Raw genomic sequence first — 72,089 nt, 5'->3', positions numbered from 1 at the left:
AGGCTATAGCCTGCACCTGAGTGCGGTGTGGGCAAGGGTCTCAGTGTTCTGTGGATCCAAGCAATGCAATGTTATTACCCGCGGCCACACTCTGAGCTGCAGCACAGTGTTCCTTGTCAGACAATTCGCTCAGCTTGCATGCCAATTTGCCCACTTGGGCAGAGGTCAGGGCACCACATCAGGGTGCCAAATCATTTCTGGGCAGAGGACCGATGCCAGAGGCTTATCCAGATAAGGCTTGGCAAGTCTCTTCACACTCAATACGTTATCATGTCCTTTAAGGGTCAAAGGCGGGAAAACTATAGCACAATTATCCTGATCCTGGCTCCCTAAGATACTACCACCATAGCATTAGGATTCCCGGTGGGGTGGTGGGGAGCGGAACACCACAGGCTGTGGCCGTAACCTTGATGAGCCTGGGGAAGATGAGGTGGAGTTTAGCCTGCTGCCTCTCTTATAGCGAAACATCCAGTGGGGTCGGAGTGATTAGCTCATCTGGGAATATCCCTCACCTTCGTCAATCTCCACTTCCTCAAGGAAGGAAGATGAGGAAGTGGCGGAAAGGCAGTGTGAACCGTTGCCTTAAAAGTTGTCAACTGGAGCTACGGTGCTTCCGGTTTGACTGACTCTGCCGCACTCTCGCTCTCCAAGGACTGCGGGGCGCTGAGCGAGTGGACTGCGAAGTGAGCCGGATCTCATCGGACATCAAAGGGTCAGATACTGGTCAGATACCAGTGGTACTCAATGAATGAATGAATGAATGAAAACTTTATTTAACAGATTGCAGAATGGGTACAATACAGTACGGCTCAATACACACAATTGTTAAGGGGATGCAGACCTGAGAAAGACATTTGTCTTGTTTACATCAGGGTCCCCCATTTTCAATTCATATAGACATTTATGACATACACAACATACATGACATTTATGGCATAGGGACATATAGGTATTTAGTACTGATACATTTGTGACATAAACGGTATTCAAATATACAGTACTGTTACCCCTAGATCCTGACAGAGTATATACATATAATGGGGAGGGGACTGTACATTAGGAGGGGGTGGGTGGGTGGGAGAGAAATATACATATAGCGGGGAGGGAATATATACATGCGGTGGGGAGGAGACTGTCTATTAGGAGGTGGTGGGGGTTTTGGGCATTTACGGTCGCCATTTTCGAATTGCAGCCTCCGCTCTTTAAGAGCGGTTTTGAATGTGGGTAGTGATTCACATTCCTTTACAGCTGTGGGTAGGGCGTTCCACATTGATGTGGCATAATTGCGAAACGTGTTTAGTCCCTTGTTTGAGCCAAATCTGGGTTTAACATGATTTGTTGAGCTTCCTCTGGTGTAGTGGTTGTGGTATTCACTGACCTTTGGGAAGTATTTTGACATGTACATGGGTACCTTGGTCGTGTAGTGTATCTTGTAGACCAGGCCCATTGCAAGTTGCTGTACTCTGTCGTCTACTCTAAGCCATCCTAGGTTGTCAAAGTGGGCAGGGGTGAGGTGGGTTCTGGGGGTAAGGTCAAGTAGTAGTCTGACCAGTTTGTTTTGTGATGTTTGTAATCTTGTTTTAAGCGCCTTTGAGGTGCTTTGGTACCATGAGGTGCAAGCATAGTCGTAGTACCCTTGAATGAGTGCTCCTGCCAGAGTCTTCAGTGTATTCTTGTTTACCAGAGAGGAGATCCGGTACAAGAATCTAGTTCGTTGGTTGACTTTTTTTATTACATTGGATGCCATTTTGTCACAGGAAAGATTTGCCTCTAGGATGGAACCCAGGTAGGTAATTTCATCTTTCCTTGTGACAATATTGTCACCCACTGTAACTGAGAAGCCGTCTGTCTTGCTGAGTTTGTTATTTGAACCGAAGAGAATGGACTCTGTTTTGCCCATGTGTAATGATAGTTTGTTGTCGGCGAGCCATATGCAGATTTTGCCTAGTTCCGAGCTGAGGGTTTTTTCAACCTGTAACTTGTTCTTATCAGAGACCAGCAGGGCTGAGTCGTCCGCAAACAGGAACAAGTTGCAGTCACAGGCTGACGACATGTAATTTGCATAAATTAGGAAGAGTAGCGGTCCTAGTATGCTTCCTTGTGGAACACCACAGCACTGTAGTCTAGACCAGTGGTACTCAATGTACTGTAGTCTCTAGACCAGTGGTACTCAATGTACTGTAGTCTCTAGACCAGTGGTACTCAATGCACTGTAGTCTCTAGACCAGTGGTACTCAATGCACTGTAGTCTCTAGACCAGTGGTACTCAATGTACTGTAGTCTCTAGACCAGTGGTACTCAATGTACTGTAGTCTAGACCAGTGGTACTCAATGTACTGTAGTCTCTAGACCAGTGGTACTCAATGCACTGTAGTCTCTAGACCAGTGGTACTCAATGTACTGTAGTCTCTAGACCAGTGGTACTCAATGCACTGTAGTCTCTAGACCAGTGGTACTCAATGCACTGTAGTCTCTAGACCAGTGGTACTCAATGCACTGTAGTCTCTAGACCAGTGGTACTCAATGCACTGTAGTCTCTAGACCAGTGGTACTCAATGCACTGTAGTCTCTAGACCAGTGGTACTCAATGCACTGTAGTCTCTAGACCAGTGGTACTCAATGTACTGTAGTCTCTAGACCAGTGATACTCAATGTACTGTAGTCTCTAGACCAGTGGTACTCAATGCACTGTAGTCTCTAGACCAGTGGTACTCAATGTACTGTAGTCTCTAGACCAGTGGTACTCAATGCACTGTAGTCTCTAGACCAGTGGTACTCAATGCACTGTAGTCTCTAGACCAGTGATACTCAATGCACTGTAGTCTCTAGACCAGTGGTACTCAATGCACTGTAGTCTCTAGACCAGTGGTACTCAATGTACTGTAGTCTCTAGACCAGTGGTACTCAATGCACTGTAGTCTCTAGACCAGTGGTACTCAATGCACTGTAGTCTCTAGACCAGTGGTACTCAATGTACTGTAGTCTCTAGACCAGTGGTACTCAATGTACTGTAGTCTAGACCAGTGGTTCCCAAAGTCGGAGTCGCGACCCAAAGGTGGGCCGCGAGCAGCCACGGGAGGGCCGCGAGATGATTAAAAAAAATAAGAAAAATCATTTCATTTTCTTTTTTTTTTTTTTGTCAGGCCACTGAACTTAGAAGCAGGCCAGGACAGTGTTTCTAGTTGAATTCTAAAATTCTATTCTATTGTATTCTAAAATGTGACTATATGGTTTTATATTAACTTAATAAATAAACAAAAACGAAAAATCTACTTATTTCAACGAACATTTCAAACTAAATAACAGATTATGCACATAAAACGCTGAAAACAACCGAAGCAACAATAGTATTTTAATGAGGCTATTATTATTATCATTATTATTTTGCAACAAGTTAGCCCTCTCATAAATAGCACATATAAATGAATAACTAACTTGAACTAACTTAATAGGATTGAAGTGATGTTTTGGCTTAAAAAATCGGTCGCCTGGCAAAAAAAAAAAAAAAAAAGCCTGACGATGTGCATTGGGCCGCGGCTCTCTGACGCCTTATTTTCTGGGTCCCGGCCTGAAAAGTTTGGGAACCCCTGGTCTAGACCAGCGGTACTCAACCTTCTTCAGACCCTCACATTGATACACAGTAGGCCGTGGCCCCCGTTTGATTAGATTATGACTCAGGGACCTCCATCTCAGAAGGTGTTTGTTGTTAGAAATGACTTAGTCCAGAATCCCATAGCTGTCTAGACTGTAGTTGAGGAGATAACAGAGGATAGAATGGAACCTATGATCAGAATAGTCACTCTTATAGACAGGGTTCCTGCAGGTTTCAACAAATTCAATTTAAGATATTTTAAGACCTCTTAGAATAGAATTGAATACCTATTTCACAGCCATACTGGCAAAAAGGCATTAATAAGGAAAATGACTATGAAAGAAGTAATTCCATATGAATTGTTGGGGGGAAACTGATAGGCTATTACCATACTGTTTACTTTGCAGTCTGAATATTTCCCCCAAACACATTTAAACCAGATACAGAGAAGTTAGAGACCTTTTAAATACTTTTTAAGGCCTAAATGTCTGATTATTAAATGTAAGACCATGCAGGAACCCTGTATAGGCTATTCTCTCATTGGACTAACTTGTAGTCCAACTTGTGAATGAAATAGTGAAATATAATGTTCTAATATGTATATCCGATTCATGTAGGACCCCCCCCCCCCCTCAATGACCCCCAGTTGAGGAGCTGTGTCTATACTGTAGGCTAGTGTTTTGGAATGGAACCGTTAATTTTATTATTACATGAAGGAAGTAATAATAACATAATGTGGTTACTGTCACATGATAATGGGGGTAATGAACTCTCCGTATTTCCCATATTCACACGGCTGAAGCGACTATGAAGTACTTGATTATTCTATATTTGGTTTGTATATACGTAAGTAAACTGGACGAGGAAAGTGCTTATTCGTGCTTTTCACGGAGGAGGAGCTACTCATGCGCGTAACGCAGACTAGCAGGAACACAAGGGCGAAGCAGCAAGTCTGAAGTCTCCATTTAGAGCCATTGACCGGAAGAAATATGGATAGTGTAGAGCAAAAGAATGTGCTCATAATCGCATTAGTTAAGTCAGCAGATTTGAATGACGGCTCGACAGCGCGTAGCCGCCTAGGACGGAGGCCCGGGACAGAGGTTTTCACAAGGAAGGGGAGGTCGAGAGGACGGTGTGAACAGTCTGATGGATCGTGTATCGTATCACTTTCAGAACCGTCACCGGAGACTGCGCTAGTTAGAACTCCACCAACACTAAAGAGGGCGGTGGCAACGTAGCTGCTCGCTACAAAACAAACACGTTCTGAGAAGATTATTAAATGTGATGTGACTTTATGTTGAGTACAAATTATATTTTACTGTGTGAATTTTAAAGATGTTTTAAATGAATCACTATGTGGTTGCCATGGTAACTAAGGATGGTACTAAGGACGGTACCATGTGTAGAAGGTGGTCTAAGTGGAAGAAGGCATTTTCTGTGTTGTCAGTCATTTACCAGTGATTTATGAAAGATATGAAAGAAAAACAATTATATGTATGACAGATTCTTAGATACGGATGTATCCCCATTCAAAGAGACAGGGGTCAGGTCTTATAAATCTAGTTAGTTATCGTTGCATTATTAAAATGGTCTATCTGTCATTATTATTATTAGATTATTTGTATTATCTATCTATCTATGGTTTCATCAATTAAATTCAACAAAATCACATGCTCTTGTACAAAGAATCTGAGCATGAGATTTCCTTCCCTACAGCACATATAGAAATAAGCTGTAATCAGATGGAGCTCATTATTGTAATCAGAATCAGAATTTACAGCACAGAGAGTGACTTTCTCGACCTTGCAGCAGCAACAACAGGATACGATACAAATTTATAAAATAAAATAAAATAGAATAAAGATGAATAAGATAATACAAAATATAAATGGCATAGAATAGCAGCTGGGCACAAAGTAGCTCTAAATTATACTACAGTGGGCTACAACTGCGGTACGGTTTGCCGGACGGCATCAGCTGAAACAGTTTGTGGTTGGGGTGGTTAGGGTCTATACTGACACACCGGCCGTTGTACATTATCCTGGATGGAGGACACTATAATGATTAGTATTCTTAACCCTTTCACTACCACACTACAGAAGGTTAACCCATTTCACCACCACACTACAGACGGTTGTCGTGTGGCACAGTGAAAGGGTTAACCATTGGTAGTGAAAGGGTTAAATCATATTTGAAACGTGTTAAGTGTTTATTGCCAACTGTTTCTCAATGTCATTTACAAACCAAGGTACTGTATAGGCCTCATACTGGTGACTAATCTCACTGGGTAAGTACATGTTAAAGGAACACGCCAACATTTGGGGAAATTAGCTCACCGTCTTCTCCAGAGAGAGAGACAAGAAGATAGATACCAGTTTCCTCTCTGTGCGTTCAGTAGAAAACTATCTGGCTGCACGTTAGCCTAGCTTAGCACAATGAATGGAAGCGGACATGGCCGGTTAGCCTAGGCATTGTCCAACTAACACCTATCCCGAAGGCTAACCGGCACTGTCCGCTTCCATTCATTGTGCTAAGCTAGGCTAACGTGCAGCCAGATAGCTTTCTACTGAACGCACAGAGAGGAAACTGGTATCTATCTTCTTGTCTCTCTCGGGAGAAGACGTTAAGCTAATTTCCCAAAATGTTGGCGTGTTCCTTTTAAATACTCACTTAAACTGTCCGATGATTGATTCTGCTTTTAGAGCGACGCATCATGTGATCCAGCCTGACGTGAAATCCCCTCTTTGTCAGATGACCGTCACCGAGGACACCGGTGACCTGAGAGGGACTTCCTATCGCACCGACACCGACGGAAACGCAGTCTTTGATCCAAACACCTCGCTGGAGAAAAAGAAGACTGCAGGGAGGAAGATGCAGAAGAGAAGCGGTATGAAGATCGAAATAGTGCAGGCTACGCAACATGAACAGATGCATTTCATGGAAATAATAATAATAATAATAATAATAATAATAATAATAATAATAATAATAATAATAATAATAATAATAATAATAATAATAATAATAATAATAATAATAATAATAATAATAACTGGACTTTTTGAAGAAGTCTTTAATCATCATGCAGTGACACTATATACAGACACATACAGAGATAAATACAAATACAGAGATGCACTGTTCTCCTGTAATTTTCAGGTCCAGTGTTCTAGCATCTGCAGGGAACTCTTTACGAAAAAGTATCATGGTATTTCCCAAAAAGTAGTCAGGAGGTTCACCAGGCAGGAGGTTCACCAGGCGGGGTGGGTAGTCAGGTGGTTCATCAAGCAGGGTAGTCAGGAGGTTCACCAGGCAGGAGGTTCACCAGGCGGGGTGGGTAGTCAGGAGGTTCACCAGGCAGGAGGTTCACCAGGCGGGGTGGGTAGTCAGGAGGTTCACCAGGCAGGAGGTTCACCAGGCGGGGTGGGTAGTCAGGAGGTTCACCAGGCGGGGTGGGTAGTCAGGTGGTTCATCAAGCAGGGTAGTCAGGTGGTTCATCAAGCAGGGTAGTCAGGAGGTTCACCAGGCGGGGTGGGTAGTCAGGAGGTTCACCAGGCAGGGTGGGTAGTCAGGTGGTTCATCAGGCAGGGTGGGTAGTCAGGAGGTTCATCAGGCAGGGTAGTCAGGTGGTTCATCAAGCAGGGTAGTCAGGAGGTTCACCAGGCGGGGTGGGTAGTCAGGAGGTTCACCAGGCAGGGTGGGTAGTCAGGTGGTTCATCAGGCAGGGTGGGTAGTCAGGTGGTTCATCAAGCAGGGTAGTCAGGAGGTTCACCAGGCAGGGTAGTCAGGTGGTTCATCAGGCAGGGTGGGTAGTCAGGTGGTTCATCAAGCAGGGTAGTCAGGAGGTTCACCAGGCAGGGTAGTCAGGTGGTTCATCAGGCAGGGTGGGTAGTCAGGTGGTTCATCAAGCAGGGTAGTCAGGAGGTTCACCAGGCAGGGTAGTCAGGTGGTTCACCAGGCGGGGTGGGTAGTCAGGAGGTTCACCAGGCAGGGTGGGTAGTCAGGAGGTTCACCAGGCGGGGTGGGTAGTCAGGAGGTTCACCAGGCAGGGTGGGTAGTCAGGTGGTTCATCAAGCAGGGTAGTCAGGAGGTTCACCAGGCAGGGTAGTCAGGTGGTTCACCAGGCAGGGTAGTCAGGCCAAGACTGTGGTACAAAGGAGACAAATCAAATCTTCCTTCTGATGGTTCCCTGTGTAGATTCTGTCATGCTGAACATTCCTGCCATGGAGGAGGTACAGGAGGAAGCGGAGAGCAAGGGTGAGGAGGAGAAAGTAGAGATCAGAGAGGAGAAGAAGGAGGAGGAGGAGAAGGAGAAGGAAGCCGGCGCTGCAGCAACCGAAGCGCCGGAGGAGAGCGAGGACGTCCCGGCTGCCGTCACGCAGGAGACCCCTGGGCAGGAGGAGAGCCCTGGGCAGGGGGAGACCCCTGAGCAGGGGGAGAGCCCTGAGCAGGAGGAGACCCCTGAGCAGGGGGAGAGCCCTGAGCAGGAGGAGAGCCCTGGGCAGGGGGAGAGCGAGGACGTCCCCGCTGCTGTCACGCAGGAGACCCCCGAGCCGCCTACAGCCACGGAGGAAGACGTACCAGACGTTGAGCCAACCTCTGAGACACAAGCACAGACCACAGACTAGACCTGGCACACACTGGAACTGACTACCCAGGGCCCCCACGGTGGGGGAGGGCCTCAGCATGTCTTGCTACACGCCTGCATGGGGGCCAATGTTGTTTTAAAGGAACACGCCAACATTATGGTTAATGCTCTTTCTTACCGTCTTCTCCAGAGTCAGTCAAGAAGATAGGTAGACCGACGGCTTCTCAGTTACAGTGGGTGACAATATTGTCACAAGGAAAGATGAAATTACCTACCTGGGGTCCATCCTAGAGGCTAATCTCTCCTGTGACAAAATGGCATCCAATGTAATAAAAAAAGTCAACCAACGAACTCGATTCTTGTACCGGATCTCCTCTCTGGTAAACAAGAACACCCTGAAGACTCTGGCAGGAGCACTCATTCAGGGGTACTACGACTATGCTTGCACCTCATGGTACCAAAGCACCTCAAAGGCGCTAAAAACAAAATTACAAACATCTCAAAACAAACTGGTCAGACTACTGCTTGACCTTACTCCTAGAACCCACCTCACCCCTGCCCACTTCGACAACCTAGGATGGCTTAGAGTAGACGACAGAGTACAACAACTTGCAATGGGCCTGGTCTACAAGATACACTACACGACCAAGGTACCCATGTACATGTCAAAATACTTCCCAAAGGTCAGTGAATACCACGATCACAACACCAGAGGGAGCTCCACAAATCATGTCAAACCCAGATTCGGCTCAAATAAGGGACTAAACACGTTTCGCAATTATGCCACATCAATGTGGAACGCCCTACCCAAAGCTGTAAAGGAATGTGGATCACTACCCACTTTCAAAACCTCTCTCAAGGGACACCTACGGGAGACTGCAATTCAACACTGGCCCCTGTAAATATCCTAACCCAATCATTCCAACCCCCTCCAATGTACAGTCATTTACCTAGTATGGTTTTGTCAATAGTTCAATGTACAATTGTGTTTGTTTGTACAGTGTCTCCTCCCCCCCCCCCTCAATGTACAGTGTTACTTGTTTATACAGTATGCCCCCCGCCCCCCCCCCCCCCCCCAACCACCTCCAATGTAAATTACCCAGTATGGTTGTCAATATCCCAATGTACCCAACCCCCCCCACCCAACCTCCAATGTACAGTTTCTACGTCAAATGTATATACTCCCTTTTCTTGACTCCTTCTGTATCACAAACAGTACTGTATTTGCAAATCTGGTATGTCATAAATGTATAGATGTAGCAGTACTGACTATCTGTATGTCATGTATGTCATATATGTCTATATGAATTGAAAATGGGGGACCCTGATGGAAACAAGACAAACGTCTTTCTCAGGTCTGCATCCCCTTAACAATTGTATGTATTGAGCCGTACTGTATTGTACCCATTCTGCAATCTGTTAAATAAAGTTTTCATTCATTCATTCATTCATTCATTCATTCATTCATTCAGATACCCATTTCCTCTCTGTGCGTTCAGTTGAAAGCTATTTGGCTACAAGCTAACCTAGCTTAAAGGGGAACTATTTTACTATTTCTTTCACTATTTGGGCACTTTTACACAATTCCTGTGAGTCTATGGAACACCTCTGTAATATATATATTTTTTTTATTCATTGTTTTGTATTTCTAATCAAGTCCTCAAAAACAGCATTTTTCTACCTCAAGATCTCGAGCCGTTTTGAGCCTGGGCTGCAGGTGCAGGTGCCACTGTGTGCAGCTCATCTTGTATCTCAACATTATCATGCAGCGGTGTCTCTCTGACATCACAAATCATCACATTTTCAGATGACTCAGTTCAGTGAGGGTGAATATTGTGAGAGGAGAATTGGAAGAATGTGCCAATATGAGAATTTTGAGACATAGATCATATTAATATAAGTTCACATAGCTAGGAAACAATGCTAAACACTCAAAAAGGCCATTTATAAGATAGTTCCCCTTTAATACAAATTAAGGGAAGTGGTATGGTCCCGGTTGGCCTAGCTTAGAACTCTAGAAAAGGCGTTTTTGGCCAACAGCTATAGGCTTCCATTAATTTGTGCTAAGCTAGGCTATAGTTTGCAGCAGGATAGCTTTCTACTGAACGCACAGAGAGGAAACTGGTATCTATCTTCTTGTCTGACCCTGGAGCAGACGGTAAGGGCATTTCCCCATAATGTTGGCGTGTTCCTTTAAAACAACATTGGCCCCCATGCAGGGGTGTAGCAAGACACTCTGAGGCCCTGTGCACTCTCTGGACCCCCCCCCCCCCCTCCCCTCCCCAGCCACACCTTTTAGTACTAAAAACCTTTCAAATCTTTTAGTCCAGACCCTCTGAGGGCCCTGGGTAGTCAGTTCCAACTCCCCGCCCCGCTTCTACGCCCCTCCTCCTCCTCCCCACCCCGCTTCTACGCCCCTCCTCCCCCCCCCCCGCTTCTACGCCCCTCCTCCTCCTCCCCACCCCGCTTCTACGCCCCTCCTCCTCCCCCCCCCGCTTCTACGCCCCTCCTCCTCCTCCCCACCCCGCTTCTACGCCCCTCCTCCTCCCCACCCCGCTTCTACGCCCCTGCTCCTCCCCACCCCGCTTCTACGCCCCTCCTCCTCCTCCCCACCCCGCTTCTACGCCCCTCCTCCTCCCCACCCCGCTTCTACGCCCCTCCTCCTCCTCCCCACCCCGCTTCTACGCCCCTCCTCCTCCTCCCCACCCCGCTTCTACGCCCCTCCTCCTCCTCCCCACCCCGCTTCTACGCCCCTCCTCCTCCCCACCCCGCTTCTACGCCCCTCCTCCTCCTCCCCACCCCGCTTCTACACCCCTCCTCCTCCCCACCCCGCTTCTACGCCCCTCCTCCTCCTCCCCACCCCGCTTCTACGCCCCTCCTCCTCCTCCCCACCCCGCTTCTACGCCCCTCCTCCTCCCCACCCCGCTTCTACGCCCCTCCTCCTCCCCACCCCGCTTCTACGCCCCTCCTCCTCCTCCCCACCCCGCTTCTACGCCCCTCCTCCTCCCCACCCCGCTTCTACGCCCCTCCTCCTCCCCACCCCGCTTCTACGCCCCTCCTCCTCCCCACCCCGCTTCCTCCCCACCCCGCTTCTACGCCCCTCCTCCTCCTCCCCACCCCGCTTCTACGCCCCTCCTCCTCCTCCCCACCCCGCTTCTACGCCCCTCCTCCACCCCACCCCGCTTCTACGCCCCTCCTCCTCCCCACCCCGCTTCTACCCCCCCCTGCTCCCCACCCCGCTTCTACACCCCTCCTCCTCCCCACCCCGCTTCTACGCCCCTCCTCCTCCCCACCCCCCCGCTTCTACGCCCCTCCTCCTCCTCCCCACCCCCCCGCTTCTACGCCCCTCCTCCTCCCCACCCCACTTCTACGCCCCTCCTCCTCCCCACCCCACTTCTACGCCCCTGCTCCCAATATTGCTGACCTAGCAGTTACACGTTTGATGTGGGTTTGTGTGTCTAGCACGATTGCTTTGTTTTTTCTATTAGCATCACTTAGAAACAATGTTTTCTCTCTTATCGTATTACGTATATGATCAGAGTATGCATTACAACATGTGCGCTATAGTCGCGCGCTAAAGATCAGGAATCAGGATATATTATTTCTTTATATTTAGTTTTATATTAGTATTTAGTTAGTATTTACGGAAGCCCTAAGAGGCCATACATTCATACATTTTATTTACTCCGTTTTCCCGTGATAGAGTTAATTTAATTTGTTTTCTCGAGATCTCGAGTTATTTATGTCATTCTCTCGAAATAACAAATGTTGTTTTCCCGAGATAACGGGATAATTTTCTCGAGAGCTTGAGAAAACGAAACGATAGTCTAGTATATTAAATCACTGCAGGAAACATCATTCAGTGTAGCAATGTCAGAGGAGCAGGAGGATATTGATCACCGCGTCACCTATCGCTTCAATCAAGGCCTGCCGCCTGACACAGGCTGAAATAGCTGTATGCCTTGCTGTTACAGATAATATACACATTAGTGTGCGTCATCTAAGAAGACGGCTAGTGGGGGGTATTTCACGAAGGTGAGTAAGCCTGACTTCTGCACTGAGTAAAACCCGGAACAGCTTTTTTTTACTTTAATCCATGTTCCAGATTTGAAGAGGTTCCAGGTTTTACTCAGTGCACAAGTCAGGCTTACTCAGTTAGCCAGCTTCGTGAAAATACCCTTGTCTGATTGTAAGCATGTTGTTGCTATTAAATGTTCGCTAAAGAAGCACAGAATCAGATCTTCTAATTAAATCCACCTCATGTCGTTCCGTGCTTCTGATGACTGTTTTTTTGGTCTGTCGTGCCTCGCTATATGTCTCGCTCTATATTCGAGATAATGACATAAATAACTTGAGATCTCGAGAAAACAAATTAAATTAACTCGTTATCACGGGAAAACGGAGTAAATCAAATGTATGAATGTATGGCCTCTTAGGGCTTCCGTAAGTATTAGTATATTATTTAGTATTTCGTTTTTCATCTTAGTCCATAGAGCCTGTCAGAAAGCCTTGGACATGTTCCACTCTGCTTTTATTATGTCCTCAAACCACAGTGTCATTATGGATTCACCCCGACCACACTGCCACGGCAGATCCTGCATGTGAATAACTCCAATTCTAATCAAATTCTTCAGAAGTAGACTTTAGATTTTTTTTTGACCCTATGACCTTTTCCTCTAGCGCCACCATCAGGCCAAACCTTCTATTTTCAAATGAATGTATGTCCTGATCCGTACCTCATACATATGGTCATGAAACTGATATCCAGAGGTTTGACCAGATCAGGTAACCCAAAATGCAGACACAGGCTCAGAGACACAGGCTCACACGGGGAGGGCAGACATGAACACAAGTTATGGGAGTAGTTGGAGTGAGCGCTGTAGTGCAGAGAGTAGAGGGGCAGAGGATGAGGAGGAGTCCAGGCTGAGTGAGTGAGTAGTTAGTGAGCGCCGTAATGCAGAGAGGAGAGGGGCAGAGGATGAGGAGGAGTCCAGGCTGAGTGAGTGAGTAGTTAGTTAGTGAGCGCCGTAGTGCAGAGAGGAGAGGGGCAGAGGATGAGGAGGAGTCCAGGCTGAGTGAGTGAGTAGTTAGTGAGCGCCGTAGTGCAGAGAGTAGAGGGGCAGAGGATGAGGAGGAGTCCAGGCTGAGTGAGTGAGTAGTTAGTGAGCACCGTAGTGCAGAGAGTAGAGGGGAAACGGGACCGGGCTGCCTGTATTCGAATACCAACCGGTTGATGCTTCCGCGTTCGCGTTTTGCGCTCTGATTGGCCACTGATGTTTCTGGTCGCACACCATTGCACCAATCGTGTGACGGCAAGTTCTATCACTGGTTAAGCTTAGGCGACTCTTTCGAAGTTGGTTAAGGTTAGAGTTTGTCTTATAGAGCAGGGCGATAGAACGCCAGCCCTGATTCCAAACTCTAACCTTAACCAACTTTCGAAAGAGTCGCCTATAAGCTTAACCAGTGATAAACTAGGCGTTAGGTAGTTTGCTGCTGGTCGAGGAGGCGGAAATGGGCGTGTCACGCGATTGGGCGCACATGTCACATGACCAGAAACGTCCGTGGCCAATCAGATCGCACCAGAAACGGCAGTGGCCAATCAGATTCGCAAAACGCGAACGCGGAAGCATGAACCGGTTTGGTATTCGAATAGACGCGACCGGGCTGGCAAGTGGAGGTGGTGAGCACATGGAGGTGGAGTGGAGGTGGCAAGTGGAGGTGGCGAGAAGAGGCAGGCAGGTGAGCAAGACAGGCAGGTGAGCAGGCAAGCACAGGGGGAACAGGGAGGCAGGTGAGCAGGTGAGCAAGACAGCCAGGTGGTCAGGTGAGGTTGTGCAGCAGTGGTCGGCAAGCATGCAGTGATACTAGGATACACAAGGAACTGAAGAACTGAAGCCTCGTCATAAGCTGATGGAAGGCAGCTGCACTGATGAAGGCAGGTGAATCATATGAGCTGATGATTATGGAAGCAGGGAGATGCCCATATTAGGAAATCCCGGAAGCTACTCGCGCTCGCCTTGCCTGAGTCACATTATATGCACGCACACACACACACACACACACACATGAGGTAACACAGGGAGAACAGAGAGAGACAGAGAAACACAAAACACGGCACGGTCAAGGCCATGACACAGAGATGCGTCTACTCATGGACACGAAAACTTCCGATAATGACCTATCTATCATGACCTACTACCACCATATTGGACATTTTCGTAATTTTTTTAAAACACTTTTTCCACTACTCCAACTGGTCTGTTCACCCGATTCTCAACAAACTTTCTGCTTGGAATCTGGGGACTAACATCTTTAAAGGTGTCATTTAGATAATTAAATAGGCCAGACCGCCAGATCCAATAACATTTCTGAGAAATACATGGTAAACAGGAAGTGACTCATAACTTTTTTTTCACATTTACATTTAGTCATTTAGCTGACGCTTTTATCCAAAGCGACTTACAAGTTTTGTACGACAAGTCAGCAGGAAGGGTACAACTCTTATCAGCTGAGTAACATTGTTGATGAACACACTGTCCGATTAGCCACCAAACTTGATATGTTTCCCTTACAATAGCAAGAGATGTTCTGAGTGATCTGGCCTCATGGTGGCGCTATTCTAAAAACTAAAAACACAATTTACTCCTCAGTGGCTTGGATTAGGCTCAGGGTCAAAAGGTGGATTGAGAATTTGGGCCATTCGGGGGCCCACCGTGTCTGCTGTCATCTGTGTCTGTTGCTTACCATAATGTAAGTACTAGTTATTAATATTTATTATTGTTATATTGTAGAAATGTGTGCATTGAAATGTCTGTAAAAAAATTAGTGTGACCTCAATTGTCTTTTTAGAGAATAAATAAAGGTTTGAATGAATATGTACCGTATCTATTCCATCATATTTGTTTGAATAAAAAGGCTGTTCTTCACCTCTTTGAAGGGTGAAAATATAACACAGTGTTGAAGATTCATTGTAAGATTTAGGAATAATACAGAACGAAGCTCAGGCAAAGGGTTAGAAAGGCAAACTTCAAGGTAGGTGGCTAATGCAGAACAAACATGGGGAATTCTTAGGGTGAAACAGGGCAGAATTAACTCATAGAGAGGATTACATGTCGAGGAGAACCAGAAAAGGTGCAGTCATGGAAACCGATTGACAAATAACATGGATCAGTCAGTTTTGTAATGTGTTATTCCTGTGTCCTGGGACTGTTTGTACATTCCAGGGCTTTATCTTAGTCAACATTCACTGCTGTAGGCCTATAGCCAGAAAGCATGTGTCGAGCTATCTCTATATTAGATTAGATTTCAAATGTATTGGCATTGTACAGCACAAGTACAGTACAACCAACAAAAGATATACAATATACAATGTACAAGTGATTAAATGAAAATATATAACAAAGCTACTGAGTAAATATGCTAATCTGATGCATGTACAGTATTATTATGTACAGGGATACAAGTATAAATACACTATGGTAGTAAGCCATACTGTCCAGTGGCCTAATAAGAGTATAGGTATGGGATATATATCTGTATATTATACAGATATAATAAAATAACAGTAGGTATGGAATATATACCGCTATAGATATAGTATATACAGCGTGTACAGTGCACAGAGTGGGTATGTAAACAGGAATGTAGATATATTCATAAATCAAAATCAAATCAAATGTATTTGTAAGGCCCGACAACACACGTTAATGTCCCCATGGGCCGATATACAGATATAGATACATTATGGTATATACAGTGTTATTGTACATGTTATAATAGATAGACTAGGTTGCTTTAGGTATCTGTGATGTTCCAGTATATCAGAGTATATGTTCTGCTTTTGCATGCATAATAACACTATAATATTTATAAAGAATATATGAGACTACAAAGTTAGTCCCCCTTCTTCATCAGAGAGGCAGGTTGTGGAATTAAGTATTTCAAGGTTCTCTGGTTTCTAACTCGTAGTGTCTTGTTCAGAGCCATAAGAAGAAAAACATGGGCTATATATGTCATGTGAATTCTTAAATTGAACAAAAACCCAGTCTGACGGATCTGTCTTCACACGTAGAGGCAGGTCAGGTCAGCCTGACTGTTAACTATCAACTGAGAACTACACACCAAAAGTATGGGATGATAGCTGCAAGCCAAATAAATGGAAGCGGATACAGACAAAGTTTTAAGCTATAGGCTAGTAGTCCGTATCCACTTCCATTCACTTGTGCTAAGCTATAGGCTAGCTTGCAGCCAGATTGTTTTCTACTGAGCAGTGAGCACACAGAGAGGAAATTGGTATCATCTTGTCTGACTCTAGTCTGAAGGCGGTAGCATTTTCCCATAATGTTGGCTTGTTCCTTTTAAATGTCATAACTAAATGTGTTGTATGTTTTCCTTTAAATAAGAGCCTGCTCCAGGGTAAGCTATAGCATTTTGGTTGCAATAGAAACTCGAATGGAGCACTCACCATAACTGTCATTTCAAATGATCTATAGTAGACTCCAGGGGTCCTTGACTGGATTCAAGGGGGACCCCAGAAAATTATTTTGAGCAATTCAATTTTACTGTTATTTCACCGATTCTAAAGTCAACCAAATGAGACAATATATAAGAAAGTCTGTCTGTTATGTCCTCATCTACACTAGTAGACATTACAGTATTCTGAACTTAATCATACCTAACAAAGATCTTCTCCCTGAGACCAAATGTTATTCAATGAGGGTCTTCTGTCTGTATTAATTTGGGAGGGTCCCCATGACACACAAAAAAGGTTCAGAACCAATGACCTACTGCTATACTATTATTGCCAAACCCAGCCTGTGGAACTGTTAATCACGTGGTGTCAGAGCGCCACGGGGGGTCACATGGCCCCACAGCTCACACTCAGAGCTACTGTACTAACAGATGAGTGGACAGAGGAGGTGACAGGCTGGCTCGGTGGACCCGGCGAATGTGTCTCTGAAAAAGGTAAGTTATTTATTAGACTTGTATTTATACTGAAGCGCCATATGATTACAAGACTCGAGGCAGACAACAAGAGAACAAATGTGCGGCTTTTTTGACGCGGTTATTATTATTATCATAGCGCTTACTCAAATCAAATCAAATCTATCATCGACCCAGAACAAAAAACACCATCAAATCCATATACTTTATGTTCATTTATGTTTAGTGACTACTATACTGTAATAAAGCAAACACGAGATTGGCATGTTTGTCGCTCGACGCATGGATGACATACAGCGGCAAACTTGCCTATAATATTATTACTGTGTGACTGACTGTGCATGTGATCTATGGAAAAAGCCATCGCCTTCAGGATGCGCGCTTGTTGACAAGTTGACGCGTCCCGGGTCTGTCTCCTATACCTAAAGAACAGTATAGCTTGTTGACAGCCTGCTGAAGCGATCGGGTGATAGAGATCTATAGGCAGTTCTTCGACTTGGTGTCCAGAAGAAACGTGCCTCCCGCGACAGAGTAAAGACAGATTTGTCTTGTAATTGTAAATACGATTAACGCGCGGGTCGACCTCCTCGCGTCCTATGACTCCTATCGAGAGTCAACTGAACCAACTGACTCAACTCAACTGAAGAGTCGGCTCCCCTGTCAGTCTCAAAAGCCAGTAGATATTATTATGTTCCAATAATAATGGTTAGACAGTAATTGTATCAGGCAATGTACAGTTTCTTCCCCCTCAAATGTATATACTCTCTTTTTTAGACTATTGTTGTATCACAAACAGTACCTACTGTATTTGTAGATCTGGTATGTCATAAATGTATAGATGTAGCAGTACTGTCTATCTGTATGTCATGACTCATGTATGTCATATTTATGATGAATTGAAAATGGGGGACCCTGATGTAAACAAGACGAAAGTCTTTCTCTGGTCTGCATTGTGTGTATTGAGCTGTACTGTATTGTACCCATTCTGTATTCTGTACTGTATTGTACCCATTCTTAAACGGGCAACTCACTGCAGCACCCACTTTACACACTTTAGAACACCTAAACACACTTTACACTTTATATTTATTGGTAAAGGATTTGCACTACAACTTGTACCTAAATTTTACCTAATCCCATTTCTGCTCTGCACTAGTATTGTATATTAGTACATTGCATAGTATATTGTATATTGTATGGTAACTCAGTTACTTCTATTCTGCATCGAACATTGTTTCAAGTTCAAGTTTCTTTAATAGTTGTCATACAGAAGTACAGAATACTTTCATACAAAATGCTTCTTACTGTTACGCTCCAGAGACTGTGCTAGACAAGATAGTATCAAATAACATAGTATAGCATGTATGTCTATACTGAACACTGTGACCTCTATTTTCACTTCTATTTTACATGCTATACTATTTTTATTTTTATTTCATACTATCTTGTCTAACACAGTCTCTGGAGCGAAACAGTAAGAAGCATTTTGTATAAAAGTATTCTGTACTTCTGTATGACAACTATTAAAGAAACTAGAAACTTGAAGAAACTTGAACTTGAAACTTCTGCAATCTGTTAATAAAATCTTCAATCAATCAATCAATCAATCAATCAATACCGCCTTTGGGATGTGAGTATTATTGTAGAGGCCTACTACAATAGAAACATAGAAGGTTGTGCGAAAATGAAAATGAAACAAACTTTTGTTTGCTTCGTGCCATCGTTGTTATAATTGTTTTATAACGGTACTATGGTTTTATTTAACACAATGGTAGTACCATAGCGATCCACGACTTTACCATGGTAAAACTGAAAATACCATGTTACTTTTTGTAAGGGAAGAATACAATAACGTATTGTGTCAACCATTATCTGAAATGAAATTATTATAATTTTTTTTTTAAGTTCAAGTTCAGACCTATGTTACTCTATTTCATTAGCACTAAAAGTGAATTTTCTTTATTGTATCTGAAACTTCAGAATGTTGTCTTTCAAATGTATTGTGTCAACCATTATCTGAAATGGTTAAAAAAAAGAGTTGGTATGGCTGAAAAAACATCCGTTCAGAAATGAGTGATATAGAGCGATTTTGGTAAAATATGAGAAAAAAAAGGTCTGCAGGTTAATTTTCATTCATTCAGCGGAAAATTGTCTTCCTGTTTTTGCTCGTGCATTTTCACCTAGATCCCTGATTATCTTATCCCCACGTGGGGTACCATTGGAAAGCCTCACTCATTGGTTACAACCCTGTCCAATAATCTTTGAGATTGCCAAATGATTGATGGAGCTAGAGCGTCGGGAGTCGGGAGTGGTATTCGATTTTTTTTTAATTAATTTTAATTCAAATTCAAATTATTATTTGAACTTTACACCATCATTCGAACCCTAACTAACCTTACTGTCATGCACTTGTCCTAATATACTAACCTACACTGTAGCACTCAACACTTTGATGAACATTGTTACTCAGCTGATAGAGTTGTGCCCTTCCTGATGACTTGTCGTACAGAACTTGTAAGTCGCTTTGGATAAAAGTGTCAGCTAAATGACAAAATGTAAATGTAATGTAAATTGTGTAAATGTACCTGATACTGGGGGACATGCGCTACACATTGTCATCATTATTATATATCATTATATAATGTATCCTTTCTCCACTGACAATACTGTGTTCAGATACATATTATACAGGCTACTATACAGGAAGCTCTTTTGAGGAGCAGCGATAATAGAGTATGAGGAACAGACCAGTCTGTTTGACATGTGGGTTCTTAAGACAGGGGTTTTGGTGATCAAATATTGAACTATAATAATCAGTGCAGGAGCTCACTTATCCTTGAAAGTACCTTTTATCACTGACTTAAAAGGCCCATACATCTCCATAAATGTTCAGGGGGGAGGAAATAAGTGCTTACCCTACAGAAGTGCTGTATATTCTGTATTGTTTAATGTAAATGCATTTTTTATTCCAAACCCGATTTGTATTTGAGATTCCCAAATCCCATCAGACTTGACTTCTTCGTGTCCCTCAGTGAGTGTAATACCAGCATTCAACTGTATGCGCCACACAGATGTTGGAAGCTGGTATTGCACTGGGAAATAGTTTTGACTTCATGAGTTGACTGTATTGTTTATTATTGGTTATTAGCATAATTGTACAAACCGAACATATTTGTACATGTACAGTATTTCGTTTTTGGTGTAAAGTGGATCTGCAAGCAAAAAAAGTATAAAAAACTTGGCATAAAAAGGGCACTTTTTATGAGGCACAAAAGGGCAGGTGCTCGAGCACCCGTTTGGGCCCTATGTGTGCACGTGCCTGCACGGCACTCATCCTTGCATCCTGTATGATAAGGGGGGTTGGTCTTCTCTATCAGAGAGGTGAAATAGGCATTGGTATCTGTTTATCTTTAATGGCATTGGTGGAGAATTACCACCATATCACAATGGTGCTTGATTGGAATTATGGGCCTTATCTGACCCGCTCAAATGATTACACTTACACTTAAGTTCCCACAAGTTCAGTCAGAATTTGGTAAGTCTGCCTTTTGTTTTGATGCACCAGCTTCCTGGAATGATCTTCAACTCACACTAAAGATCAATACTCCACTATTGATCGACAATTTAATAACAGGCGCCCCCAAAAGTGGCCATTTTAGTTTTCGTTTTTGAAGACTGCATACTTTTTTTTGCAAACCAAAATACTATACTTTATACTTATAGCACATGCATGAGCCTGGTCTCATTTGAAAGATAACATTCTGAAGTTTCAGATAGGCCTACAATAAAGAAAATTCACTTTTAGTGCTAATGAAATAGAGTAACATAGATCTGAACTTGAGTTGAACTTGAACTTGTGTACTCACGTTTTTCTGTAGTAGTCCAAAGGTATATTTCCAAAGAAATTGGTATGGCTGAAAAAACACTCTTGAAATCCGTTCAGAAATGAGTGATATAGAGCGATTTTGGTAAAATATGAGAAAAAAAAAGTCTGCAGATTTAAATTTTCTCATAGACTACAATGCATTCAGCGGAAAATTCTCTTCCTGTTTTCGCTCGTGAATCTTCACCTAGATCCCTGATTCTCTTATCCCCATATGGGGTACCATTGGAAAGCCTCACTCATTGGTTACAACCCTGTCCAATAATGTTTGAAATTGCCAAATGATTGATGGAGCTATAGAGCGTCGAGTGTCGGGAGTGGTAGTCGAAAACATTTAAAGTCTGCTAAAGACTTTGGCGCATGCACTCGAGAACCGCTGAACGGATTTTGTCGCCTGAAACGGCAATTAACAGACAACAAATAGGGCTTTAATTCTATATAGATATATGTAACGGATGGTATCGTGAAGCGCAGTCAAGAAGGGCTGGGGTGAGTAGCGGTGCTATGGGTTAAACTCACTCTCACATCCTCAAAAGACGCATAGACACGGTACAAAGAAGTGAATTCACCTCTTGGTATAGCGGTCTGTGTTGCTGCCCGCGGTGTGGGAGACCGGGCATCGAAGTTTGAGGTGACGTTGTCACAACCGTTACATATATATGCACACCCGAGCCGCTAGAGGTCGCCAAAGTGGCGTGTCGCGCTGGTGGGCAAACCGACCTCAAGAGTTTTATTATTTATTACATTGCTTAGTGTGCACATTGTAAGAAACATTCTACTGCTCATCTTACTCTTCACAAGTTGAACCCACACGAATGACAACAGACACAAAGGATAAGTTTAACAAATTCCATAATTCTATAGCTTATTAACAATGATGCAGCAGCCCAGTGATACAGGCAGCTTTGTGAGGATGCATACGGATCTCTACGCTCCTGGGCAGCAGCGCTCAGTACACACACACACACACACACACACACACACACACACACACATACACACACACACACACACACACACACACACACACACACACACACACACACACACACACACACACACACACACACACACACACACACACACACACACACACGCACGCACGCACGCACGCACGCACGCACGCACGCACGCACGCACGTATGCACGCATGCACGCACGCACACACACACACACACACACACGCGCACGCACGCACGCACGCACGCACGTATGCACGCATGCACGCACGCACACACACACACACACACACACACACACACACACACACACACACGCACACACACACACACACACACACACACACACACAATATGGCATATCTACTGCTGTTGGAAGATGTCGCTGATCGTGCGCTGAGGAGTGAGGACCAGTACTGCGACAATGCGGACCTATTCGCAGAGAGCGATGAGTACCAAGACCTGTGTAATACCCTGGAGCCAGCAGCACTGAGGAGCCGGGCCAGACGCTCAGACCCTGTGCCACCACACGTCCAGGTGCTGTCCACCTTGGGCACGTGTGCATCAAGGCACCCTCCCCAGATTCGTTTCCATACGTCAACAGAAAGTAATACCACTCCATCAACGTTCAAATCATCTGCAACGTCCAGAACCACCTGCTCAACGTGGTCTCCCACTTCCCAGGAGGTTAGAACAGATCTGTGGGTGTGCACCTCGAGCAAGGAGACGCTGGAGACGCTGGAGACGCATGGCTAATTGGTAGTATATGTGCATAATGAATCATTCCAGCAACAGTAGGCGACTTGTTTTGTCAAATTCAGGTGTACGAGAACGCGCTTTCAGGTTAAGAATTAGTGACGTTCTTCATTCAGAGGAGCACAGCTGAATACATTTTGGCCACTTACGAACACCTTTTCACGCGTTCAGGCATCCGGATGAGAATGTTCGTACATTTGTTACGAAGTACTTATGAAGATAGTTACTAAGATAGTTACTAAGATAGTTACGAAGATAGTTACGAAGATAGCTACGAAGATAGTTTCGATCATGAGGTCCAATGTTTTGATCCCATTTGAATTGTGCCATGAATTTTTGATGTTTGTCAATTCAAAAGTGTAATTGTCAGCTTGCTAACGTTATGTTATAGCATCAAAAGCTGACGTTGGTTAACTTGTGAGTCAATCAACTTTCTTGACTCGCAAAATCACTTTTAAAATTGACAAACATCATTCATGGCACAACTCAAATGGGATTAAAAAATTATTTTCGCCCTTGTCTACCGTACACATTATTTCTGAAATAGGGTCCCTGCAGGTGGTTAGTGGAAGGGGAGGGACTTTTCCAAGTTTTTGTTGACTTTTGCTACAAAAATAGTATATTTTTAATACATTTACTAAAGTACAACTCAAGTTTGGTAAACATCTCAGTTTTCTTTTCAAGTGTACTTAGATTACATTTACAGCATATTAATGACTATCATACTAAACAGTAGCCCCTTCCGTGACTGCGATGTGCAAGCCAGGGGCTTTTGAATATGCAGTCACTCGCAGCTCCATAGTAGCCAGGCAAATTTGGACCACCAAACACTGCTTAAAAGCTCGGGGTGGGTCCGAAATATATCAGATATAAATTTCAAAGGTACCCAGCGTTCAATTAGGGTTTCACACACACATACGGCAGGGTTTGAAAGCTCGGAGTTGCTAATAAACATTTTAAATCAGTTTTATAAAACGAGTGGTACTCACAGAGAGCGCAGTGATTGCTGGACGCAAAAAGCAGTAGAAGAAGAAGAAGCCATTTTGCCAAGGCTCGCTCTGTGAGTACCACTCGTTTTATAAAAATGATTTACAAGAGTATATGGGTAGAAATATATTTTTTAACACACAACACTTAATATACAAAAATTGTACTATCAGTACGGAAAAATATACACATTTCTGACTGGGCTGGAATGGGCTGAAATTACCAATGAAATTATCCCAGGCTTTTTTATTTTTTATTTATTTCTCTCTCTCTCTCTCTCTCTCTCTCTCTCTCTCTCTCTCTCTCTCTCTCTCTCTCTCTCTCTCTCTCTCTCTCTCTCTCTCTCTATCTCTCTTTCTCTCTTTTATGATTAGTATCTTCTTTACCAAATTAGGAGTGGTGTGCAGTTGATCCTGATCTGTGAACCAGAGCAGTCAGCTGAATCCTCTCCATATAGAGCTGCTGCTGCTCAGGCTTTCATCATGATGCCTGCTGTCATCTACCTGACTAGAAACTTCCTCTTTGTCCATGAAACCATGCAGTGTGGAGCTGCAGTTTGACTCTATAGTATAGTATATACAGTGTGGTATGTTATCCTACTATATACACTGTTGCATACTGTCCTAGTACATTCATAGTGGCATATTATTTTAGTATATACACTGTTGCATACTGTCCTAGTACATTCATAGTGGCATATTATTTTAGTATATACACTGTTGCATACTGTCCTAGTACATTCATTGTGGCATTTTATTTTAGTATATACACTGTTGCATACTGTCCTAGTACATTCATTGTGGCATATTATTTTAGTATATACACTGTTGCATACTGTCCTAGTACATTCATTGTGGCATATTATCCTGGTATACACTATGGCATGTTATCCTAGTATATACACTATTGCATATTATCCTAGTATATACACTGTGGCATATTATCCTAGTATATACACTGTGGCATATTATCCTAGTATATACACTATGGCATATTATCCTAGTATATACACTATGGCATATTATCCTAGTATATACACTGTGGCATGTTATCATATACATTGTGGCATGTTATCCTAGTATATACACTATGGCATATTATCCTAGTATATACACTGTGGCATGTTATCATATACATTGTGGCATGTTATCCTAGTATATACACTATGGCATATTATCCTAGTATATACACTGTGGCATGTTATCCTAGTATATACATTGTGGCATGTTATCCTAGTATATACACTGTGGCATATTATACTAGTATATACACTATTGCATATTATCCTAGTATATAGACTGTGGCATGTTATCCTAGTTTATTACATGGCGTTTTAACATTCGCCGAAATGCTTGATTGTGATTGGTCAATAGCGCTTGTCAGAGGTCCGTTATTACTCGATAACGGACCTCTGCCGAGCAATAATGGCCGCTGTTCGCAGCTGTAGCAATCAAGCCCACTGACACACACTGCATCAGTGCAGCCAATCAGACACACCTGCCGGCTGCCGGCGAAGCTGCCGGCGATGACAGCGCGGAGCGACAGAACAGAACTGCGTCTGCATTTGATCTCGTCTTGTCGATGGTGTAAAATGAATTAGGTATATTGTTAGTAAGTTAACCATGTAATAAGCGGGATAATGTATAGCTATACTCGGTCATTGTCACAAAATAATTGACCTTCACTATGTTTAGAACACCTCGGCGAGGCGCCTCGGTGTTCTAAACTCTGTGTCGGTCAATTATTTTGCGACAATGACCTCGTAGCTATACATTATCCCTTACATATACACTACTATGGCATACATTAGTGATGACAGATAACAAGTAGGTATTACTAAATTGTAACATAATCATTGAAACCACTGGTCGTGTTATTTTGGAGTCTTGCTGATGTATCAGTAGCGTCAGTCATTTGATGTGACGATGTAACAAAACAAGACTTTACCATATAATTTTCTATGTAAATGACTGCATGTTCCACCAGTTTTCCCATAGTTCTAGTGTTCACACAGTACTTTCATATGTTTGCATTTGGTTTCACCTGCGGCTGCTTGGAGTTCTTCTCCACATGGAGCAGATATCAGGATGAAGGAGGAGGAGGAGGTGTAGAGAAAGGTGCTCAAACACACAGAGAGAGAGAGAGGTTATGTAAGTGTTTTAAGACTCGGGTCGTAGTTTTCCCTCATAGTGTTTGTGTTCACTTGGAGGGGGAGGAGGGAGCGCGGGAGGGGGGGGGGGGGTATCAGAGGCTCTGTGGAGCGTGGCACCGATTAGGACCAGGGTGGCAGAGCAGAGGAGAGGAGAGGGCGTTTGGCCAGTGTGGCGCTGGGGCTCTCAGAGTGTGCTCCCAGCAGCTACAGGGTCCTGGGGTGACATGGAGCTCTCGGGGAAATACATCGGGCCCAGAGCTGCCGGAGAGAGTGAGGACCCGCGTCTCAAGACCTCCTGGACCCTGGTGAGTCAGGATGCAGAGCGGGTTGTGTCAAGTCCTATAGGGCTTCTTCTATTAGTATTCTATGTCAGATGAACATTAACGTTCTAATGGGAACTTTCAGATGTTTTTGCTTTGTTGTGTTCCTAAAGCTTTTTTATGAATTGTTTCTTCGACATCGAGCTAATAACCTTTTGGTGGAATAATAATTCTTTGCAGAATATTTTTCCGATATAATTTTACTAAACACTTGTGTTCGACTGCGTGTAGAACGGGCCTCTCCTGGGAGTTCAAAGTCCAACCGACTGGTATGCAGCTCGACTCAGACTCATCATAAGGAGCTTAGACACGGTTATTGTTGTGTTTCTGTAGCTTTGGGAAATACTCTCGTTTTTTCTTGACCTTGGCCTGAGGTCCCAGATGAATGATCACTCAGAATCATGATGTTCATAGTTTTTAGCGATGGGACTTTTCCCCCCATTGGAGATGAAACCACTACAACCAGGCGGCCATGACAAAGAGAACCCCACACATTATGAAGCTAGGAAGTCTTAAATGTTTGTTGTAATGTTTATTTTTCCTGACCATTATTCTGTACATGGAAACCACACATTGCTCCCCATTCATCTGTGGGGTAGACAGTGGCTTGTTACCACTCTGTTACCACTCTGAATGGCCCCTAAAAAAGCATCAAGTTCAGCAAAAAAAACAACATCTAAACAATACAGCGACTGTTGGGCAGTTTTTATAAGTGAACTCAATAGTAGCGTGTCTCTGTTACCGGTGTTATAACAAACCCACCCACCTGCACGCTGCTGCAGTGGTCTGACTGTGACCCGCTGAAACAAGGGGGTGCGTGTGTGTGTGTGAACCCTTTTGTCTCCAAACTGTACAGGGCAGCAAATCAAACCAGATATCAGCAGAGGTTTGTTGTTGACGCCATGTGTTGTGTCAGCAGCTTATGAAAGCTGTTGTTCAGAAGAGCTAAAAAAAAACATACTGTATGTTTATGTTTATTTAGGATCCCCATTAGTCTGGGGGTCCACACAAAAGACAAAATAAAATGTGTAACCATCACATGATGTACATTCACACTGTACACTGTAGACTCACTGTGGTGTGTACTGTACATTAGTACACTGCATAGTATTGTATATTATATGGTAACTCAGAACATTGTACATATGTCTATACCGAACACTGTGACCTCATTTTCTTCTTCTAAATTACATGCTATACTATGTTATTTGATACTATCTTGTCTAGCACAGTCTCTGGAGCGTAACAGTAAGAAGCATTTTGTATGAAAGTATTCTGTACTTCTGTATGACAACTATTAAAGAAACTTGTGTTGTCAGAGGAAGGAAACAGATGTACAGTATCACCTGTGACAGCAGGCCCTGTGATTGGCTGGAAACTATTGGCTAATTAAAGGAAGAAATTGTAATGTCGCCAAACAGTGACCTCTAGGCAAAAGAGTCCCGCTTTGGTATAGCACTTTGTTTAATTTGTTTAATTTTGGTTCTTGATTCATAGTCGATTCTTGATTCACAATAGATTCTTGATTCATAATCGATTCTTGATTCATAATCGATTCTTGATTGCCACTTTGAGTTACTTTTCCTATTTGACTGTGGTAGACACTGTAATAGGTCTCAAAGGGGGAAAAACACACTGACTCAAATGCAAACCTTGAGAATGATTTATTTTCCAGTTTTGTCACTCAATATGAACCATAAATGCAATAATTTATGTTACGCAATAATGTAAAAAATATATATATATATTCAAACCGATTCTTATATTGTATATTATAATATATAAACCATATTATAACTATATAATAAGTTATACTGTGGATTTCTCCAGACCTCTCTTGGCAGAACCTAAGGTATGGCCAATCACAGCCACTCAACTCCAACCCATACATCAGACCAAAACAGAAAATGTAAACAAAGTGCAGTATCAAGAGGCACACTTTCGCCTAGAGGTCGCTGTTTTATGGCATTACAGATTTGACCTATAAGTGGTGATACACTGGATCATAGTTGCCTCTATTTTTCTGACCCTAAGAAGGGATGTGCATGTACTTCACTTCACATGACGACCAATAGAAAGCCCTGACTGAGAAATGAAGGCAAGGTGATTTTCCACGACTAGTCAGTTCCCTCGTACTCACAGCTTAGACAGGATGCTGTCATTAGAGGAATGTTTCCTGATGGTTGACACCAAATTATGGTCTTGTTGATGTTGATGTTGTTGATGTTGATGTTGTTGGTGTTGGTGTTGATGTTGTTGTTGATGTTGTTGGTGTTGGTGTTAGTGTTGATGTTGTTGATGTTGTTGATGTTGTTGGTGTTGGTGTTAGTGTTTGTGTTGATGTTGGTGTTGATGTTGTTGATGTTAGTGTTGGTGTTGATGTTGGTGTTGATGTTGGTGTTGATGTTGATGTTGATGTTGTTGATGTTGATGTTGTTGATGTTGATGTTAGTGTTGTTGATGTTGTTGATGTTGGTGTCTATGTTGGTGTTGATGTTGTTGGTGTTGATGTTGGTGTCTATGTTGGTGTTGATGTTGTTGGTGTTGATGTTGGTGTCTATGTTGGTGTTGATGTTGTTGGTGTTGATGTTGTTGGTGTTGATGTTGGTGTCTATGTTGGTGTTGATGTTGTTGGTGTTGATGTTGGTGTCTATGTTGGTGTTGATGTTGTTGGTGTTGATGTTGGTCTTCTGCACATGAAATTTAAATAGTAGATTTAGTCAATATAATATATCTTTCTTTCTTTAATCTCTCATCTCTCTTTGTGCAACTTGTCTTTCTTGGCACCACCGTCTCTCTCTCTGCTTGTGAAACGTGTTCTTTATGTTGCTCTCAGCCTCAAGCATCAGCTAAGCGTAACATAAATGTAAATATAGTATATTTGCATCCACCCCAGTTTTCCCTCCTGCCGAATCGTGTGGGTTATTTAATCACAGGAGTTTGTGTAATGCTTATGAGTCATTTGATTGATCCAACTTTCTGTGAACTACACTGCTTATACACTGCTAACCTACATTGGCAAAATAAAAACTGTTTTGCATACTGTTTTTCATTTAGTTTGAGTTATTGATAGTACATGAGTTTGAATATGGCCACCAGTGATGTCATCGGGGACATTGAATCATTGTGTTATGTTAATTACAGTTCAATGAAATGATGTAGATGTTGAAATAACAACACCTTGTCTTATAGGGACTGCTACTCTATCATTTCATTGAGCTGTAATTAACACAACACAATGATTCAATGTCCCCGGCGATGACATCACTGATGGGTGATGGCCATATTCAAAGTAATTTACCCTCAATAACTGTCAAATTAAATGAATGTGTGAAAAACTGTTTTTGGATGCGTGTGAGATTATGTGCAAAATAAATCGTTTTTTTGGTGAAGTACCCCTTAAATCTTTGAATTTAATTTTGAATCTTGAATCTTGAATAAGAATGAATTTAGGCCTATGTTATTCCTGTGCCTCAGTAAGTATTTGTGAACACGCAGCAATCTCCCCTAAAGCTAGGAATCAGAGAGAGAACCCTTGCATTTTTGTGATGTCACCTGGGTTTAATTTAAAACATAGGAGTGGTCTAATGAATGAATGGGACATTAACTTTGTGGAACCATAACATGTTGTGTTCTTCTCATACCCAAATAAGGCTTATCCTGGTAGCCGAGTGGAGTCACATGATACATCACAATAATAATAATAATAATAATAATAATAATAATAATAATAATAATAATAATAATAATAATAATAATAATAATAATAATAATAATAATAATAATAATAATAATAATAATAATAATAATAATAATAATAATAATAATAATAATACACTTTATTTGTATAGCACCTTTCATACAGAAACTGCAGCTCAAAGTGCTTCACAACAGAAAAAAGACAGGCATAAAATAAGCACATAAAGTGCAGACATATAAAATCACAGTTTTTCACATTAGGATCTAACATCCCAACAGGCCACCTTGTTTATGAACTAGGGCTGGGGGGCAGTGTTGCAGTACTCGAGTCTGAGTCCTGGACTGATTTTCAGGACTCGTGACTCGACTTGGACTTGAGCACTGATGACTCGGACTTGGACTCGAGCATTGACTGCATTCGAACTCGGAAGGTGCAGACGAGGACTCTGACTTTTAATTAATTGATAAATACAGTTATTTATTTGTATTTATTTTTGTAGGCCCTAATCATTTGGCATAAGATATTGATGGCTAGTGCATTTGTTTGGCTATTGTGTCACACAGTAAATAAACTCTTTGAAATGGTGACTGCTGTGTCATTTAGGTTTAATGTGGACCTTTGTTTATTTGTATGTCTGAGTGAAGGTGATTCAACCTTGATGACTTGGACTCAGACTCGGACTGGGGTAATGGGGACTCGACTCGGACTCGACTCGGGCTCTTCTTTGGTGACTCGGACTTGGACTCGGACTCGAACACTGGGGACTCGAGACTCGACTCGGACTCGAGATTTAGTGACTCGACTACAACACTGGTCCCCCCTACTAAAACAATTCTTAGCCGACTTAATAGTCATGGATTTTGTCAACTTGTTGATTCATTGATTGAATCAACAAATGATCGAAAAAATATGTGTTTCCCACATGGAGAGCAGACTCTTGCTCCTGGTAAGCAGTGGGCTAAGCTAGGATACAAAGCACCTGCAACATCTACTTATGGCCAACACCACTTATGGATACCACAGTCTATTATTTAATACAATAATTTTAATTATTTTAATCTATGCCTTTTTTGTAGCCAGTGTGAGCTCTATGTCAGGGTATGAGCATGTTACCTGATCTCCAAGACAACAGGGATGGTCTTGTTTTGGCCCAGTCTTTGACCCTTTGACCTGCTATCTGTTAAGGATTACTCTAGCACACTTTCCAACTTGTATAGACCTAATGGGCACCGGTAGATAAACCACTCGGGTGCAGACGTCAAGCTGATCCACGTGTGCTGTGGATTAGAGACAGACACTGTTTACTATCTGTTAACTCACTGGCATTGGTTGTACGGTCCTGGAAATCCACAACCAATCTACTCTTTTAGTGTGATGACCCAGATCAGATCAGGATCAGCAGCTAGCTACTGGAGCACCAAAAGTTCACACACACACACACACACACACACACATGGATGATGAACCTGACAATCAACACACAGCTCAAGGATACAGATAGCAGTGTCTTCTCCAAATTGCCCGGCTGCCAATAATTGCTGACACTGAGCAATATCTTGCTAATTGTTTGGCTCTTCTCTTCGGAAGACCGGCCATCTGAAGGCCTCTAACACCCAACTTACACACACACACACACACACACACACACACACACACACACACACACACACACACACACACACACACACACACACACACACACACACACACACACACACACACACACACACACACACACACACACACACACACACACACACACACACACACACACACACACACACACACACACACACACACACACACACACACACACACACACACACACACACACACACACACACACACACACTACAAGGGGCCTGTAGAAAACACAACAGACAACAGCACAGCATGATTTTTGTACAGTCCTTCGGTGAGGTCAGTTCAGCTTCAATTAACTACTGTATCTGAATGACTTTTTGTTTGTTCTTTGTTTGCTTTTAGAGGGGAATTATAATCAGAACTCGATGAGCACAGTCTTACAGAACAGACACTATTATTTCATTGACAGATGTAATGGTGATGGAATACTGTTTATCACATTGTTTGATGATGGTTATGTGTGTTTCCTATAGGTTGACACCATGAACTATGTGGGTCAGCTGGCGGGCCAGGTGCTGGTCACAGTGAAGGAGCTCTACAAGGGCCTCAACCAGGCCACTCTCTCGGGCTGCATCGACGTGGTGGTGGTCCGACAGCCCGACGGGACCTTCCAGTGTTCCCCCTTCCACGTACGCTTCGGGAAGCTGGGGGTGCTGCGCTCCAGGGAGAAGGTGGTGAGTCGACATACGTCATCAAAATCAAGAGTGTGCTTTAGTGCTTTACAATCTCAGACTGTTCTGTATCCTCCTCCTTCTTCTACGGCACCTTGGAGCATCATCATCCAGTCCCAGGGGTGGAAAGTTCTTGAGTAATTGTACTTCGTTACAATACTTAAGTACTGTTTTTGGGGATTTGTACTTTACTCGAGTATTATTAGTTTTATATACTTGTACTTTTACTCAATTACATTTCAGAGAAAAAAAACATCCTGCGGCCGGACTTTATTTAAAAACAGCCAATCAAATCCCCATCAATGGAAAATGAACCCGCCCATACTAGGGCTGTCCCTGACTAAGGATTTGGATAGTCGACTATGATTGGCCGAAATTAGCCGATAGTCTAAAAAAAAATGTATTCCATTTGGGCTTTGGGGGTGCTTAATGTCTGACGGAAGGCTTCTTGTCCTCTGCAAAAGCATGCAATTGGTCCACTGATGGATACATCTTGATATTTGTCTAGTCTAGTGTGTTCATTAGACGGGTGAAATCCTCTTTCAGTGCCTCTGTGCCTGTTTTCTTAGGCAGTTAGCCTCTGGTATGCGTGCCATTAGCGTTAGCCACTAGGGGTGTAAAGGTACACGTATCCGTACCGAACCGAACAAGTTTCAGTGTGTACTGTACCGAACGGCTGTGTAGTGTACCGAACGAATACAACGGTATGTTAACCACTAACGACCGCCCACCGGGGGCTATTTTTTTCACAATCTAATATAATTAATTTTAATTTTAATTTTTTTACAAGTCGATTATTAATTTCAATATAGAATATTCGTTGACAGCCCTACAAGTACAATTAGTTACTGCACACTACATCACCCCTGAGTGGAACATGGAAATCCAAACCTTCCCCCACTGTACCGAAAACCCGTACCGAACCTTGACTTCAAAACCAAGGTACGTACCGTACCGTGGTTTTTGTGTACCGTTACACCCCTATTAGCCACGCTTCTAGGCCTCTTTTCTTTTGGAAAGAATGATATATATATTTTTTTTTGTATTCGACTAAGAGGCTGGCAGTCGACTACGGCTCCTTTCGATTGATTAGTCGACTATTCGACTAATAGGGTCAGCCCTAGCCCATACCCAAGCTGATTGGTCCTTGTGCAAGACTAGAAAGCGAGGATCTTTGATTAAACACTTGATATCAGACAGGCAGAGTGACAAGCCACAGAAGATGGCCACAAACAATAGTGTGAGTGATAAAGAGGACGAAACAGAACATGTCATTGCCCCGGAATAAAAAGAAAATTTGACTTTTACTTTTTAGTACATACTTTTTGACTTTTACTCAAGTGTGTTTTTAGCCAGATACTCTGACTTTTACTTGAGTACGATTTTGAGACGGTACCCATACTTTCACTTAAGTATAATTTCTGGGTACTTTTTACACCCCTGATCAAAATGCAAGTTAGTTGTAGTGTAGGGAAGAGGGAGCAGAATACCTAAAGACCATTTTACCTAATGTAGTTCTGTGCGGACCTTAGGTACAGATTCATTCAATCTTTATTTATACTCGATAATACACTGAGTAATTAAACTCATTTACAATGCCGTCGAGATGTTACATACACAAGTGTCACAGTGTGTTCATAAATATAAAGACATCAGACAATCAGAATAATTGAGAGCACATTTTAAAATACATAAAAAAAAATTATAATAAAAAATCTTTTAAAAAGAATAAAATAGCTCAAAATTAAAACAGAGGTAATAATTTAAAAACAATTACATATTGTGGTGACCTGATTGGTCATTAAGGTTCTAAACCGACCCATAGACACTAGAGTGTCTAGTTTCAGTGTTTCCTGCAGGGTATTCCATGATGTAGGGGCAAAAAAGCCAAAAGCAGATCTACCAAGTTCAGTACAAACTCTAGGCACTCTAAGTGTAAGCCAAAAACTGGATCGTGTAAGACAGGGTCCAGTGGTCCATTCCAATAAAGAACTAATATAATTTGGACAATCTCTAATTATGGCTTTATAGATAAAAAGATTGCAATGCAACTTACGTTGGTCAGATGAGCGTAGGCTATAGCTGCCAATGTTGCATGATACAGTATGAAAGTGCACAGAGGGGAGCATACTAAGAATGGACTTGTAAATACATGTGAGCCAACAAAAAACTAAAACAAAACAAAAAAAGAGAACTCAATTTACGTGTTCAAAAAGGAGTAGCAAGAAGTATACACTTATTTAATCCTACCCCTTTTCCACTACTCAAAATTAATGTAATTCCTTACTAATTTAAATCCTTACAAAACAAATATATATATATACAAATATATGCAAAACATAAAGAAATAACTAAGTATATGTAAAACATGAAGAAATTCATATAAAGCAGATCATCATAATCTAGCAAAGGGACACGTAGCAGAAAACCACCTCTCCCCGAATTCAATAGAAAAACAGGCCTTGTTTCTAAAATAAAATCCTTGTTTTAGCTTCTTCACGAGTTCAATGTTTCAAGCTGACTTTCAATTAAAAACATTTACTGTACAAAAACCCTTGTTTAGACCACAGTGAGAACAGCTAGACTGAAACAATATCTTAGAACACAGTGAGAACCGTTATACTGAAACAATATCTTAGAACATAGTGAGAACAGTTAGACTGAAACAATATCTTAGATCACAGTTAGAACAGAACTGAAACAATATATGTTTGGCTACTGTATCTTGAGGTGTTTCCTATGATCAATTCCCTGTGTTATAATTGCATTATTTACAACATTCTGATTTATGTAAAGAAGGAAAATGACTTTGCAATACACAGTAAAATGTGTGTGTGTGTGTGTGTGTGTGTGTGTGTGTGTGTGTGTGTGTGTGTGTGTGTGTGTGTGTGTGTGTGTGTGTGTGTGTGTGTGTGTGTGTGTGTGTGTGTGTGTGTGTGTGTGTGTGTGTGTGTGTGTGTGTGTGTGTGTGTGTGTATACTTTTATATGAAATGCAGAATGAAAAACAGAAAAACAGAATACTTTTATATGAACTGCTTTTTTCTGTTATGTTCCTGAGAGTGTGCTAGATAAAAATAGATAAAGTATAAAATAGAAAGTACGTAAACAAAGTGTAAACAAAAGTGTTCAATATACATAATATACAATATACAATACAGAGTAGAAAAATTTTGTAACTGAGTTACAATACCAATACAATAGTGTGTGTGTGTGTGCGCGCATGCATTAATGATATTATTGTTTACAACCTTACTAAGTATGCACCCCAGTGAACAGTTGTTTGTCCACCTGAGAGGTTGAAGCTGTATTAAGTTGAGTCATAGAGCAGCGGCCTCTCCAGATAAGCCTGTTGCTGCTCATATTATGGCTTAACACTAATGCTGCAGGCAATCCTCTCCTCTGGCCCAGTTATTGTCAAGGAGTCCTGCGACGGAGCCGGACATGCAGTGGTCCTGGTTGTAAACAAACCCTGTTTGTTTTTGTTTTGGTCTGCGTGTGGGTGTGGGTCATTCATTCATTCATTCATTCATTCATTCATTCATTCATTCATTCATTCATATTATTATTATTATTATTATTATTATTATTATTATTATTATTATTATTATTATTATTATTATTATTATTATTATTATTATTATTATTATTATTATTATTATTATTATTATTATTATTATTATTATTATTATTATTATTATTATTATTATTATTATTATTATTATTATTAATTTTAAAAAAAAATCACTTTTTCTCCTCTTTTTCTATTTTTCTCCCATCCCAATTTCGCTGTGCCAATTCTTCCCTCCCCTGTCTTGAACGTTGCTTGCATATATATGCCCCGCACTGGCCGGTTGTAGGGAGGATAGAAGCCTTGCATCACGTGTCCCCTCCGATACATGTGGAGGCAGCCTGTCACATCTTTTCACCTGCCAGCGCGGACTCTCATTGGCGAGGTGTAACGTGTGGGAGGCTCGCACACTACCCCCGCCATTTCCTGTCTCTGCTGTGCAGGCGTCCCCCAACCGACCTGTAGGAGTCGCTGTCCACAACGTCCAGATTACCACCCATCGACTTCCCACCCGCTAACTCTGCCAATTGAGTTAGTATGACGGCCGGCCCAAGCCGGAGGCAACGCCGACAGCCGCATTCGAACCCGGTGTCTCTTGCGTTGGTGACGAGCGCAATGTCCGCTGCGCCACTCAGCCGCCCTAATAATATTCATATTAATATTATTATTAATAATAATAATGCTATTGTTATTGGTATTATTATATTATTGTTATATTACTATTGTTATTAGTAGTAGTAGTATTGTTATTATTATTATGTTCTATTCTATTATTATTACTATTTCTATTATTATCTTTCCTGCCTGTACCTCACCTCCCCCATGGTGCTATGACATCTGAATGTCCCCAAGGAGATCAATAAAGGAACACTTGCTTGACTTGATGCTGCTTGACTCTGCAGATTGATATTGAGATCAATGGAGAAGCTGCAGAGCTGCATATGAAGCTGGGAGACAACGGAGAGGCTTTCTTCGTCCAGGAGACGGAGAAGAACAATGTGGGTATATCTACTCTCACCTGAGATGAGATGGGTTTAATGTTGGATTCTGATTTTATCTTCCATCATAGTTCACACTGGACTAATGTGGTCAATATCCAGACCAAAAAAGTAGATTTTCTGAAAGTATACTTTTTATGTATTCAGAAAGTATACTAAAGTTGTGTTAAATTGCAACCACTTAAGACTTAGTGTGTTAAAGGCTGTACTGAATATTAGGGATGGGCATTTAAAAAAAAAAATACAGATCAATTGATCGCATGCTATACTCGAGTGATCGTGTATTACTTGTAAAAAAAAAAAAAAAAAAAAATATATTTTTTAATTATTATTATTATTATTTTATTTAACTTAATTTTGTTCATTCATGTATATGTTTAAGGAAACCAACAAACAGTTATAATCTGTGAAACAGATATGTAAAAAAGAAAATTTATTTATTTTTTCATAAAAATTATTAATAATTTAAGATCGATTTTTCTCATAGCTACGAGTAATCGATTAATTTATTACTCACACCCATCCCTACTGAATATGTGCTTGAATATATTGAAATTATACTTTTGATGTTTTGGTTACGTTTGCTTAATAATTGCAAAATAATACACTTTTAAATACGTTTACTAAAATACTACTTACATTTGGTAAACATCTCCGTTTTCTAAGTGTAATGTATTTAGATTAAACTTACAGCATATTTGAATGACTATATCCTATTAAACGTGTACATGAAAACACAAAAAAAAGTACCAAAAATACATTGCGAATATACTCTCAGAAAAATATACTTTCAACACACTAAAAATGTACTTTCTGTATGGGAAAAATATACACATCTTTGAGTTTGAGTGTGAGCGGATAAAAGACTATATCTGTTTTTCACCCACACCCAGGAGATTGTCCCTGCCCACCTCGCCACCTCACCCATCCCCACAGAAGAGGTGCTGTTCTGGGGCAGAGAGTCCAGAGCAGAGGAGGGGCCGGCCGTGGAGGACGCAGGGCAGCTGCAGGCCCTGGAGGACCCGGCCCTGGAGGACCCGGCCCCGGGGGCGGTCCCCCTGCCCGGCTCCAACACGGCCGCCAAGAAGAAGAAGAGACGCAGGAGGAAGCACAAGGTGGAGCCCCGCAAGGAGGATCAGACCGCGGGCGGCGAGGCGGAGAACTGTGAGCCGAGCTCAGATGAAGAGCATCACGGAAGGTAAGAAGACTGTGGGTGGAGAGGTGGAGAACTGGGAGCTGAGCTCAGATGAAGAGCATCATGGAAGCTGCTGCTGCTTGTATGTTCATTTTGACTGACTCTGTGTTCCTCTCTGCCTTAGATTATGACTCTGTGTTCCTCTCTGCCTTAGATTATCACTCTGTGTTCCTCTCTGCCTTAGATTATGACTCTGTGTTCCTCTCTGCCTTAGATTATGACTCTGTGTTCCTCTCTGCCTTAGATTATGACTCTGTGTTCCTCTCTGCCTTAGATTATGACTCTGTGTTCCTCTCTGCCTCAGATTATGACTCTGTGTTCGTCTCTGCCTCAGATTATGACTCTGTGTTCCTCTCTGCCTTAGATTATGACTCTGTGTTCGTCTCTGCCTCAGATTATGACTCTGTGTTCCTCTCTGCCTCAGATTATGACTCTGTGTTCCTCTCTGCCTTAGATTATGACTCTGTGTTCCTCCTTGCCTTAGATTATGACTCTGTGTTCCTCCCTGCCTTAGATTATGACTCTGTGTTCCTCTCTGCCTCAGATTATGACTCTGTGTTCCTCCTTGCCTTAGATTATCACTCTGTGTTCCTCTCTGCCTCAGATTATCACTCTGTGTTCCTCTCTGTCTTAGATTATGACTCTGTGTTCCTCTCTGCCTCAGATTATGACTCTGTGTTCCTCTCTGCCTCAGATTATCACTCTGTGTTCCCCCCTGCCTTAGATTATGACTCTGTGTTCCTCTCTGCCTTAGATTATGACTCTGTGTTCCTCTCTGCCTCAGATTATGACTCTGTGTTCCTCCCTGCCTTAGGACCTGTTCGCTCTCCACTGTGAAGGGCACGGTGGAGCAGAAGCGGAACGCCTCCCTCACTGGCATGGAATGGGACAGCTATCCTTTCTCTGATGGAGACTGGTCCCCGACTACAAGGTACCTCCTACTCAGTCTGCCAGTAACGGCTCATTCAAATATTTACACAGATCAGGCAAACAGAGAGGATATTATGTTCTTCCTCTTCCTCCCTCTTCACGTTGGGATTTGTTTGGAGGAAGCTCATGTCATACTCCCCTCCAAGATGAAGATGTTGTTGTGACACGCGAAGTGCTCGCTCGCTCTCTCTCTCTCTCTCTCTCTTTCTCTCTCTCTCTCTCTCTCTCTCTCTCTCTCTCTCTCTCTCTCTCTCTCTCTCTCTCTCTCTCTCTCTCTCTCGCTCTCTCTCTCTCTCTCTCTCTCTCTCTCTCTCTCTCTCAGGTGCCTGTCCAGCTGTCCAGAGGCAATCTGCAGCACTACTCTAGATAGATGTTTACCTGAATACATAGCTATTATTATTAGGGCCTGCTGCCTGGCGGACATTTGCACTCCACTGAGCACAGCTCTCTAGTTTCCATAGGATTCAGCTAAACAAACAGTGACAGGGTTGTAAAATAAAGTGCTGCTTTTTGTGTTGCTTTCGCTTTCAGGAGGGACCTGTCTGAACCCGGTGGCCCTAAGAGTGACTCTGAGCTGATGGTGAAGTCGACACAGAGCGCGCTCAGAGCAGAGGCCCACATGCAGTGGACCTGGGGAGAATTCCCAGAATCCACCAGGGTAGGGTCTCCTTCCTCATGCTTTGATAAAAAAGAAAGAAAAAGATTTGTGATAAACTGTGACCAATTTGGCTACAGCTTGTTGCTGACCGGATATTTAACCTGAGCACTGTACTGACAGTACTGTCTATCTGTATGTCATGTATGTCATATATGTCCTGATGAATTGAAAATGGGGGACCCTGATGTAAACAAGACGAAAGTCTTTCTCTGGTCTGCATCCCCTTAACAATTGTATGTAATTGAGCTGTACTGTACTGTACCCATTCTGCAATCTGTTAATAAAGTTTTCAATCAATCAATCAATCAATCACTGTATCCATTGTCTTTATGCAATTATGTAGTGGCAAAGACCAGCAGCTGGATATGTGTACAAAGTGTTTTGTCTCAGGATGTAGTAAAATTTGATTGTAGCGCTACCATTTGTGAGAATCGGGTGGAGAACCTAGGAGGACTAGGGGGAAAAGCTATTAAAAAAAAGTTTAAAGCAAAATGGTGGACATGGGTGGCAGACCAAGGATTGCTGCATATGTGTACAAAATCTTGTGTCAGTCGGACTTGCGGTGTATGAGTTATAGCTTTCCAAAGTGTAACACTTTGATCTTTGACCTTTGACGCCACCATAATATGTGTGTGATATTTGTTCTGGTGCATTAGCGCACCAATTGTCTCTCTTTGTCATGGCAAACACATTTTTCACAGCTTTGGGACGGACTAACTAATTGGTCACAGCAACATTTTTTTTATTTTTTTTCAAAAACAGGATGCAATGACAGGATCATTATAATACCTCCTTACTCTTTTGTTTTCTCCCAGGTCTGCAAGAAGGACAGATCCGAGCCAAAGACGTTGACTATCACCCCCTCTGAGAGTACACACTTCCGGGTGATCCTCAGCTCCGAGCTCATGGAGGCGGAGAAGGGAGAGCGCTCTGCGGACCCCGTCTGCACCATCGTTAAGCCGGAGCCCTGGAAGCCTGAACCCCCCTGCTCCAAGCCCCAGCCCCCCTGCTCCAAGCCCCAGCCCCCCAGCCCGCTACCAGGAGGCCCTTCCTCCACGTACAACACGTGCGTTCCTCGGTCCGAGCCCAGCCCAGTATCTGAGCCACATCCCCTGAACTCTGACCTCTGTGCCTCCAAACCCACCCGTGGCAGGACCCGGTGGACGTCCTCCCCGCCCAGCCATAGGAACAGCGTCTCTGGTGCCAGTGGGGCCCTGGGTCACAAGGTCAGGGACGCAGAGGCGGAGTCCCCCGACATGGTGCCCTGCTCCAAGGCCACGGACGTCCCCTCCAAGAGGAGAGGTAGCCTACGCAACCGTGAGCTTTTAGTTACATGACGTGATCTATAGTTGTTGTTTAGTCATTGATACCGTTTACAGTATATCTATTTGTTCTATATCTATATATTTGAGTGCTAATGAAATAGAGTAAGAGAGGTTTGAACACACTGAAGTAAAGGTTTTGTGCTCTCACATTTCTTTGCACTGGTTGCCAGATGCCTGTTTTTAAGTTCCAGCTGAGAGGTAGGAGCTGGAAAACACAACGGTTCCATAGCCTGAAGGCTTCTAGTCATACAGGTGCAAAGTTTATAAAGATCCCACGGAAAATGTGTGTTTCACAAAGGTTTTTGTAATTCAGCGTGATTATCCAAAATGGCCAGCTCTCGAATCAAAACAAAGGACTTCCTCGTCCGAACGGCTTGTCAAATATACAGTGTATCTTTTGTTCATTACTTTAAAGGGATAGTTCAGATTTTTGGACCCCTGGCCCTATTTTCTACTCACCAATGATGTTGTTGGTCGGTAGAGTCCTTTCTCAGTGCAATCCATGATGTTGCAGTCTGTATTCTCTCAGTCTGTATCCTCTCAGTCTATATCCTCTCAGTCTATATCCTCTCAGTCTGTATCAGTCTGTATCCTCTCAGTCTATATCCTCTCAGCCTGTATTCTCTCAGTCTGTATCCTCTCAGTCTGTATCCTCTCAGTCTATATCCTCTCAGCCTGTATTCTCTCAGTCTATATCCTCTCAGTCTGTATCCTCTCAGGCTGTATCCTCTCAGTCTGTATCCTCTCAGTCTATATCCTCTCAGGCTGTATCCTCTCAGTCTGTATCCTCTCAGTCTATATCCTCTCAGTCTGTATCATCTGTATCCTCTCAGTCTGTATCCTCTCAGTCTATATCCTCTCAGTCTATATCCTCTCAGTCTGTATCATCTGTATCCTCTCAGTCTGTATCCTCTCAGTCTATATCCTCTCAGTCTGTATCCTCTCAGTCTGTATCCGCTCAGTCTGTATCCTCTCTGTCTATATCCTCTGTATTCTCTCAGTCTATATCTTCTCAGTCTATATCCTCTCAGTCTATATTCTCTCAGTCTATATCTTCTGTATCCTCTCAGTCTGTATCCTCTCAGTCTATATCCTCTCAATCTATATCCTCTCAGTCTATATTCTCTTAGTCTATATCATCTGTATTCTCTCAGTCTATATCTTCTCAGTCTATATCCTCTCAGTCTATATCCTCTGAGTCTATATCTTCTCAGTCTATATCCTCTCAGTCTGTATTCTCTCAGTCTATATCATCTGTATCCTCTCAGTCTGGATGCTGTTCACTCACATAGTTAAAAGAAACCCTCTCCTTGTCTCTCTTGACGTTGACACAGTGGTGAGGAAGAGGAGTCAACACCAGGGACCTGAGGACATCTACCTGGACGACCTGAATGTCCTCGAGCCTGATGTTCTCGCCCGGTACTTTCCTAAAAGGTACAAAGCCACCTCCCTTACCGTCTTCTCCAGAGAGAGACAAGAAGATAGATACCAGTTTCCTCTCTGTGCGTTCAGTAGAAAGCTATCTGGCTGCACGTTAGCCTAGCTTAGCACAATGAATGGAAGCAGATGGTGCCGGTTAGCCTTCGGGAGAGGTGTTAGTTGGACAATGCCTAGGCTAACCGGCACTGTCCGCTTCCATTCATTGTGCTAAGCTAGGCTAACATGCAGCCAGATAGCTTTCTACTGAACGCACAGAGAGGAAACTGGTATCTATCTTCTTGTCTCTATCTGGAGAAGACGTGAGATAATTTCCCCAAATGTTGGCGTGTTCCTTTAACCTCTACACACACCATCTATGGGCACACAGCGGAGAATGATTTCCTGTTGTGTTCCAGTGAGACGGAGCAGGTTCCTAAGCACTGGGTGGAGGTGGGGAGGTGTTCCGGTTCCCAGTCGCCCCAGTCCGTGGGCAGCGCGGCGGCCGACAGCGGGACGGAGTGTCTCTCGGACTCCGCCGGAGACCTGCCCGACGTCACCCTGTCTCTCTGCGGCGGCGGCGGGGAGAACGCAGAGGTCTCCAAAGGTAAAAATAATAATATAAACATTGGCTCAGGAGGTAGAGCAGTTGTCTGGTAACTCGGAGGTTCCCGGTTCGATTCCGGCTCCTTCCGGGCAGGGTGTCGAAGTGTCCTTGAGCAAGACACTTAACCCCTAATTGCTCGTGATGTGCAGGTTGGCACCTTGCATGGTTGCCTCTGCCATCGGTGTGTGAATGAATGGGTAACAAATGGCTAACGTGTCCATAGAAATCCATAGTTAAAAAGATGCAATGAATTGTGTATTTTGATGGGATATTTCACTTTAGTAGAACTTCATCAGCAGTCTTGCCATTGTGTAAGATCTTCTACAGGTAAGTTAGTGACCACTGCTGTCCCTGTCGTCCGCTGTCAACACCACCATTTCTCCCAGGCGTCAGGCCTAAACTAACTTTAATAAAACAGACAATTCTGAGTCAATGGTAAGTGTTTGTTTTGGCATTTGATGTATGTTTACCTGCTGCCTTGCTGGAAGAAAGATTTTAAACATTCAAAAGTTGACAGTTGGTCAAACTACACCTCAAGTGAGAAATGATTAGACTTTTACTTATCATTTGAAAATGGCAACATTATTAAAAAACAAAAAAACAAGTATCTTTGACTCAAGTACCTAAACAGTTTTAAAATATATATAATTCAGAATCAGAAGTATGATATTTAGACTTGGTCCTCAAAATGAATGGAAGTGAATGAGGAGCCTGACACCTGGGAGGAATGGTGGTGTTGACAGCAGGGACAGCAGTGGTCTCTAGCTTACTAGTAGATGACCTTAGATAAAGGTAACACTATTGAAATGTGACTTTAGTTCTAGTAAAGTGAAATATCCCTTTAACAAAGCCCTTCCTCCCTATTGAAATCATCCACTGCATAACCATATATACATATGTGTTTCTATTAACCTACTGTAGTAATGGGGACAATCAGAGAGGGATAGCATCATAATGAGGTCTTTATGTAATATCTATTCCAGACAGATTCATGGAGCACATCATCACGTATCATGAATTCGCTGAGAATCCAGCAATTATCGACAATCCCAATCTGGTGGTGAGAATTGCCAACAGGTGAGTTACCTTAACGCTTGTACTAATTCACAACACATGGCACTAAAGCTAATGCCTAACATCATGCCGATTCACTCAACAATGACATTTACATTGGTCTACTGCCCCCTTGTGACCGCAGATCATTCTGCAGGTATTTTGCTATGGTTGCCTGATTGATTGATTGAATTGATTGAAAACTTTATTAACAGATTGCAGAATGGGTACAGTACAGCTCAATACATACAATTGTTAAGGGGATGCAGACCAGAGAAAGACTTTCGTCTTGTTTACATCAGGGTCCCCCATTTTCAATTCATCGTAACATATATGACATACATGACATACAGATAGACAGTACTGCTACATCTATACATTTATGACATACCAGATTTGCAATTACAGTACTGTTTGTGATACAAAAAGAGTCCAGAAAAAAAAGAGTATATACATTTGACGTAGAAACTGTACATTGGATTGGGTAGGTGGGGGTGGGGGGGGACTGTACATTGGAGGTGGTTGGGTGGGTGGGTGGGGGGGGGGGGGGGGGGGGGGTTGGGTAGGAGTGGGGGGGGGGGGGGGGGGGGGTAGGAGGGGTGGGTGGGGGACACTGTACAACTGTACAAACAAAACTGTACATTGGATTATTGACAAGACCATACTTGGTAATTTACTGTACATTGGAGGGGGTTGTGTTCGGACATTTACAGGGGCCAGTTTCGAGTTGCAGTCTCCCTTAGGTGTTTTTTGAGAGTGTTTTTGAAAGTGGGTAGTGATTCACATTCCTTTACAGCTTTGGGTAGGGCGTTCCACATTGATGTGGCATAATTGCGAAACGTGTTTAGTCCCTTGTTTGAGCCGAATCTGGGTTTAACATGATTTGTGGAGCTCCCTCTGGTGTTGTGATCGTGGTCGTGGCCTATGGTGCAAACTTGATCTTTACAACTCCAGGTATTACAACTGGACGCTGGCAGCTCCTCTGATACTCAGCATGCAGGCTTTTCAGAAGAACTTGCCGAAGGTATGTGTTTGTTAATATATAGACCTAATGCCTTTCCACCCACAGTCTGGCATAATCTTCCTGGACACTTTACAATTTTTACAATTTTTCTCACAATCTTCCTCGACACTTTACCCATTTTTTATACTTATTAGTTATTACTGTACATTTGACTGTATATTTCTGTATATTTCTGGCTGTATAGTTTATTTTAGAATTTATATATATTTATATACATACCAGAAATGTATATCACTGACCGTATTTTATTCTTTATTCTTATTTTACTCTTATTGACTACCTAAATGTTTAATGTTTACTGTGAGCGATCTGTAGTGGCGAATTTCCCTCGGGATAAATAAAGTATTTCTATTCTATTCTATTGAGTTTCATTGCATCCTCACATCAGTTGTTTGCTTGAATGTCAGGCCACAGAGGAGGCCTGGGTGAAGGAGAAGATGCCAAAGAAGTCCGGATGTTGGTGGTTCTGGAGGAAGAGCAGCGTGAAGCAGGTACCATCAGTACCATCAGTACCATCAGTACCGTCAGTATCATCAGTACTGTCAGTACCGTCAGTACCATCAGTACCGTCAGTACCATCAGTACCGTCAGTATCATCAGTACTGTCAGTATCATCAGTACTGTCAGTACCGTCAGTACCATCAGTACCGTCAGTATCATCAGTACTGTCAGTATCATCAGTACTGTCAGTACCGTCAGTACTGTCAGTATCATCAGTACTGTCAGTATCATCAGTACTGTCAGTACCGTCAGTACCATCAGTACCGTCAGTATCATCAGTACTGTCAGTATCATCAGTACTGTCAGTACCGTCAGTACCATCAGTACCGTCAGTATCATCAGTACTGTCAGTACCGTCAGTACCATCAGTACCGTCAGTATCATCAGTACTGTCAGTACCGTCAGTACCATCAGTACCGTCAGTACCGTCAGTACCGTCAGTACCGTCAGTACCGTCAGTACCGTCAGTGCCGTCAGTACCATCAGTACCACCTCCTCACGTTCATTCAAACCTTTATTTATTCTCGAAAAGATAATCGAGGTCACCCTCATTTTCAATGTCGTCGAGACTTTACAGACATTTTTCAATGCATACATTTTTACAATATTATAATAATAATAAATATTAATAACTATCTATATAGCACTCCTCACACATGGACCACAGTCCAGAGTGCCCCACAGCAATTCGTATAAAATGAACATAGGCATAAAATCAGCACACAGTTGACAGAATAAAAAACAATGCATAAATTGCAGACATAAGAATAGGTATAAAATACAATAAAAGTAGTGCAACCTAAATGTGCAGACATAAGAATAGGCATAAAATAAGTACAATGTTGCTCGAAGGCATGTGAACTACTGATCCTCCTTCATTTACATGTCCATTCATTCTAACTCAGCTGTCAAGAGTTTTCATTGTAAATGAGCACTTCTGCAAACGAGAGAAAAAACGATTGGACAGGAATGATGACGATCTGACGAATGACGAATTGCTTATTTCTTACTTACCGATGATGTTGTTGATCAGTCGTTTCTCAGCCCGATCCATGCTGTTCATACTAACTCGACCCCATTGACTTTGCATTGGTTTGTGGCTACATCTCCAGAGCTAGTGTGAGGAACAGCATGGGTTGTGCAGAGAAAGGACTCTACTGATCAACATCATCACTGGGAAGTATAAAAGAGGGTCCTAAAATCACAACTATCCCTTTAACCGTACACCTTGTACTAGATATGTAGTATTACAGATGTATGTTAATGATGGTTCCTCCTCTCTTCAGTCCTCAGAGACAAAGCTAGAGAGACAGGAGTCTCTGAGCAGGGAGAGCTCTGTCCCCCACCAGGCCCCAGCACCTCCGTGAGTAAGAAGCACCGTTACACCACCATCACCATCACACCACCACCAGCACCGTTTGGCATTTCAGCAAGCTAGGAAAGACAGTATTTGAACTTGGTGTCTGACAATATTCATTACAGATCCAGGCTTTGTCTTCCAACTGCAATACAAGCCAGGGGAACAAGGATGTTTACATTGGTCTGCTGCCCCCTTCTGGGCGTAGATCGTTCTGCAGGTCTTTGCTATAAACCAAGTGAGGTTCCACAGTGAGGATTGATTGATTGATTGATTGAAAAGTGTATTAACAGATTGCAGAATGGGTACAGTACAGTACAGCTCAATACATACAATTGTTAAGAGGATGCAGACCTGAGAGAGACTTTCGTCTTGTTTCCATCAGGGTCCTCCATTTTCAATTCATCATATGACACACACGACATACAGATAGACAGTACTGCTACATCTATACATTTATGACATACCAGATTTTCAAATACAGTACTGTTTGTGATACTAAAAAAATCCAGAAAAAGAGTGTATATACATTTGACATAGAAACTGTGCATTGGGGGAGGTTGGGTAGGTGGGGTGGGGCTGTACATTGGAGGTGGGGGGGGGGGGGGGTTTGGGTAGGGGGGGGGGACACTGTACATTGGAATACTGACCTACATTTGACATAGAAACTGTACATTGGAGGAGGTTGGGTAGGTGGGGTGGGGTTGGGTGGGGCTGTACATTGGAGGTGGGGGGGGGGGGGGGGGGGGGTTGGGTACATTGGAATACTGACAAAGCCATGCTTGGTCTTTATTGTACAACTGGGTTAGGACATTTGTAGGGGCCAGTTTTGAATTGCAGTCTCCCGTAGGTGTTCTTTGAGAGTGTTTTTGAAGGTGGGTAGTGATTCACATTCCTTTACAGCTTTGGGTAGGGCGTTCCACATTGTTGTGGCATAATTGCGAAACGTGTTTAGTCCCTTGTTTGAGCCGAATCTGGGTTTTACATGATTTGTGGAGCTCCCTCTGGTGTTGTGATCATGGTATTCACTGACCTTTGGGAAGTATTTTGACATGTACATGGGTACCTTGGTCGTGTAGTGTATCTTGTAGACCAGGCCCATTGCAAGTTGCTGTACTCTGTCGTCTACTCTAAGCCATCCTAGGTTGGCAAAGTGTGCAGGGGTGAGGTGGGTTCTAGGAGTCAGGTCAAGCAGTAGTCTGACTAGTTTGTTTTGAGATGTTTGTAATTTGGTTTTTAGTGCCTTTGAGGTGCTTTGGTACCATGAGGTGCAAGCATAGTCGTAGTACCCTTGAATGAGTGCTCCTGCCAGTCTTCAGGGTATTCTTGTTTACCAGGGAGGAGATCCGGTACAAGAATCGAGTTCGTTGATTGACTTTTTTTTATTACATTGGATGCCATTTTGTCACAGGAAAGATTAGCCTCTAGGATGGAACCCAGGTAGGTAATTTCATCTTTCCTTGTGACAATATTGTCACCCACTGTAACTGAGAAGCCGTCGGTCTTGCTGAGTTTGTTATTTGAACCGAAGAGAATGGACTCGGTTTTGCCCATGTGTAATGATAGTTTGTTATCAGCGAGCCATATGCAGATTTTGCCTAGTTCCGAGCTGAGGGTTTTTTCAACCTGTAACTTGTTCTTGTCAGAGACCAGCAGGGCTGAGTCGTCCGCAAACAGGAACAAGTTGCAGTCACAAGCTGACGACATGTCATTTGCATAAATTAGGAACAGTAGTGGTCCTAGTATGCTTCCTTGTGGAACACCACAGTTCACTGTGAGGGGGGGGGGATAGGGTACCGTTTACCTCCACCATCTGTTCTCTCCCCTCCAGGTAGGATTGTATCCAGCTCACTGATATCAAAACCAATTGCTTTTAGCTTGTCAATCAGAATGGTGTGATTGACAGTGTCGAAGGCCTTTTGTAGGTCTAGCATGACCATGCCGCAGTATTTGCCCGCGTCCACCTCTTGCTTGATGTGGTCGTTCAAATAGAGAAGGCATGTGTCAGTGGAGTGGGAAGTTCTGAAGCCAGATTGGAATTCGTAGATTAGATTTTTATCCGTAAGGTACTTTTCGACCTGTTCGAAGTATTAACCCGTTCACTACCACACTACCAAAGGGTTAACCCTTTCACTGCGACAATACAGCAGGTTAACCCTTTCACTACCACATTACAGACGGTTAACCGTCTGTAGTGTGGTAGTGAAAGGGTTAACCTTATGTAGTGTGGTAGTGAAAGGGTTAAGTATTATGGCCAAACCATATTGTGTAGTTTCATAATCTTTGACAGGGGGGATAGATAATTAAATTATTTTACTGTTACAGCCAATAAAGGTAAATGTTGTAACTTTGGATGCTGATTCAGGTTCACTGACCATAGGTGACCATTGCTAGATCAGAAGAATACATTCTTACTGTAGATTAATTCCTTACACAATGAAGACAAAACTAAATCTATAGTTATATCTCAACAAAAATACAAAAAGCCATACAGCAAACAGTGCAGTGATTTGACTACCAGCCAGTCGGGATAGATGAATAGTTTAATACGGTAACAATGAAGATGCTAGAAAGGGGCACACAGTGTCATCATAACGTCACAGTCTTTGTTCTGATTGGTTCTGTGGTAGCCTCACATCACAGTCTTTGTTCTGATTGGTTCCGTGGTAGCCTCTCATCACAGTCTTTGTTCTGATTGGTTCTGTGGTAGCCTCGCATCACAGTCTTTGTTCTGATTGGTTCCGTGGTAGCCTCGCATCACAGTCTTTGTTCTGATTGGTTCCTTGGTAGCCTCGCATCACAGTCTTTGTTCTGATTGCTTCCGTGGTAGCCTCACCTCACAGTCTTTGTTCTGATTGGTTCCTTGGTAGCCTCGCATCACAGTCTTTGTTCTGATTGCTTCCGTGGTAGCCTCACCTCACAGTCTTTGTTCTGATTGGTTCCTTGGTAGCCTCGCATCACAGTCTTTGTTCTGATTGGTTCCTTGGTAGCCTCACCTCACAGTCTTTGTTCTGATTGGTTCCTTGGTAGCCTCGCATCACAGTCTTTGTTCTGATTGCTTCCGTGGTAGCCTCACATCACAGTCTTTGTTCTGATTGGTTCCTTGGTAGCCTCGCATCACAGTCTTTGTTCTGATTGCTTCCGTGGTAGCCTCACCTCACAGTCTTTGTTCTGATTGGTTCCTTGGTAGCCTCGCATCACAGTCTTTGTTCTGATTGGTTCCGTGGTAGCCTCACATCACAGACTTTGTTCTGATTGGTTCCATGGTAGCCCTAACTGAAATAGCTTTCAATGAATGGGAGGCCAAACAAATGATGCAAGTGAAATCATGCAAGCGAGGCTAATAAAATACAATATCTGAGAATTCATCTTCTTCCTGTTTAGACACTGTATTAATACAGAATAGAGCAACTTTTCAGGGAGATCTTTCTTTCAGGAAAATAAATGCACCTGCATGATGTAGTGACTTTCATGGGGTCATGTGGTGTTTATGACACATTTTCAGATACAATGGAAGAGTGTTATGAAAAAAGAAGGGCATCTTGAATTTTTATATCAAGGCAAGAATGACCAAAAATACCATGGATTTCACCATCTCAAAAATATTGTTATCGTTCTTTAATATTGGTTCACTTTGTTTCAAAAGGTTTTTCTAACACATGTGTGATGATATTAGCAAGTTGTATTCATTAGCATATGGTTATTATGGCATTATTCCCTCCTCCAGACTACATAACTTCAACAGGTTCCTCATGTAACTCCATGTAACAACCGATCATCTACACTCATTGCACACACATCCACATGCAAACACTCACCTTAACACTCACTAGTTTAGACACTTTAACACTACATCATATTTATCTATTTATTAAAGAGATTTGCACTACATTCATACCTCATTTGCATTTGCACCTTACCTTAAAGTTTTGTACCCCATTGTCTGCATTTGTACCTCATTGTTTACACATTTTTACTCATTGTACTTAGATTGTACTTAGGTTGTACTTTAGATTGTATATTGTATTGTATATTGTATATTCCTCTTTTACTTACTTCTTTACTGTATGAAGCACACTCTCAGGGGCTCATACAGAACCAAGCATTTCACCGTAAAGTACATGTATTTTATATGTGCCCAATAATAAACAAACGTGAAACAAACTTGAACTTGAAACCATGGCGTCCTGCAGGCAGAGCGCAGCAGACTCCTCCTCCAGTGACGACGCGTCCGAAGAGCTCAACGCTGTGGTGCCTACTGAGCGCGTGCAGACCGAGGGGCCTACTGAGCGCGTGCAGACCGAGGGGCCTACTGAGCGCGTGCAGGCAGAGGGGCCTACTGAGCGCGTGCAGACCGAGGGGCCTACTGAGCACGTGCAGACCGAGGCGCCAGCCTCTTGTCACGCCTACAAGAAGTCCCTCCGCCTCTCGTCTGACCAGATAGTAAGAGCCCCTTTCACAAGCCCGATGGTGCGTTTGGTCGGTCCTCGTTAGCTCGTAAAGTAAACTAAGCGAAACTAAATCTTTTTTAATTTTTTATTATCCACTTTTTCTCCTAATCTTTCTATTTTTCTCCCATCCCAATTTCACCTCGCCAATTCTCCCTTCAATTCTCCCCTCCCCTGTCTCGAACGTTGCTAGACCATGCCTCCCACTGGTCGGTTGTAGTGAGGACAGAAGCCTTGCATCACGTGTCCCCCTCCGGTACACGAGGAGGAGGCAGCCGTCGCATCTTTTCACCTGTACAGCGCAATCTCTCAGTGGCGAGGAGTAACGCGTGGGAGGCTCACGCTGCCCCGGATACTTCCTGATTCTACTGCGCAGGCGCACCAACCGACCTGTAGGAGTCGCTGTCCACAACGTCCGATCCCCACCCACCAGTTTTCCCACCCCTAACACTGCCAATTGTGTTAGTATGAACAACCAGCCAAGCCGGTAGCAACGTCGAGAGCTGGGCTCGAACCCAGTATCTCCTGCGTTAGTGGCGAGCGCCTTGCCCACTGCGCCACTTAGCCGCCCAGCTAAACGAAATCGTATATATATGAGCTGATGACGGCGTTCGCCAGGTGCGCTCGCTAGGTCATAAGGTCGAGACCAATCAGATCTAAGGAAGCAGATGCAGACAGATTATTCAACCGTTCTTTCTTGACGCAGGTGGTCAGATCAACTTTGCACCACAAAAAGTTTGAGTTCAGTTTCCTGGTGGTGAATTCGAAAATGTCCCGACTTTACAAGGACCGGCCCAACACACCATGATACCATATAACATGTCACTGCAGTGCAGCCGTTGATTGACGTCATTATTACCTGGTGTCTTTATTATTTTGTTCCTCTCTCCCCTCATAGGCCAGCCTGAAGCTGAGGGAGGGGCCTAACGATGTCACCTTCAGCATCACCACCCAGTACCAGGGCACGTGTCGCTGCGAGGGCACCATCTACTTGTGGAACTGGGACGACAAGGTCATCATCTCCGACATCGACGGCACCATCACCAAGTACGGGAGATTCTGAAGTTGTTACCACTCTCTCTGTCTCCTCTATACTGTCTCGACTATACTGTCTCCTCTATACTGTCTCGACTATACTGTCTCCTCTATACTGTCTCCTCTATACTGTCTCCTCTATACTGTCTCCTCTATACTGTCTCGACTATACTGTCTCCTCTATACTGTCTCCTCTATACTGTCTCCTCTATACTGTCTCGACTATACTGTCTCCTCTATACTGTCTCCTCTATACTGTCTCCTCTATATTGTCTCCTCTATACTGTCTCCTCTATACTGTCTCCTCTATACTGTCTCCTCTATACTGTCCCCTCTATACTGTCCCCTCTATACTGTCTCCTCTATACTGTCTCCTCTATACTGTCTCCTCTATACTGTCTCCTCTATATTGTCTCCTCTATACTGTCTCCTCTATACTGTCTCCTCTATACTGTCTCCTCTATACTGTCCCCTCTATACTGTCTCCTCTATACTGTCTCCTCTATATTGTCTCCTCTATACTGTCTCCTCTATACTGTCTCCTCTATACTGTCTCCTCTATACTGTCTCCTCTATACTGTCTCCTCTATACTGTCTCGACTATACTGTCTCCTCTATACTGTCTCCTCTATACTGTCTCCTCTATATTGTCTCCTCTATACTGTCTCCTCTATACTGTCTCCTCTATACTGTCTCCTCTATACTGTCTCCTCTATACTGTCCCCTCTATACTGTCTCCTCTATAATGTCTCCTCTATACTGTCTCCTCTATACTGTCCCCTCTATACTGTCTCCTCTATACTGTCTCCTCTATACTGGCTCCTCTATACTGGCCCGTCTATAGTTACAAGTTAGCGACAGTGTTTCTAACTTGTAAATGAAACTCTGTCATCGCTCTTTTGTTTTCCTCTCAGGTCGGATGTGTTTGGTCAGATTCTTCCTCAGCTTGGAAAAGACTGGACTCATCAAGGCATCGCCAAGCTCTACCACTCTGTGCACGAGTAGGTCCTAACACTCAATCAGAACAGCCACACTGTTAGACCCCAATAACCACACACATGAAACACATGAAAATAGTACATAATTTTAATGCCATACTGTCAGAAAAGGTTAATTGGATTTTACTCAGTGCAAGTAAAAAATAAAGTATACTTCAGTATATTTTCTGAAAGTATACTTTATGTTTTATTTATTCAAAAAGTATACTAAAGTTGTGTTAAATTGAAACCACTTTCTTGTTGTTCTGAAATTAGACGTGTGATGTATTTTCTCTCTTACTTTTGCTTACTTTTAATACGTTTACTAAAGTACAATTTAAGTTTAGTAAACACATTTCTTATGTGTACTTAAACATGTGCTTTGAATTAGCACACGAAAGCACCTAAGAAGTACCAAAAATGCATTGCTCTCAGTATACTCTCAGAAAAGTACATATGGGTAGAAATAAACTTTTTTTTTTTTATTCACTTTTTCTCCCATTTTCTATATTTTCTCCCATCCCAATTCCGTATCATCCAATTCAACCCTCCCCTGTCACGAACGCTGTTTCTTGCCTCCCACAAGCCGGCTGCAATGTGGACTAAGTCATACATAGCACAAGTCCCCTCCGGTACTTGAGGTAACAGCTGTCGCATCTTTTCACCTGCGCAGCTCGATCTCTCAGTGGCGAGGAGTAACGCGTGGGAGGCTCACGCTGCCCCCGACACTTCCTGATTCTACTGCGCAGGCGCACCAACCGACCTGTAGGAGTCGCTGTCCACAACGCCCGATCCCCACCCATCAGTTTCCCACCCCCTAATACGGCCCCTAAACTGAAAGCAAATGTGAAGCGCTGGGCTCGAACAGGCGAGCCCAGCGTCTCCAGATTTCGTGGCGAGCGCCTTGCCCACTACGCCACGTAGCCGCCCGGGTAGAAATACACTTAATGTACTAATGTACTTTCAGTATGAAAAAAAAGACAAAACATTTTGACTTGGGTTTGTCATTGTATATGACCGCCACAGTCGGGGGCAGCGCGGTGGCACAGTGGTCAGCACTGCTGCCTCACAGCACGAAGGTCCTCCTGGGTTCGAACCCCAGCAGGGGGCCTTTCTGTGTGCAGTTTACATGTTCTCCCTGTGTTCACGTGGGTTTCCTCCAGGTACTCTGGTTTCCTCCCACACCATGAAGACATGCATGTTAGGCAGGGACTACAGATGAAAACTAGCTCATTATAGTTAACTTTGGCACATTTACATTGATGTGGAAACTGAAGATGTTGATTAACCCTTTCACTACCGCACTACCAAACGGTTAACCCTTTCACTGCCACACGGCCCGTCGGTAGTGTGATAGTAAAGGATTAACCTTCTGTAGTGTGGCAGTGAAAGGGTTAATGTGCACTGTCCCTGGGTAAAAAAAATTTAATAATTAAACTTAAACTTAAACCAGGAACGGCTACAAGTTCCTGTACTGCTCGGCCCGAGCCATCGGCATGGCGGACATGACCAGGGGCTACCTGCACTGGGTGAACGACCGGGGCACCATCCTGCCCCAGGGGCCCCTCATGCTGTCCCCTAGCAGTCTCTTCTCAGCCCTGCACAGGTAAGCACCTCTCTACTGGTCAACAGTGCTCTGCGACGTCCCCAAAGCTAATGTGTGTCGTTAGCAGCACGGTGGTGGGGCATCCATTATTTGGAGGAGCCGTTTTTACATCATGGTTAAAGGAACACGCCAACATTTTGGGAAATTAGCTTACCGTCTTCTCCAGAGAGAGAGACAAGAAGATAGATACCAGTTTCCTCTCTGTGCGTTCAGTAGAAAGCTATCTGGCTGCACGTTAGCCTAGCTTAGCACAATGAATGGAAGCGGACAGTGCCGGTTTGCCTTCGGGGAGAGGTGTTAGTTGGACAATGCCTAGGCTAACCGGCACTGTCCGCTTCCATTCATTGTGCTAAGCTAGGCTAACGTGCAGCCAGATAGCTGTGTTTTAGAGAGTTGTTTGAAAGTCTGGCTCATTTATTTCTCGCTACACTCTACTAGAAGCCCTCTGCATGTCAAACCTCTGCATTCGGTTGGGTGTGTTTGTTGTCATCTTGTGAACTTGAATAGCTTGTAGTAGAGAAATACAGTAACATTAGAGAGAATAAACAATACTGTGATTTTCACAAGAGCGAATTACCTACGCCTAGCGACCATCAAGTTTCATGGAGTATATTTACACCCCTTTTCAACATCAATGGCAGTGTGAATCATATAAATAGTTGTTGCAAACTTGAAATGACAAATGAACAAAATGAACAAATAAGCAAACGTACAATTTGGATACAATTGTTTGAATGAAACAGGTCTAGGAGCAGATTCAGTATACACTGTATGAAACAGGTCTAGGGGCAGATTCAGTATACACTGTATGAAACAGGTCTAGGGGCAGATTCAGTATACACTGTATGAAACAGGTCTAGGAGCAGATTCAGTATACACTGTATGAAACAGGTCTAGGGGCAGATTCAGTATACACTGTATGAAACAGGTCTAGGGGCAGATTCAGTATACACTGTATGAAACAGGTCTAGGGGCAGATTCAGTATACACTGTATGAAACAGGTCTAGGAGCAGATTCAGTATACACTGTATGAAACAGGTCTAGGGGCAGATTCAGTATACACTGTATGAAACAGGTCTAGGGGCAGATTCAGTATACACTGTATGAAACAGGTCTAGGGGCAGATTCAGTATACACTGTATGAAACAGGTCTAGGAGCAGATTCAGTATACACTGTATGAAACAGGTCTAGGAGCAGATTCAGTACACACTGTATGCATTTTTATGTTGCATAATTTGCACTGCAGACTTTCATTGATGTCAGTAAAGAGATTAATATTGATGACACCTTCTCGAGGCCAGTGTCTGGGAAAATAAGGTGATTCTATAGCAGCCAAGTACTAAGGTCAGATAAGGGGAATACCGCTGATTTTCAACATTTAAATAATGTATTTTACTAACCTTCTGGAAATACTATGATGACAAGCAGAATGTTTGACTGAGATGTGGCTGGGTTAGAGGTTAGAGGTCACATGAGCTGCTTACGTACCGGGGATGTTAATTTAGCTTAGAATCCGTGACGTGAGCTGCGTCATTTGAGGGCAAACTGAGATATTATTTTATTTTAAGTGTTATTTGAAAAAGAAAATGGAGTTGTGTCTGACCAAGTACTTCTTGAAAGTACAGTCAAATACATATTTAAATGTTGAAAATCGGCGGTATTCCCTTTTAAGTCTGTAAGCCTTGACGTTTGACCCTCTCTGTCACAGGGAGGTCATAGAAAAAAAGCCTGAGAAGTTCAAGATTGAGTGCCTCACAGACATCAAGAACCTCTTCTATCCAAACACCCATCCTTTCTATGCTGCCTTTGGAAACAGGGAGAATGTAAGTAGAATGATTTTGTTAGTGTTATTAAAAGGTTAAAAGTATTTCTGTGAACTGTCTGAGATTTACTGCCCAAGTCATTTTTCCATTCTGAAAGTATATTGTTAGTATATTAAGTGTGTTAAAAGAATATTTCTAGAGTATACTTGCAATGTATTTTTGGTACTTCTTATATGCTTTCATGTACTAATTCAAAGCACATGTTTAGTTAATGAATGTGCTTGAAGTGTAATCTAAGTATTGTGTTGTTTACCAAACTTAAGTTGCACTTCAGTAAATGTATTACAGGTATACTATTTTGGTAAGCAAGTAACCAAAAATACACACTCGAGAAATATTCTTTTAACACACTTAACACACGTTTAACATGTTCTATACTTTCTGAATACTTGAAAGTATATTTTCAGAAAATATACTTATGTAAAGTTATCCTTTTTCTTTTCTTTCTTTTTTACTTTGGCGACTCTGAAAGACTTAGGATCATTTGTAATTAAAGTTAGCTGTTTCGTTCAAAAGTAATTTCTGAAGTATTTATGTTTCTGTCAGGATGTGTTTGCCTACAAACAAGTGGGCGTGCCGGTGTGCCGTATCTTCACCGTGAACCCTAAAGGAGAGCTCATTCTGGAGGAAACCAAAGTCAATAAGACGTCGTAAGTGTTGCACAAGAAATACCATATCAGCTTTTCTTTATAAATGTTTTTGTTCTTTGTCTGTATCATCTTGTTCTGTGTTTGTTTCATCTTGTTCTGTGTTTGTTTCATCTTGTTCTGTGTTTGTTTCATCTTGTTCTGTGTTTGTTTCATTTTGATCTGTGTTTGTTTCATTTTGTTCTGTGTTTGTTTCATCTTGTTCAGTGTTTGTTTCATTTTGTTCTGTTTGTTTCATTTTGTTCTGTTTGTTTCATCTTGTTCTGTGTTTGTTTCATCTTGTTCTGTTTGTTTCATCTTGTTCTGTGTTTGTTTAATCTTGTTCTGTTTGTATAATTTTGCTCTGTGTACTGTATGTACAGTATCATCTTGTTCTGTGTTTGTTTCATCTTGTTCTGGTTGTTTCATCTTGTTCTGGTTGTTTCATTTTGTTCTGTTTGTTTCATCTTGTTCTGTTTGTTTCATCTTGTTCTGTTTGTTTCATCTTGTTCTGTTTTTGTTTCATCTTGTCCTGGTTGTTTCATTTTGTTCTGTGTTTGTATCATTTTGTTCTGTGTTTGTTTCATCTTGTTCTGTTTGTTTCATCTTGTTCTGTTTGTTTCATCTTGTTCTGTTTGTTTCATCTTGTTCTGTTTGTTTCATCTTGTTCTGTTTGTTTCATCTTGTTCTGTGTTTGTTTCATCTTGTCCTGGTTGTTTCATTTTGTTCTGTGTTTGTTTCATCTTGTTCTGTGTCTGTATCATTTTGTTTTGTTTCCAGGACCAAAGCTTCTCGTTCCCTTGTTCCCTCTCTCTCCAGGTACAGTCGTCTGAGTGAGCTGGTCGAGCACGTCTTTCCTTTACGAAGTAAGGAGCAGAGCGCCATCTTCAGCAACCCAGAATTCAGCTCTTTCTGCTACTGGAGGCAGCCAATCGCTGAGGTCTGTCTTGATGATCTGCTCTGATTGTCTGGCTGAACCGGTCCAAACCTCATGTCCAAACCTCATGTCCAAACATCATGTCCAAACCTGGCGCTATCAGGTGTAAATTTGACGGGTACATTCAGTATTAAATACCTTTTTCATAATGTTTTTTAAGAGAGAACTTGAAAACAAATTAATGAACATTCTCTGTGTTGTTTTCCATGATGACCGCTTGCGCTGCCTTAATACTGATGATGTGTATTATTATTATTTTATTTTTCAATGTAAAGGTTAGAGGCCCTTCAAGGGGAACTATGGCCAATTTCTGAATTGAATAAATTCCTATGATGGTCCAACATAGTGAATACAAACTCACTCATATCTCCCAAATCCAAACGCTAGAGTGCTGAAACTCAAATGTGTGATGTCATCAGGTATTAAGTTTGCTCCATGGACAATTAATTAGCTAAACAAATTCTGTGGGTCCACAAATCAGTCCCCCATTCATTGTCTACGGAGCAGCTACAGACTTTAAACCTGATGACATCACAAGTTTGAATCTTACTTCTCTGGTTTCTGGCTTTGGGGGAGAGAGTAGCTCATGTTCACAAATATTGATTGCACTTTCCTAGGACATGGAAATAACATACTGTATTGGAACGATTAATTCCATTATAAGAATAGTCTGCCGTTATCATTGTTGATATACATTCCATCGTAGTGAAGATGACTGGAGACACCCTGGGTGATCGGTGTGTAATCAAACCCACCTGGCCTGGACTCTGAACATGAAAGATCCATCTGCAACTCTCCTCGCTGGAGACGATAGTTATTAATATTGCTTATCCCAGTTTTCTGCCCATTTTGTTATTTTCCTCAGTCACACCTGCTACTACAACCTTGCCCAGGAATGAAAGTGATGAGAGAGGCCTGTCTTCTTCCAAGACATTTTGGCATAATAGTTATAAATTACTTTGGAATGAATCACACCAGACAATATTATATACTGGGGGTGTAAACAATCTCAATACAGAATTAAACATTTGAAAGAAAAAGAAAAGTACTTTTTACACTTTAGTGTATTTTGAAATATTAAACTGTAGCGATTATGCTTCCCCTCTCTTCCCTAAGTCTCAGTTTAACTGCTGCTATCGTATAGCTACTGCTATTAGCAGAACGTTTAAGGCTCATGTTTTATAGTTTACCACTTTGAAACAGATTTACATTTTCTGAGCCAAACCAAGATATTTACATTTAATATATATTAAATGTACCATTAAAATGTACCATATATATATTTTATATAACATATAAATAATTGAAAATCTAATTGAATCTTGACCTCAAAATGAAGATTCGTATTGATTCTGAAAATGTGTGTATTGTTCCACCCCTGTCTGCTGCCAGGATGACGAGGACTGAGGAGTTCTTAGCAGCCAAGTGTTTTTAATCACCACTCTTCAACGTCTTACTTTATGTAGAGTAATAATAACATGTATATTACTTCAATCTCTGCTTCAAAGCCTTAGAGTTTTGCACCGTGGATCGGAGATGAAGTAAAAAAGTGTAGACTGACACGACACGAGCGGGCTCAGCAGTAATAATAGCATGGCTGCAATCTGCAGTTGCAAAGGTTAAGAAAACACTTTTAACTGTGCTGCTGCTATTCGGTGTCTCTCACACAGAAAGTAATTAAAAAAAAAAATTATAATAAAGATTTAGTAAATAGGTGCTATGGATAACGTTTTTATGTTCTAATCCTTTTTTTTATTTTTTTATAATACATCCAGAGAGATTTTAAAAAGGTGCAGAATAAAAGTATTGCCCCCCCCCCCCCCCCCCCCCAAAAGATAATTGATTCATGAATTTATCATTTAAAATATTTTTGCGAGTCCTTAAATGTATGTATCCCCTCCCTACTTCCCCATGTGGAATGCACCTGATTGGATAAATGACATGCTGGTGCTCTAGTGCGACATCTAGTGGTTGAATGTTATCTACAGCACCTTTTAAGTTTATGCTATGAAAGCACATTGTAAGTTATTTAGCTTTTTTTTTTTTTTTTTTTGAAGTTTATCTTTAGGCTACTGATGTTTTTGCAAGAATGTTTGACATTTTGATTCGTTAGATTTTATTTCTTTTTCTCCATCCTTCATTGCTGTTGCAGAGGTCTGTCGGGAACAGCTATGGCCTTCTTTCTATGAAAGTGACATACTTTGTGTGCAGAGAACACACACCACAACTTAATGTGTGGCATCTTCATAGCAATTTCTTTGTGAACTCTGACTTTTCCATCTAAAAATACCCTTGCTGCTACTTAAAGGGGCACTTCACCAAAAAACAAGGCTGATTTATTTTGCACATCATCTCACACACATCCAAAAACTCTAAACAGTTCTGAGCACATTCCTTTAGTCTGACTGTTATTGGGAGTAAATGAGGTTGAATATGGCCACCACTCCAGTGAGTCATCGTGGACATTGAATGCTTGTGTTAATTACAGCTCCATGAAATGATGTAGATGAAAAAATAGCAATACCTTGTCTTATAGGGACTACTACCTTACCATTTAAATGAGCTATAATTAACACAACACAAGGATTCAATGTCCCCAATGACATCACTGGTGGCCTTATTCAAACTCATTTAATGTCAAACTAAATGAATGTATGCAAAACTGTTTAGAGTTTTTGGATGTGTGTGAGATTATGTGCAAATGAATCAACATTGTTTTTATTTTTTGGTGAAGTGTCCCTTTAAAATAAGTATTACCTGAAGATCAATGTGATTATCTTGTAACAATCCAATTGACATTGAAATGTAATATTTTCACAGAAGGTGTGTTAAATGACCATACAGTGTAGTTTTGACGTCTCACCATCACCAGAGATTGACCTCGTCTTTAACTAATGTTGCGTTCGTAGGTGTATAGTGTGTGTTCTAGTTGATCTCAGCTTACCTCACTAAACAGTAAACACCATTCACACTGCCATTGATGTTGAGACGTGGTGGACAATACTCCATGCGACTTGAAAGTAGTTTGAAAGTTGCTTGGCATAATAGGTAATTCACCCTCGTACTTTCTTTAACACTGTACTACAAGAGCCGCACGTCAAACTTCTGTGTTCAGAGATTTGTTATGATCTCCCGGGCGCTCCCGATTGATGCACGGATTGGCTTGTTGAAGAGTAGCACATTAATGTTAGTGAAAGCGAAAGGCATCCTGGTTGGGGTGGATTACCTAGGCCTAGCGACTTCCAAGTCTCATGGAGGTAGAGCAGTCGTCTGGTAATCCAGAGATTCCAGGTTCGATTCCCACCCCTCCCAGGCAGCTTGTCGATGTGTCCTTGAGCAAGACACTTAACCCCTAATTTCTCCCGATGAGCAGGTTGGCACCTTGCATGGTTGCCTCTGCCATCGGTGTGTGAAAATGTGTGAGTGAATGGGTAAAATGTGAGGAACAAATTGTAAAGCGCTTTGGATAAAAGCGCTATATAAATGCAGCCATTTACCATTTAAAGACAGGGACAATCTCTGGTAATGGCAGTTTGCAAAAAACATAAAATGTAATCTGTTTTGTGCTGATATGAAACTGGACTCCATGCTAAATATCACGTATTGAAATTGGCTTTAATTATAGTATTTGGTGTTTCTGGAGGACATGAATCTACATGAAATAATTTTTGGACAGTTGGCTTAATGTATACATCGATTATAATTGTTAATTCTATATTCTGTTAATAAAGAGTCAGTTGTCCAAATGTCTGTTGTTTGATGACAATTTTATTACAAGACCAAACGCTAAGAATCAAGAACAATCCAAACATATTGTTCATTCTCTCAACTCAAATACTTAGAGGAACAGAATGGAAATGGGCGAGTTATACAACAGTCTACTGTTTGAGTATTTCTCATAAATAAAGAGGAACATAGCGCAGTAATTGTACTGTAATGTATTACAGGGGATTGTCCAAAATTAAAACATAGTACTTTTAAAGGGGAACTACATCCAATTTCAGAATTCATGTTATTCCTCTGGTCTAAAAGTATCAGTGATGGACAACTCTCTTAAATCAAAAACTAAAACTCAAATTGTCATCAAGTCTGAAGCTGCTCCATAGACAATGAATTGGGAAATATGGTAAAGATGACACTCCAGACTTTATACCTGATGACATCACAAGTTTGAGGTACTTCTCTGGTTTCTGGCTTTGGTAGAGAATAGCTCATGTTTACAAATATTGATTGAACTTCCCTAGACTATAGCCCCTTACGTGACTGCGATCTGCAAGCCAGGGGCTTTTCGTATCCGCAGTCACTCTCAGCTATGCCGCCACCAGGCTCATATTAAGTACCAATCGCTGAATTCTGCGCTGGGGGTGGGTCAAAAATATATCAGATATGAATTTCAAAGATACTGTTGAAATATGACATGTATAATCATGTAAATTTATAGCAGACATTCTCCCATTATTACACTATGCAGAGCCTAGTCGGTTCCCTTAGATTATCTCTCTCTGGCCCACCACAGACCACTCACAGATCCTTATCAGTGACCATAAAAACTCACACACACACGCTGTAATATCCTCATCTTCCCCCAAGACACAAGGACACATTCTTCCCCCAAGACACAAAGACACATTTAACATATAGCCTTAACTCAACTAATTTGACACGAAATGCCACAAGTGACTAAATTATGACTTGACTAGGATTATCCCGCGATTAGAAGACGGGGGCCAGGTAGAGTTTAAGTACCAACGATAAGACACAGACACATATAAATTTCCCTCCCTTTCAGACCAGAACCCCCACTTTAACTCACACACACACAAACACATCCCACACACACACACACACACACACACACACACACACATACACACATACACACATACACACATACACACACACCCAAAACACATCCCCCACTTTACACACACACACACACACACACACACACACACACACACACACACACACACACACACACACACACACACACACACAGACACACACACACACACACACATACAAACACATCCCACACACACCAACACACACACACACACACACACACACCAATTATATGATGTGCCATGGAGAGAGGAGATAAGAAAACGGAGGGAGAGCAGGACTTCACTTTTAAATTTTTGGGACACACTTTGGCCGGCCGGTCAGATCACTCTGTGTTCAAGAACTAGTACTTTGTTTATTTCACCTATTATACCTTTTTCACCTATTATACCTTATTCACTTTTATACCTTGTTCATTCATTTTTATATAATAAACTACCTCAAAAGTGTTTCATTCTTTACTTCTTTTTTAAATCTTATTAACGATCGGGTTTCAAAGTTTGCAAACTCGACAATACCCAGCATACAATATGGGTTTAACACAACTTTACGGTGGGGTCTGGAAGCTCGGAGTTGCTAATAAACAGTTTAAATCATTGTTACAAAACGAGTGGTACTCAAAGAGCAAACGTCCATTTCCGCCGTTGGTGTCACAGCGCATGCGCACCAGGCAGCCAAATAGCGGCAGAAGAAGAAGACGCCATCTTGCCAACGTTCGCTCTGTGAGTACCACTCGTTTTGTAACAATGATTTAAACAGTTTATCAGCAACTCCGAGCTTCCAGACCCCACCGTAAAGCTGTGTTAAACCCATATTGTACGCTGGGTATCTTTGAAATTCATATCTGATATATTTTTGACCCACCCCCAGCTCAGAATTCAGCGCTTGGTACTTAATATGAGCCTGGTGGCGGCATAGCTGAGAGTGACTGCGGATACGAAAAGCCCCTGGCTTGCAGATCGCAGTCACGTAAGGGGCTACCTAGACTATGGAAATAGCATATTGGAATTATTAATTTGTGTAAAAAAAAAAGTATTATTTCTGGGCTTTCTCTATTTTTCACCCATCCCAATTTAGTCGTTATGCCAATTCCCTTCCTGGTCGTTGCGCACATTGCCCCACTGTCGGCCTGGGGAGGGTGTAGAACTACCACGTGCCTCCTCCGATACATGTAGAGTCGCCAGCCGCTTCTTTTCACCGGACAGCGAGGAGTTTCACTGGGGGAACGTAACGCGTGCGGAGGTTCACGCTATTTCCCCCAGATCCCCTCCCTGCTGAACAGGCGCTCCGACCGACCAGTAGGAGTCTCAGTTTACAACGACCAGGACACATACCCCACCGGCTTCCCACCCGCCAACACTGCCAATTGTGTTAGTAGGGACGACTGACCAAGCCGGAGGTACCACTGACAGCTGGATTCAATCTCAGAGTCTCTGCGGTGGTAGGCGAGTGCTTAGTCCACTGTGCTACCCAGCTGCCCCTAATTTGGGTGTTTTTATGATCTAAGAATAAAGTTCACAATAACATAAAATTCTACAATGTGAAATGTAAACAAAAACACAAATACAGCAAAACCATTCAAACAAATCAAGTAGACCTAATTACTAAATATATTAATACTCATTATAGAAGTAGCTTATAGTACATCACTTCATAAAGACTGGTACTGTATTCTTCCTTTCTTCGTTGGGATTTGTTTGGAGGAAGCTTGTTATGTCATACTCCCCACCAAGATGAAGCTGTTGTGACATGTGAAGCTCTCTCTCTCTCTCTCTCTCTCTCTCTCTCTCTCTCTCTCTCTCTCTCTGGTAAACAGGTGGCTTTGATTATGTACAGTATCTAATCTTTACTATACTTTCCACTTCAGTACAGTACATGCCCAGGGAGGTACTCTGTACTCCATCCATAGTTATATAAGGACAGTGGTGTTTTACTCTGTCTGTGTGAAGCGTGGACTATCTTTCTGCATGGGCTAGGGTACAGGAGGACAGAGTAAGTGTGGACTATCTTTTCGCTGGACTAGGGAACATGAGGACAGAGTAAGCGTGGACTATCTTTTCGCTGGACTAGGGTACATGAGGACAGGGTAAGCGTGGACTATCTTTTCGCTGGACTAGGGAACATGAGGACAGAGTAAGCGTGGACTATCTTTTCGCTGGACTAGGGAACATGAGGACAGAGTAAGCGTGGACTATCTTTTCGCTGGACTAGGGTACATGAGGACAGGGTAAGCGTGGACTATCTTTTCGCTGGACTAGGGAACATGAGGACAGAGTAAGCGTGGACTATCTTTTCGCTGGACTAGGGAACATGAGGACAGAGTAAGCGTGGACTATCTTTTCGCCGGGCTAGCGTACAGGAGGACAGAGCTGAAAGTGGAGAGGGTCTCGCTGGACCCAGAGATGGCCAACTTCCCGGCCGTCATGACCAGCCCGGCCCGGTCTCCTCGCTTCAGCGCCAGAACCAGGCTCAGGGACGCCGTCGCTCCGCAGTCACACCGCTCGTCCGCGATCGTCTCGGCGCCTCGCTCGATCCCGGACAGGAAGCCCGCGGTGTCCAGCCTCTGGATGCTGCGATTGGACACGGAGAGGACCGCCTCGACCCGCTCACCGCGCTGGGCGGTCAGCACCGCAGACAGCAGGTAGCGGCCGTCCACGGGAGCCGTGAAGATGCCTGGAAGAAGCGTAGGGACGTGCGTGTGATGATGGCATCAGGAGACAGGAGGGCACAGAGAAGATGATTCAGTGATAGAATAGAATAGAATAGAAATACTTTATTCATCCCGAGGGAAATTCGGCACTACAGATCTCTCACAGTAAACAGTAAACATTTAGGCAGTCAGAAACAAAGGTCACGAATAAGAATGAAAATAAGAATACGAATAAAATACGGTCCACGATATAGATTTTTCTATGTTATGTATAGAATACGGATATACATTTTTCTATGTTATGTATAGAATATGGGATGTAAATTTTTCTATGTTATGTATAGAATACAGGATACACATTTTTCTATGTTATGTATAGAATACGGGATGTAAATCTGTCTATGTTATGTATAGAAAACGGGATATACATTTTTCTATGTTTGATGAGCTTCAGCAAACATTAAGAGACTGTTAATATTAAAATGGGTGAACGGTCAGGGTGGGAGTAACGCTGGACATTATTACCATGACACTCCTGTGATACAATACTATTGTGATTCTTAATATTCTCCAGTACCTCGAAAGGTGAACTGAAACTATTTGTAAGCTTGGAGGTTATGTTCCACAGTGACAGCAGCTGATATCCATTAGGGAAATAACATGTACAAATCAATTATACTTCTGAATGAAAGGCCTTACTAGACTATTTTACAGGCCCCTCGTGAAGATAACATCATTATGAGACATCTTTCATCACTGCCTGTTGCGTGACACGTGATATTGTCATCGAATCAATAAAACATATCATAATATATCATCATCAATATTTTTTAAAGAGAGCTGAAAATCTAGCTTCCTGCTTTGTGGTGTTGAGTGTTGTCATAGTAACCTGTATGAGGGTCATAGTGTCCGCCATCATTGACGAGCACTTTGTTGAAACGAATGATTCCGACCTCTCCGGTGAAGGGCAGGACGTCCAGCCCAGCGGAGAACGACACCCTCTCACCTGAGCACATAGGAGAACACCCCACAAACACACAGGATTATAATCACCCTCTCACCTGAGTGAGCACACAGGAGAACACCCCACAGACACACAGGATTATAATCACCCTCTCACCTGAGTGAGCACACAGGAGAACACCCCACAAACACACAGGATTATAATCACCCTCTCACTTGAGCACACAGGAGAACACCCCACAGACACACAGGATTATAATCACACTCTCACCTGAGTACACAGGAGAACACCCCACAGACACACAGGATTATAATCACACTCTCACTTGAGCACACAGGAGAACACCCCACAAACACACAGGATTATAATCACCCTCTCACCTGAGTGAGCACACAGGAGAACACCCCACAGACACACAGGATTATAACCACCCTCTCACCTGAGTGAGCACACAGGAGAACACCCCACAGACACACAGGATTATAATCACCCTCTCACCTGAGTGAGCACACAGGAGAACACCCCACAGACACACAGGATTATAACCACCCTCTCACCTGAGTGAGCACACAGGAGAACACCCCACAAACACACAGGATTATAATCACCCTCTCACCTGAGCACACAGGAGAACACCCCACAAACACACAGGATTATAATAACACTCTCACCTGAGTGAGCACACAGGAGAACACCCCACAAACACACAGGATTATAATCACACTCTCAATCAGAAATAGCTATTATTTGGGAACTGAAACAATTATTCAATGGAAGTCCAACCAACCTGAATTCATGACAGGTTTCTCGGATGATGGTCTCTGAGGCAGAACTGCATCTGTTGAGCCAAATCATTATATAAATAATGATTAGATTATATAACATTTCCCCAGAGTGCCAATCTATCCGTCCAGATTGTGATTTGCAGGGGTTTGGAAATGGCCGCTGTAGAGATGACTGCCATCACTCCAGTACAACGGAGCTGAATGGCAAATATACATTTGAGAAACTCAACAGCAATGTCTCTTTCCAGAAATCATGACACTGGTTACTCAACATAATCCACAGCTCTAGTTGTGAACAGTTTCTTTAAGAACTATTTTCTACTGAAGTACACCTGCCATAATAGTTCTTAATGAAACTGTTCACCACGAGGTGGCAAATCACACTGGAACGATCTGGGTACTCTGGGTAAAAACTGCCCCTTTAATAACAAAATATATAAACGTCATAATACATAATGTAATGTGTAAAGTTTCAATCAGAGAGGATGAAAGGACTTTTTTTCTATTCAACTAGAGGCCCCTTAAATCAATCAGCGCCAGACCCGAGGATAGTCGGGTTAACTCGCCAACCGTTCAGCGCCAGACCAGAGTATAGTCAGGTTTTCATTGTTATTTCTTTTATTCGATATTTTTTTATACATTTTTTTATTATCTTTTTCCCCCTTCTTTTTCCGTTTTTCTCCCCTCCCAATGTTAGTCGTTATGCCAATTCCCAATCCCCTTCCTGGTCGTTGCGCACTCTACCCCCTACCGTCGGTCCGGGAGGGCGGAGACTATCACATGCTTCCTCCGACACATGTGTACCCAGCCCACCACTTCTTTTCACCTGGCAGCACGGACTCTCACTGGGAGAGTGTAACGTGTGGAAGGATCACACTACCTCCCTCCAGATCCTTCCCTCGCTGTGCAGGCGCCCCGACCGAACTGTAGGAGTCGCCCGGTGTTACGTTTAATTCACTCCGGGCGCAGTTGTTTTGGAGTCTAACGGTTCACTCGATGGCATTGAAACATGTCCAATGCCCCCGATCCATGTGTTGTGGTGGATTATGTTGGTGACACGATGGACACCAATACTGGAAATCGCGATCAGACAATTGGAATATTCTTTTTGGGGTACCTCCTAGTGAAGTTAAGGACTATATGACATCAATCCTGCTTTGATCCAACCATGAAATGATTTGATCGCAACAACCATGTGTAACGTACTCCAGAACGTATGCCGTTGGTGACGATCAAAGCATCAACCCCCCCCCCCCCCTTTCATGATGAAACATAATACCTATTATACATTTGTACGTATATAAAATTCACGTATTCCTCCATAGCGCCGTTTTATGGAATTAGCCAGGATCACTCAGAAACTATACTTATATTCACCACGCCGGTATAACACGCGAACGTATCCCATGAAAAAATTTATTCTTTTTCACATATTGAATGATGGATAGTTGATGTCAAATGTGCCATAGTATTGTATCCATAGCTATAATATAGAATATAGATATAGCCCTGCAAAAAACACCGCCACGCATTCCTATCTCCTTAGAGCGGTGGCACAGTAGGAACAAAGATGCTCTAGGCCCGCGGCGCTGAATGAGTTAAAGCCAAGGCATTGATAAACACTAGCAGGGTTTATTAAAACACACATGTGTGTTCAATCAGGTCTGCCCCCTCAATCAGGTCTGCCCCCTCTGAGATGGAGGTCCAGCTTCTCTCTCTCTCTCTCTCTCTCTCTCTCTCTCTCTCTCTCTCTCTCTCTCTCTCTCTCTCTCTCTCTCTCTCTCTCTCTCTCTCTCTCTCTCTCTCTCTCTCTCTCTCTCTCTGGAAAGGTCTTCCATTAAACACGTACTCCTACGGCCAAACAAAAAAAACACACAACCTGTAGCAAACTAAATGTGCTCCACATGGTGCCCTGAGGGAACATCTCATGGACACTATCTCTAGGGCAGATATCTCCCCAAAGAAAAGGCATTTACCATCTTTATTTTAAACGTTTGACTTTTCACTTTTCATGAGAACGCTAACATTTAACGAGTCAAAGGAGCAGCTGACCTGAACTCCCCGGCAGACGGAGCTGGACGGAGACGGGTGGAGGTGCTGTGAGACGAGAACATAATGTAATAATGAGGCTGTGAGACGAGAACATAATGTAATAATGAGGCTGTGAGACGAGAACATAATGTAATAATGAGGCTGTGAGACGAGAACATAATGTAATAATGAGGCTGTGAGACAAGAACATAATGTAATAATGAGGCTGTGAGACGAGAACATAATGTAATAATGAGGCTGTGAGACGAGAACATAATGTAATAATGAGGCTGTGAGACAAGAACATAATGTAATAATGAGGCTGTGAGACGAGAACATAATGTAATAATGAGGCTGTGAGACGAGAACATAATGTAATAATGAGACGAGAACATAATGTAATAATGAGGCTGTGAGACAAGAACATAATGTAATAATGAGGCTGTGAGACGAGAACATAATGTAATAATGAGGCTGTGAGACGAGAACATAATGTAATAATGAGGCTGTGAGACGAGAACATAATGTAATAATGAGGCTGTGAGACGAGAACATAATGTAATAATGAGGCTGTGAGACAAGAACATAATGTAATAATGAGACGAGAACATAATGTAATAATAATGAGGCTGTGAGACGAGAACATAATGTAATAATGAGGCTGTGAGACAAGAACATAATGTAATAATGAGACGAGAACATAATGTAATAATGATGAGGCTGTGAGACGAGAACATAATGTAATAATGAGGCTGTGAGACGAGAACATAATGTAATAATGAGACTGTGAGACGAGAACATAATGTAATAATGAGGCTGTGAGACGAGAACATAATGTAATAATGAGGCTGTGAGACGAGAACATAATGTAATAATGAGGCTGTGAGACGAGAACATAATGTAATAATGAGGCTGTGAGACGAGAACATAATGTAATAATGAGGCTGTGAGACGAGAACATAATGTAATAATGAGGCTGTGAGACGAGAACATAATGTAATAATGAGACGAGAACATAATGTAATAATGAGGCTGTGAGACGAGAACATAATGTAATAATGAGGCTGTGAGACGAGAACATAATGTAATAATGAGGCTGTGAGACGAGAACATAATGTAATAATGAGGCTGTGAGACGAGAACATAATGTAATAATGAGGCTGTGAGACGAGAACATAATGATAATAATGAGGCTGTGTGGTCCCTCTCCCCTGGTCCCTCTCCCCTGGTCCCTCTCCCCTGGTCCCTCTCCCCTGGTCCCTCTCCCCTGGTCCCTCTCCCCTGGTCCCTCTCCCCTGGTCTCTCTCCCCTGGTCCCTCCCCTGGTCCCTCTCCCCTGGTCTCTCTCCCCTGGTCCCTCTCCCTTGGTCCCTCTCCCCTGGTCCCTCTCCCCTGGTCCCTCTCCCGTGGTCCCTCTCCCCCTGGTCCCTCTCCCCTGGTCCCTCTCCCCTGGTCCCTCTCCCCTGGTCCCTCTCCCCTGGTCCCTCTCCCCTGGTCCCTCTTCCCCGTCTAACCTGGAGCTCCGGCGAAGCCCTGTACAGGCGGCATGCTGCCATCAGTCCCTCTGGGTAACGTGGATGATGTCATGGTGCCTGGAGGTCCCGCCTCCCCGGCCTCCATCACATGTGGCTCAGAGGGGGACGCGCCCAGGGGCCCCACTGGGCTCTGTGGAAGGGGGTCGGGCTCGGTCAGTGCAGGAGGTCCCGAGTCCTCCGCGCTCACCTTAATAACACCTGAAAATTAGAGGGTAATGAATGGTCTGGTATGAGGGATGGGGTCATCCATCGGAGAGACAGGCCGGGCCAGATGTCCCGAGGTCAGAGACGTGTTAAGACACCAGCTGGTTTCATAGCGACTCTTAAACCTCGACCCCCTCCATCACTCCGTTCAGACGGCTCCCGTCGCTACGGCCTGAAACCGCTGAATTTATGAGTAAAAGATATCCCCTGGTCAAACGCAAGCCATTAGGAGAATTCCTCTCTGACACGCAGAGGGCCAGATCACCAACCAGCTACTTTAAAGGGAAAGTTGTTACTTTTTAAATCTCTTAACATGTTACTGCCTTGTTGAAAGTAGCTTTGTAGACACAAAAGATCAAATGAAATGGCCTTTTTTTAATGTTTTCATTCACTTTATAAGTGACAGTGGCTAAATATATATATATATAATTAAACTAAATAAGACTTGTGCACAAGAGATGCAGAAGCGAAACACGCTGTGCAATAAAAAAAAAAAAGCTAAAACCAGTCCTGAGGAGTGTGCGGTCCCTTCTTTCTTTTGAAGGTATTCTTCTTTTAGCTTTATATATATATAATGACTTCATTCATAACTGCTGTTGCAGTGTACATCCACCTACAGTAAAACACAACTCTATTTTGTTTCAACAAAATGCAATACCAAACAGGGTTGCTAGAGGTCACTGTTTGACGGCATTACAGATTCTACCTTTAAGTCATAATAGACCCTGATTGAATAGTATTATAGTGCGTCTTATCAAAATGTACTCGTCACGTCCTCCACTCCTGCCAAACCC

The 72,089-nt window shown here is 42.8% G+C and overlaps 1 protein-coding gene across 1 annotated transcript; it reads left to right on the top strand.

The window, feature by feature from the left end:
- Positions 1-32,003: 32,003 nt before the first annotated feature.
- Positions 32,004-58,309, top strand: LOC311237612 (phosphatidate phosphatase LPIN2-like; the record flags this gene model as incomplete). Its single annotated transcript, XM_084325551.1, has 19 exons — positions 32,004-32,198; positions 36,667-36,762; positions 37,656-37,960; positions 38,772-38,888; positions 39,422-39,545; positions 40,361-40,847; positions 42,205-42,304; positions 42,706-42,893; positions 43,877-43,970; positions 44,901-44,970; positions 45,378-45,464; positions 46,758-46,834; positions 51,022-51,271; positions 52,175-52,323; positions 53,226-53,312; positions 54,742-54,894; positions 56,605-56,719; positions 57,266-57,369; positions 58,165-58,309. The coding sequence occupies exons 1-19, from the start codon at positions 32,007-32,009 to the stop codon at positions 58,307-58,309; spliced, it is 2,940 nt and encodes a 979-aa protein (XP_084181677.1). The 5' UTR covers positions 32,004-32,006.
- Positions 58,310-72,089: the final 13,780 nt, after the last annotated feature.

This window comes from Notolepis coatsorum (assembly GCF_963971535.1).
Source record: "Notolepis coatsorum genome assembly, chromosome: 12".
Classification (NCBI taxonomy): Eukaryota; Metazoa; Chordata; class Actinopteri; order Aulopiformes; family Paralepididae; genus Notolepis; species Notolepis coatsorum.
This window is presented reverse-complemented; position numbering and strand designations above follow the sequence as displayed.